We start from the raw sequence: 63,384 nt of genomic DNA on the forward strand, positions 1-63,384 counted from the left end.
TGTCAGTTTTCACCCTGCGATCCTGGGCAGACCCCTGTCTAAGTCCAGACTATCCTGTTTCGTTGTGGAGACATTTTACCAGGCATACGCCTACTCCGGTGTCCCCCTCCCTTCCAGAGTATGGGCCCACTCGACCTGAGGGATGGCCACCTCATGGGCCTTATGAAGAGGTGGTTCCCTCTTTAGACAACCGGATGGCTGAGTCCACATTTGCCAGGTTCTGCCATCAGAATGGGGCAGCCAGACCCTCCTTCAGGGAGCAGGTGCTGAGTGCTCTTTAGCGGTTGCCTGCTATGTGTCCACAGTTAGCCTAGCATCGTAGTGGCGTGTTCAGTTGCAGTGTTCTCTACATCTTACGGGACCCTCTGGGGCCAGTCTTGTGTCTTGCAGATTGATAGCCCCTCCACTCCCTGGTTCGACCTTCATGTTTTATAGATGCACGGGGTGTGACGGGGCAAGCTGTAGTGTTTTAAAGAAGTATCCGCACACCCTGACAAAAGGGGATCATACCTGTACATGTGGAATATATCATGGAGCAAAGAGAGAGTCTCTCACTCAGAGAACCAAGGTTACAATGTAGCCATACATTCACTGAGAATAGGAAAAGCGGGGTGGGTGGACACTTCTTATTGTTTTAAAGTTTTTATTCAGCTCTTTTTAAGTAAAAACATTGCTCTTCTCCAGAGTTAGCCGATGAACAAACAAGAGCACAAGCAAAGGTTGTACTGATCGCAGCACACATTTTTCACACTGCAGATTGACTTCACCCTATTCCTGCTCAAGCAAAAAGCAAGCATAACACAGGAGTCCAAAATATCCCATAGTTGTTCAGCTGGTGTGACATCTGGTGACTGTGAAGAGCCTTGGATTATATTCATCTCCACCAAAAACTTCAGTGGTCACTGATGCTCTAGATCAGGGGTGTCGAACTCCAGTCCTCAAGGGCTGGTGTCCAGAGGCTACGTCCACACGTACACGGGTATTTTTGAAAACGGAGATTTTCCGTTTTTGTTTTTGCACATGTGCACACGTGCAGTTTTGAAAAAATATTTCCATCCACATGTAAATGCTAAAAACGAAATGTTGGCCAATCAGAAGTCTAGAAGCCTGGGAGGGAAAGACTAAACAGGGTTTTGTACCCTCACAAAACCGAAAAGTTTTTGTTTTCCTGAAAAGGCAGATAATTTTGTGTTACTTTTCAGGTGCCTTCAACATTTCAAATGTTAATAACTAAAGACAGTATTTTGGTTGGTGTAGACTCACAACTAGGAATAAACAAAATGCATACAGCACACATAAATGTACTTTTTTTTAAAAACTAAATTTATTCAAAGCGACGTTGGGATTTGTGTTGTGACAGCGACTGTGTTGAAAGGTCACCAACATGTAGCCACACATCTGAAAGCATATTGATTTGCTCTCCTGATATTTAGACTGCGGTATTGATATTTTAACCTTTGCCTATAAGCCACGTCCGAAGTTCACTCAGACGCCTCTGTCTTTCTAAACGGAGGGACAGTAACTGCGCATGTATATGTGTGTAAAAACTGCAGATAGTCAGATTAACAGTAACAGTATTTTGTCTCTATAAATTCATCTCATGTAAACAATAACATAGCGCACAGCGTCACGCCAAAAAAGGCGCACACCTTTGACGTTCCATGACAAACGGAGTTTTCCTCGTCCGCACGTAAACGCAAAAATGGAGTTTTCGAAAATCAGGAGTTTTTAAAAATCTCCATTTTCAGTGATTGAAAACACAGTTTACGTGTGGATGAAAGGTGCAAACGCATAGAAAAGTCTGCGTTTTCAAAAATACCCGTGTACGTGTGGACGTTCCTTGGTAATGAACTAATCGTGTGATTCAGGTGTGTTGACCCAGGGTGAGATCTAAAACCTGCAGGACACCGGCCTTCGAGGCCTGGGGTTCGACACCCCTGGTCTATGCTGATCTACTGATCTATGCTCCTGTGACATCTCAATTTCCCTCTGGGATTACAGTTTTTGCCCACTGCTTGAACACATTTTGCAAAACCCCGCTCGCTGTGCCAAAACTGTACACACAAGTACACATGACACAACACTGGGAAATATACCATTCACATCTGTGCCAAATTGGAACTCTACTCCCAAAACCTAAACTCTGCTGTCAAAACCTAACATTCCTTTGTCAAAATGTAACTCTGTTGCCAAAATGACACATACCTGCACCATATGCAAACACTCACAGATCAGGGGGAACACACTAGTCTGCTGTACATAAAACACTGCAGTCCTTGATTCCCATTGTTTATTCAGAAGGCACATTTACAGGGGACACATTTCCAAACAACCATAAACGCAAATAGACCTACTCAATACTGTACATTGCAGTACCATGAATACAGGTAAAGCAAATAAAACAACAACAACACAATAGTACTGCAATAGAAAAAACACTATACTGTAAACACAAAAAACCATGACAATTGTGCATAAGTGGGCTCATGGATCCCGCCGTCTGTTGGGGTCTGGCCACAGGACCTCATCAACATCGCAAGCAATGTCCTCTCCCGCTAGGCACCGGGGTAAATATCCTCTTGCTCTCCCTCCATCCATGCTTGCAAAGTTCTTGAAATGGCTACGCTGAGGGCTTTTTGTAGTTGGCTAATTGGTGTTCGGTTTTGCAAGTAGGTGCCTTCAGGTGTGTATTTGAGTGGTTGCAATTACCCGATGTGTTTTGTATTTTGGATACATGTGTTTTCCGAATGGGACCCTGAGATTTCATTTTGTGAGCGAAGTGTCTTATGTATGAAATAGAGTGTAGCATGCAGGACCATGTGTGTTGCATGAGGGAGTAGGTGTGTTGCATAATTGGTACTGGGGTGCAAAGCAGCGCTTTTGTTTAAGGTAGGGGTACATGTGTTTGAGATATGGTAACAACAGCTTCACGTTGTGTTACTTTAGTCTAAGCATGGGTTTATAGTGTTCAAGCAACGGGCAAAAACTGTAATAAAGTCCCTCTGATTCTGAAGTTTGAATATAGCTGAGCTTTTGCTGGCAAAAGTTGAGGTTTGGAAAGAGAAAATCTGACAGGCCGGATGTGGTTGGCAGGAAGACGAATGGGGCTGGACAGCGTCAACACGTTAACGAGCTAACTGCGCTAACGCACTAGTTCCCACCCATGTAACTGAGCATTGCGTGGCACATCCAACATACTGTTTTACTTTAGTCCATGACACGTTTACCTTCAGGGTCATACGTCACATGAAGACCAAAATAGTTCCAAATGCCAGATCTGAATGAGGGTGGGGGAGGTTCAATTTGCCATGTTGCAACCAGAGCTTAGCTTCTGTCTGGCTAGCTCGCCCTGCGCTCAGTGAATCTGCGTTCGACTACTCCGCCTAGGCTGCACTGTCGAGCGCAGATCCACTGAGCGCTCAACACAGACAGCATCGTCAGAAGGAAAGTTGATAACATAAATTAAAAATTCTGTATTGTTCGATACGTATGTGTACCGAACCGAAAGCTCTGTATCGAACGGTTCAATATCGATACGAGTATCGTTGCACCCCTAGTTAATACTGTCCATATGTATATAGTGCTGCAGAACTGTGGATAACATAACAAACGTCATGTTTGGGGGTCCTAAAGGCACTGCACATCACCCCCAAAACACCAACAACGGTGAAGTTTGGATCATCATAGTGTGGGGCTGTTTTTCAGAATATGGCACTGGCACACTTCATATAACTATAGCAGGGATAAATGGAAAAATGTACCAAGACATTCTTGCTAAAAATATGCTGCCATCTACCAGGACCATGAAATGAACGTGAACGTTTCAGGAAGACAACGATTCCAAGCACACTGCCAAGGAAACTCTCAATTGGTTTCAGAGAAAAAAATAAAGCCTCTAGAATGGCCCAGCCAGTCACCTGACCTGAATCCAAGCCCTTGAGCCCTTGAGTAAGTCAGAGTCAGAGTTGTGGTTCCACAAGTGCTTAGAGGGCAGTTGTACTGAGATTTTTCTCCTTCCTTTTCTTTTAAAATACACCTCAAACTTCTGTGCTGCTGTATCTTTATAGTGTGGCTAGTATATGTTGATAATCTTCGGAACTATTGTGAGGCTCCATGCTACAGATTTGATCAATCAAATAATTGACTGTTATTTCCTCAGAATTCTGGAGAAAAAAAAAAGATGTCCCCACTTTTTCTTTTTCCAGCGGCCAATCATCTTTTGTACCATGCTCCGCCACTGCTGGAGGGGAAAAATGACCTATTGGAGTGAATGGAGATGCCGCAACTCTCCCATTCAACGGCTCTGGAAAGATCTAAAGCTCAGAGTTCACTGAACCTTTGGGAGTAGAAGACTGATTGTGTGGCCAAAGTCACACCTGAGCAATGGGACTAGCTTCTCCATACAGGAGGCGCCTTGAAGCTGTCATCACCAAAAAAGGCTTTGGTACAAAGTATTAAATGAATCTCACTAAGTGTGTGCAATAATCTTTTTCCTGTGTCGTATTTTCATTTTTACACATAACTTCATTGTGGACATCTATGGTTGGATTTCTTTGTACGTGTGGATTTGATTGGTTATTACTGGCATCTGGTGAAAAGTTCATGCCAACACCTTTACAAAAATATTTACTTAGCGAATGTGGTGATGTGTTCAATACTAATCTTACCTGCTGGGGCTTAATTAATGGATGTGTGCACGTGAGTTAACTGGAGGAACCACATTAGCCAGTATGATGCCAATTTAGCATTGGCGCCTTCTGAAAACATTTCAACACGTTTGAGAACTTGTTATTACAGAGCATTAACATCTGGGTTATTTTGTTTTTTGTTGTATTTTTGGGGTATTAGCAATTGGAGGGAAAAAATCAATTTAATCCACATTGAAGTACAGTTTCACCATCTCATCATCTTAGTGTTAAACTGACACTGGAAGTGTTAGTTTAGTTACAAGTAAGTTATTTACTTGGGCAGCACAGTGGTGCAGTGGTTTGCACTGTTGCCTCACAAGAAGGGCCTGAGTTCAATTCCACCATCAAGCCAGGGATTTTCTGTGTGGAGTTTGCATGTTCTCCTTGTGTTTGCATGGTCTTCTCTCCGGGGAATCTGGTTTCCTCCCACAATCCGGTAAGGATACCGGATACCATACCATCCAATATGGTATGGTATGGTATCCAAAGAAGCACAGTTAGTGGGGTTAGGTTAAATTGCCCATAAGTGTGAGCATGAATCTCAGTGTGTTAGCTCTGCGACAGGCTGGTGACCTGTCCATGGTATACCCTGCCTCTTGCCCTAAGACAGCTGGGACAGGCTCCAGCCCCCTGAGACCCTGAATTGGATAAGAGGAGGAGAATGGATGGAGTGGATCTTTTAGCACATGAACACAGTGGGATAATAAGAAAGATAAGACCAACTGAAGCTTTGTTCAGAAGCTTGGGCACAAGGAAAAAAACATATAGACTTTGGTGAGTTGGTTGAATTTGTACAAAATGAAATGCCTGGTAATGGACAAGGACATGGATGGTTACACTCTCGTGCAATAAACAGGATGTATGTATCACAAAACACGATAAGATGGCCGATCAGTTTGTTTTACTAACTCATCTACACAAGACGCAGCAGCCGTGGCAGTTTGTCCTGCAACAACAACTGTAATCTCCACACTTTGACTTTCTTATGGAAATAGTATTTCACTTTTTTCGTTGTTTTTTTAATTATTGTAAGTAGTACTTACAGTTTTTTACAGACGCTAGGACACATGTCTCAATACTTAGGTCACTTTTGCAAAACTCCTCACACAGTGAGCACAACAGAAGTCTATGTGGGCTAAACTGAGGACCAGTTATCATTGTTTTGGCACAAAATGCATTCAATGACTACATCTCTCAAATTTCATGAATTATTTTCTCACTCAGACACAACAACTGCCAAAAATCTTTGTACGTACAGGACATTTTGCATGTGCTTACATACTGTTTTCAAAACTGTTAAACTTATGGCCAAAACAATAACACAATGCAAAACTGAATAAGACAGCAAAATGCAACAGCAATATTTTATTGAAACATATTTTAAATCTAAAAATGCAGTTTAACCAGCCACAGCTGATTCTCATTGTAGATGAACATCTGCACAGGTGTTACTCCTTCAATTGTTCAACTCCTTCAATTCTGGCAGCCAGAAGATTCTTTCCTAGGTGTGTTGCCCTAGATGACATAAGATGTGATGTGGATGAGAACCTGTGGCCAAATGGAGAAGACCGAGTAGATTAGCATTACTATTGTATGTGTATCAGTGGATGGTGTGTATACAAATTCTTGTATTTTGGGATTACTTAGTGCAAAAAAATAAAAATACATAAACAAATATTAATGAATTCTGCATGATGTCTGATTCATTCCAGTAACATATATTGAAATTATAAACAGAGATGTGTCCTTGTTTTACACAGGAAACACTGTGTAATGCTACATGTTGTTAGTGTTTTTAGGTCATTGTTTTGTGGGTGACAAAGTGTGTTTGTCGGCTGTCAACCTTTGCTAGTGTTCTGGAAGAATGAGTTTATTTGAGACCTGAATGAAGTGTTTTGGTAGTTGTAGTGCATTTTGAATGTGGAATGAACTGCTTTGCCAAGCTGACGGTCAGTTAGGAGGATTGTGTGAAGAGTTTTGCAAAAGTGACCTAAGTATTGAGACATGTGTCCTAGCGTCTGTAAAAAAAACTGTAATCTTGAAATTTCGACATTTCTCAAAATGATCATTTTTAAAAATATATTTTTTATATTACGTTATATGTGTCGTAATGTGGAGGCTGACAGGCAGGACAAAATAAAGGGGGGGAGTAGAGAACATGATAAAAGGATGGAGCAAAAGTGTGTGTGTGTGAGACAGTGTGTGAGAGTGTGTGTATGTGTGTGTGTGTGTGTGTGTGTGTGTGTGTGTGTGTGTGTGTGTGTGTGTGAGAGAGAGAGTGTGTGTGTGTGTGTGTGTGTGTGTGTGTGTGTGTGTGTGAGAGAGAGAGAGAGTGTGTGTGTGTGTGTGTGTGTGTGTGTGTGTGTGTGTGTGTGAGAGAGAGAGTGTGTGTGTGTGTGTGTGTGTGTGTGTGTGTGTGTGAGAGAGAGAGTGTGTGTGTGTGTGTGTGTGTGTGTGTGTGTGTGTGTGTGTGTGTGTGTAAGTGTATGTGTGTGTGTGTGTGTGTGTGTGAGACAGTGTGTGAGAGTGTGTGTAAGTGTATGTGTGTGTGTGTGTGTGTGTGTGTGTGTGTGTGTGTGTGTGTGAGAGAGTGTGTGTGTGTGTGTGTGTGTGTGTGTGTGAGAGAGTGTGTGTGTGTGTGTGTGAGAGAAAGAGAGAGAGAGAGAGAGAGAGAGAAAGAGGCATAGTGAGTAATGAACTTCATTATGAGGGTGGGGAGCTGCAGTAACGCCCCCCAGAAACCAGAGGCAGGCAGAGATGGATCCAGGAGATCTTGGCCATCCACAGCCTCCAAGAGTACCGAAGACCTAAGGCCACACATCTCAGCAAATACTGTGCAGCCATCCCAGAAAGAGAAGGCCGGAGGCCCCTTACTGGTGGTGGTCAGAGGGCCAGTGTCCGGCAGCCTCGCCTCTGTCAGTGCGCCCCAGGGTGGCTGTGGCTACAATGTAGCTGCCATCACCAGTGTGTGAAAAGGTGTGTGAATGGGTGAATGACTGAATGTAGTGTAAAGCGCTTTGCGGTCCTTAGGGACTGAGTAAAGCACTATACAAATGCAGGCCATTTACCATTTTACCATTTACTGGCAGTAAGATACATATTAACTCATTCACTGCCATTGACGTCTATAGCCGTCAATGGCAGTGAATGAGTCAATGGGTTTAACTCATTCACTGCCAATGGCTGGCAGTGAATGAGTTAAGTAGTTCTATTTACTATCATTTTGATCTTCAGATCAATTTCCTGACCTTGAGGGAGAAGTCCCAATTCAAATGTGACAGGTTATTTCTAATAATATCACCCTTGTTAGAATCAGAGTTTCTAAGTTATACCGCATTTTGTCAATTTTTAACCAAAAAGTCATTAAGCTGACCTTGAAGATCTTTGTGTACTTGAGCAAAATGTAAAGGATGAATGTACTCTATCTATATTACTCTATTCTACATGCCTACAACGTTTATTAGAATTCAGCTAAAACCTTTCATGCCATTGTGTTTACAGAATGATCACACACATATGCAAATGCTACCAAAACATTACCTCATTTCTAGTAATAACTAAGAAGCCGGCACGGCAGGTGCTGCTTGAGACATGTTTCTGCAGGCTCCAGCAGTTGGTAGGTTTGAAATTATGATGGCTCACTGTTTCACAGCAAATAATTATACAGGTTAATGTATAGTGCATCTCTTAGGCTGATTGCATGCAGGACCTGAAGAGTAATCAGATGTCCTTTGTTAATTTCATACATGTATGATATTCTTTTACTGTTAATAGCTTTGTCTGCTTGTTAAAGCTCGGGGTCCGGTACCTGTCTTCATCACCACGCCCTGACTCATGACTCACACATGATTGGTTAACGTCTCGGAACTAATTCGTTTTATTCGTTAACCGATTGTTCGTCAACATCCAGTTTCCGTGCCAGGTCACTTCCAGTAAGACAGCACGTTCAAGACGTTGACTAATATAACATAGAAAATATTTGCATTTTTTCAGACTTTGCACATATACCGCTTCTTTAACGTGCAGATGTAAAACGACAATGATGAAGGAAAACTCGGATCTCGCTCACGTTCTCGTTTTATCCAGTAAACCGGTTCGTTTTCTTTTCTTCTGAAAGTCCTAACCGGAAATTACTTGAAAAGCGACCGGAATCTCTTCCTGGTCGATGTGGACAGAAAGAAGAAATTCAGGGTGAGGTCTGTTGTTGTAGTTGCGATAATAATGGGGAGAATTACTGACGATATGTCGGGAGAGGCCCGTGGTTTATGCAGGACTGCGTTGTGCGGCGTATGAAGCCCACTTTCATTATGCTTGAACAGATGTGCAGCGCTGCATTCTCCATGGACACTGTGTTAGCCGCTAACGCTACAGACTAGTGCACCTGTGACCGGCTTCTTTGTGTCATTTCAATCTGCGGTTATTTTCCCCATTGACTGTTAGTTAACTCAGCTTATTAAGGTGAACTTTAGGAGGTTTTTTGCAATCATCCAGGGCGGCAAGCCCCAGTCACTGGTATCCGACGTGCTGTGCAAGGTTGACGAAGAAGTCCGTCTCCAGAAATGCGTGGTGTTCGCTCAGTTTGCCCCTGGCTGGATGTTTATAGATCCACATAGTCCCAGAATAGTTCCGAAAGTCAGCGATGGCGTCATCCAAAGCAAAGGTCGGAGTCAACAGTGAGACAAACGCCCTTAAAGACAGTAAAAGCAACGCGAGCAGCTCAGCTGAGGACGCCTCACCACATAACCGCACATATTGCCTTGATGACCTGGAGACTGTCGCCACAGTCGGTGAGTTGACCACAACATTTGATTTGTCCGTAACTGTTCGGGTGTCTTATCTTAGGCTTAGGCGGGGTGTTCCCCAGAGGTGTTTGACGCCAGAAAACCTTTTTTAAAATTGATGAGTTTTCATATTTGAGATCTTTTCCTTAAAAACATAAAGCTGGAGCTGGTCACACCTGGACCAGGTGCTGATGGTGTGCAGGCTGAGAGTTTTACAGTCTGTGCTGATTGGTTTCTATGATCGTAACATGTTGTTCTAAGGAAGCAGAAGCTTTGCTGGAGTGTTCAGTGATTTCCTGTTATTGGCAGTCGTTGCCAACTGAAAGGTTCTCTGCTGTGAAACAATCGGATCTGTTCTGTTTCCTCATTAAAATGATCCCTCAGTTGGTCTGAACTGTGAGCGTGCAGTGTGTCACTCTTACTCACACGTTCACTCTTCTGCGTTTTCATTCAGTGTCCAGTGTGTGGCTGTTTGGAGTCATCGACTGTGCTGTGCTCAGGTCTGATAGACCGAATCCTGACTTTGATTCATTCCCATAGAAACTGTTGGAATTGAAGGTTCTGGTCTGAATGAATCTTCTACCGTTTCTTTATCTGTACTTTTCCCAGTAGTGTAAGCTCACTACTGCTGCTGCTGCTGCCCGTCACCCCTCCCAGGGTACGCACCACCAAACTTTTAAGCTTACCTTTTTTTTTTTTTCATTTAAATACTCATATTGGTTGTATCAGCAGCAAAAACCACATATTCAAACAGAACAAACACCATTTTTACATATTTACATCATGGACAATAGTTACCAAAGCAGAGTACTGTACAGTTATTAAAATTAGAGTACAGATAAGTGGCAAGCCCAGGCTGTAGTGTGCAAACAGAGCCAGATACTGAAAGGTGCAGTTACAGCGCTGATGTAAACCTCTGTTTGTTGGGAGCAGTTCTGATTGTGCAGTCTGACAGCTGCAGGGAGGAAGGACCTGCAGAAACGCTCCTTCATGCATCGAGGATGCAGCAGTCTGTCACTGAAGCAGCTCTGCAGCAACATCTACATGCATGGGCTGGGAGACTCTGTCCATCAGAGATGTTATTTTGGCCAGAGTCCTTCTGTCTCCCACCACCTGCACTGGGTCCAGGGTGCATCCCAGCACAGAGCTGGCCTTCCTGATGACTTTATCCATATAATATGGGTTCCATAGGTCAGATTATTAGGTGCGCTCAGACTTGATATGGTACAAAAAAGTAAGAGGCATTTAAAAAAAATTAGAACAATATAAGCACCAGTGTCAATAACAACACTGTTTTTCAGCTGTGCCCCCACACACCGTGTGGTGTACATGCACACTATGCCTGACCTAAATCCAGTAGAGCAGCATGTTTTGGTCCACCTAACCTGCCCAGATTCACCTCAACGATGCCCTGGTCCAGATCTGCGAGGAGACCCTGTCCCTTGTCTCATTAGGAGCGTCCCCCATGTTGTCAGACGTCCATACAGGCACATAAGGAGTATCCTGCTGCATCAGTTTATCACTTTGGTTTTTGGAGTCTCTTTGAATTTAGCTTACTGTAGTTTTTTTCCACATTTGTATCAAATGTGGCATCCATTTGTTATTAACACATTATCCATTGAGCAGCATCAGGACCCGCACCAGTGGGGGGGTGCATGGTGGGTCCTGAGGTCCTGAGTTGGAATCCACCACCTGGCCTGTTCTGCATGCGTGTTCTACCCATGTTTGCGTGGCGTCTCTCTGAGTAATCCAGCGTCCTCCAAACACATGCATTTGGTGGGGTTGGGTTAATTGATGATTTTAAACTGCCCATGGGTGTGAATGGTTGTCTGGAGTGTGCTAGGCTCCACCCCCCATGATCGCTCGGCACCATATTGTCTTTGCTGACTGAATTGAGTTGGTGAGGAAGGCTGCTGGTGTTTCTGTGTAACTGCTGGCACATCCATCCCTGCCAGGGTTGCACCTCCGCGTCAGTCCAGGACTTGAAATGTCGCACTTTTTAAACACAAATAATAGTTTTATCCTTTTAATATGCAAACACTGCAAATAAGTATCTCATCCAATAATACTTCAGTCAGTATTGGGCGTCAGTGTGCTTCATCATAACTGTGTGGAGGTTACCCTTTGCTCAGGTCAGCTAGTATAAATGAATGAAGGCTCGTGGTTATCAGTAAACAATAAATATAAAGGTGTCACATCTTTCAGTAACAACTCGATTTGGTGCAGTTTGAACTGAACAGATTTGCATTTCAGTGACTACAAATGGCATCCAATTGAATAAAACTATGGGATGACACCATTTATGAATTGTTATGGAAGTGAAAAGTATTCTTCTTCTTCTTCTTCTTCTTTTTAAACATAATTTCCTCTGGAAGGATTCTGATTCTGATGCTGATATCTGATAGGCCAATAATGTCACCTGACCCATGTGTCATCTGGGCTGTAGAGATCAGAAAGCTGCCATGAACATGCCCAGGCAGAGGTTGGACATGTTCAGGCAGCAGGCTGCCGTGAGGACACCTCACTGTTGGCACCTGCTGTACGTGATGCCACAAGAACTCGGGCAGAAACCTTCGGACTCTTACCCAGAGGACTTACAGCCCAGCCAGCCGTGGGCTGGATTTAATAATAATAATGGATTGGATTTATATAGCGCTTTTCAAGGCACCCAAAGCGCTGTACAATGCCACTATTCATTCACTCTCACATCCACACACTGGTGGAGGCAGCTACGGTTGTAGCCACAGCTGCCCTGGGGCAGACTGACAGAAGCGAGGCTGCCATATCGCGCCATCGGCCCCTCTGGCCAACACCAGTAGGCGGTAGGTGAAGTGTCTTGCCCAAGGACACAACGACCAGGACAGAGAGCCCGGGGATCGAACCGGCGACCTTCCGGTTACAGATACGCTTCCCAACCCCCTGATCCTCTTAAGCACTGCATTTTTTTAATCAGTGTGACAAACAAATGCACGTGCCACACGTTACTTGAATTCAGAAAAGCTCGAGTCCGTTAGATATCCAATTTACAATTGTGTAAACTGGATGTGTAACTGTCTGTAGGGATGAAAGGAGCATGTCATAGAGTTTGCACTTAAAGACCAGTTTACTCAAGCTCAGCGAGTTTCATGATGTCTTATACTGATGTCACAAAAGTCCAGATGAACAGGATCAGCGCTCCTGGACTGAGCGTGCATCAAACCCATACCTTCCTGTTGCTGCTGTCACCCTGACGCTCGTCTCCACCCTCTCCACACTGATCCACCTCTCTTCTGCACTGTGCACTGCTGTGGATGTTTGCGGCATTTCACAGCTTGTTGTGTCTTTATTGTTGTACCTGTTTGCCTCTCATGCACATGCATGTTTTCTGTTTTGCTTCTACTGACATTCATCCTTCTTCTCTCCAGTGCATACCTCCACCTGTCAGGCTCTCATCTCTTTCGCTGCATATAATAATGTTGTCTGAGAACATCATAGTCCAAGCAAACTCTCATCTGCCTCGTCTGTGAATCTGTCCATCGCCAGTCCAAGGAAGAAGGGGCTCAGAGCCCCCCCAATGTCACTTCAACCCAGCCCTGTTTGTATCTCTGTGTGGTTCAAGTTGAACTTCTCATCTGCTGCCTGTGTGTGTGAGTGTCCTCCACATATGTGAGTCACCCAGTCTGTTATGGGTCTTAAAGTTCTCCTTGTTGTATAGTTGGATCAAGATCAAATGAAAAAAGTTCCCCTGGCAGAACGATTTGAGTTAGTCACTGTTAGGGTGGAAACTGCACCCATCTGTCACCTCTGCTGTCTTTTTGAATGAAGAAACAATGTAAGGAGCCTTCAAAATGATGAATAGTCTAACATGCAGCATTTTGGTAATATGCATTAGGCTGCACACAAGCCAAAGCCTAATGAGTGCTGGGCAGGTGTGCAGCAGGGGATCGCATTCATCCGCTGTTTCTGGAAGCAACGGCATAAAAATCCTATTTGCCAACTCATTTTGTCTGATGAGAGGGATTTGGTGGCTAAAACAGACCAGCTAAAGCTCTTTATATGTGCACTTTAATTGTCATTGAAAACATAAGACAGCTCTCTGGTGCCATTAGGTGAGTCTGCTGCTGTCACATGCTGCGGTGGCCTTTGTGACCGTCACTCACAGTTTGGGGATTTGTTGATCCTGCTTTTATTTATTTATTGTAACTGGCGGTGCAGTGGGAATGTGTGCTGTTGCATACAGTACAGTTGTTTTGTCTAAGCTTCAGAAGCAAACAGGTAGATGAGGAGTTATGGATCAGTTTCAATTCAAAGTACATTATTGTCTGATGTCACCTGGCCTTCACTTTCAGTGTCACTGCTTGGTGTCTGATCACAACACTGAAAAGCATCTCTGTGCTTAGTAACATAGCCGAGTGCCTGTGAGAACAGTTCTGTTCTTGGATGAGGGGAAAGGCTTGTCTAACAACATGCTAATTATGTAGTTAAGTGCACTGACGGCTTGCTAGCATTAAAGCTCTCCAGACTGGCTTTTGTTAAATCCTCCCACCATAATGTTTTGGCACAGTCTGCATGGAGGGCAACTGAAGAGTACACAGCTGTGCGTTTCATTCACCCACTATTCATGTCCTATTATAAGAAGCAGAGCCATCCTCTCTAACCCAACTACAGACCAGTACAGAAACTGCCATTCTCTGACTAGACCTCTGCAAATGACTCATTACAAAGACTGAGGTGTGCGCCGTCTCCCTGAACCAGCTCATGCAGCAGGGCTGATGCAGACGGTCATAATCTTTGGTAATAGGGCGTTGCAGCTGAGTGGGCTGCGTGTGGTCGTTTGGACCATTCTTACACACTGACAGTCCTACAGAAGCATTTTCATTTTAAAAGACATTTTTCTAGATACGACTTGTTCACCTGACTGTGACGGTGCACCGCTGTTTCTTTGTTGCTGTGGCAACAGCAACAGGACTGAGACAAAGGTTGATTGGAGGTAAAGCTGAGGAACGAGACAGCCAGCATTTCATTAGGCAGCTGCAGCAGCTCCACGTGTGACTCAGAGTAGCTGTTATATCACACAGCCGTCTCTCTCTGCCCATCAGCGCCGCAGGAATAAAATGCCAATTGGTGCTTTGTCTTTAGGAGGAGAACAGTTCTGGGCTCAGGCCAATACCTGACTGCACAAACTGTCCTCATGTGGCCACAGGAGGACACGCTGCCTGCTCCCATTACTGCCCACTCTCACAGTTCCACTGTGACCTGACGGCACTCGGTCTGATTGCTCGTGCCCTTTCTTCCCTGTCTGAATGAATCACATTATTCTGTTTTTCTTAATGTTGTTTCTCATAGCAACAAGTATAAGGAGACGTGAAAGACCCACGAGCAACAATGGTGTTGTCCAATCAGATTAAGGATACTAGTCACACATGTAAGTGCAAAAGGCATGAAAACACTTGCACAACTAGTTTACAGGAACAGAGACGAAACTGAAGTGTGTGCGCGTGCGTGCGCGTGCGTGCGCGCGTGCGTGTACACTCCCTGAACAGTACTCGTCAAACACTTTGTGATTGCTGCTTCATGTTTCATGACCTACTTTCTCGTGTTACTTTAGCTAATAGCAAATAGCTGCTGCTTGTATAGTCATGATTCAGAACCAGTAGGTGTTTGGGGTCAGCGCAGCAACGTTTGCTCCTCTTCCTCTGTAGCTGACAGTCTGCTTGTAATCAGACGTATTTAAAGCCCTTTAGTTCTCTGTGGGTGGCACTTAAAAGGTTCAGTTAAGCATCAGCAACCTTACTGTGCTGATGGGAGCTCACTTCAGTTCTCTTTGGCTTCAGTAGCTTTGCAATCAGAATTGGGATCTAAATGCACTGTGATGTGAAGCACATTTTGAATCTCTGCATGCTCCTCTTGTATCTTTTATCTGTTCATGTATTCATTTCTATTTGTGTTATTTCAGTTGTTACATTAAATGTGGTGTCGTATGGAGACGTGTAAGGCAGGACAGGCAGGGAAAAGAGTAATAATAAAAGGATACAAATGGAAATGCACACCGTATCGCCAACAGCTGCCCCTGTAAGAAAAAACAAACGTACAACTCCCAGAGCACATAAATGGGAAAATACGCAGATACTTGAATCAACAGTTGTACCGGGAGTAAGTGAGCGAGTGTTATAATAACTGCGTCTTTGTCACAAATGTGCTTCATAATGAGGATGGGAAGCCCCAGTAATGTCCCCCAGGAGCCAGAGGCAAATAATGAACCAGGACAACCGTGCCATTCGTAGCCCCCACAGTACTGAAGACCTGAGGCAGCACATCTGCGACATCTGCAGGCCCATCCTAGCAGGAGAGGGACGGAGGCCCCAGATGGGGTGTCCACAGCCAAAGGGTGAGAGTCCCAGAGGACCAGAGGCAACGGCCAGTCGCTAGAGACCAGCCACCTTGGTACTTGGTACAGGTTTCCAGGGACCTGAAAATTCCCCGGGACACCACCGAGTCTGGGGCACCCACTACCCCCACCACACAGAGTAGACTGGGGCTCATCTGCACACTGTGTCACAATACCAATCAGTTACAACAGACACACACACACACACACACACACACTAAAGGGACGAGACAAACTGGTCTGGGTCTGAAACAAGCTGCACCCAACAACGGTTGTTCCCTCACCTGGACGCCCCAACCCACCCAATTGGCCTAACGGCACCCACGAGGCGCAGAGTGGACATTCTAATGTGGGTCGGCCCAAACTGCACGGCGAGTTGGCCAGGGAGGTGCAGACAGCCCCCACAGAAGGAGGGACACAGCCAGAGACCAGGCGACCCCGGGCGTGGGATCCCAGGCCCAGCACTCGCCCCTGCCCAGCTGGGGGCAAGTCCCCCACACCACAAGCACCCCAGTGCCCACATCCCAAGACCGTTAGGCAGCACCCACCCCACTTCTCAACCGTCACCAACTGAGGCAGATGCATAGACACTCCAAAACTGCAACCGCAGCTCTCCAGCCCCCAGGAGGCCACCAGGCACCCGTAGTCCCAGAGACCATCATCACCCACCTGCAAGTCAAACAGGGAAATGAGACTACACCCAACCACCCCCATTAAGTAGTGGAATTGATCAGTGGGGGCCGGAGGGAGACAAATTCATCCGTCCGTGGTTTGGTGAAGAGGCAGACATTCCACCCGTTTCTATTTTGATTGGTGCATAAGGTGTTTTTTTGGTTTCCAGTTCATGAGGATACTTTTCTTTGTGATTCGTAAGGAAAGAAGGAGTATAAATGATGTATTTGCTTCCATATCTAGTTCACCTCTATCACTGAAGTTGCACAGTTTGGGTGAGGTTGGTATGCTGTAACGAGACATGTGGTCATAGGTCTTACCCACACGTGCTCACGACCATATAGCATGCATATAATTCTCAGCAGAGTTGTTTTTGCAATAAGTGCACGTGTTCGACTGAGTGAGGTCCATTTGGAACGAACTTTGCCCTCTCAGTTTATGGTTGGGAGCGAAATTGATTTGTCAATTTTAAACAATACAAACTTTTTGAGGTACAGATATTTAAAACGTTTGACACCCAAGTAGGTATTTCTAGATTCAGGTCTCTGGGGTTGAATCTTTCCTGTATGATGATTTCAGTTTCTCATATTCAAGAAATGTGCATTTGCTGATTCTATGTGTTATAGGTTCTTCAAATGAAACAAATTTTCCATCTTGTAGAACATGTTCTGGATTTTTCCCCTTCTCGTGCCACAGTGAAAAACTGCAAAGCATTGTCTTTTTCTGATAAATATCGGGATTGTTCCAAATCGGTGTTAGTTTCATGGGCTAAGTGGAGACTTCCCACCAGACTGTGAGAGAAGTGTTTATGTTGAGGGTTTTAAAGCACTTATGATGCTCAATGCTGGAGCTGATGGTGGCAGACTGGAGATTTTCACTTTTCTACAGAAGGCTTGCTCTGGGTCCACCATAGGGCTGTCTAAGAAGCTTGGTTTAATCCATTTTAAAACAGATCTATTGGATAAGAAATGGTGAGAAAGATTTGTCAGTTCTAGATCACACTCATGTTTTGGTTTTTGTAGAGTTTAGACTTTTTATTAGGATCATTGAAAATGAGTAGTTTATTTTCAGCAGACTCATCATTTTAGTGGCAACTCTTCCCATGAGTGATATAGGTAAAGTTCTTCAGTGTGTGAGATCACCCTCTAGCATTTTTAATAATGGAATATGATTCAACTGGATCAGGTTTAAGAGCTCGGCTGAAAAATGTATACCTGGATATGTAATGTTACCTGGATATATTGGAGCGGTGTCTGACAGTTCAGAGGCAGAGCTGCTGATTTACTTTGGTCGATGGAGTGTCTGATATGGATTAAAACTTATCTATAAATGTGATCGTCTTTAGCAAGGTTTGTAAGTAAAGTAAGTAAAATGTTATTTATATAGGACCTTTCACGACGAAATCACAAAGTGCTTCACAGAAGCTAAAACATAAAAACAAAAAGCAGCCAAAAGCAAGTTTAAAAAGATGAGTTTTTAGCTGTTTTTTAAAAGAGATGACTGAGTCCACAGATCTCAGGCTCGATGGAAGATGGGAGTTCCAGAGTCTGGGGGCCACAGTTACAGAAGCTCTGTCTCCTTTTGTTTTCAACCTCGTGTAGTGGACATGACCTCAGGGACCTACTGGGGATGTAAGGATGTAAAAGATCACTGATGTATGTTGGTGCTTGTCCATGCAGAGCCCTGAATGCCAAAATCATAATCAAAAAGTGGACTCTGAATTTTATGGGGAGCCAGTGCAGCTGGATCAGCAGGGGTGTGGCATGGGAGTACCTGGAAGACTTGGTCAATAGCCTTGCGGCAGCATTCTGAGCACCCTGCAGACGGTCCAAGAAGGCATTACTTAGACAGGTGAACAAAGAATTACAATAGTCCAAACAAGATGAAATAAATGCATGTATGATCATTGTCAGTTCAGAGCGTGACACAGTAGGACTCAGCAAAGTTTCTTAAATGGTAAAAACAGGAGCGGACCAGAGATATAACGTGAGCGTCCAGCGTCAGAGCTGGGTCAAAAGTAACACCAAGACTCCTAATAGAAGATTTGGCAAATGAAGCAAGAGGGCCTAAATTTTCCACTACCAAGGGCACAAATTTATCGGGAGCATAAACAAGGACTTCAGTTTTCTCTTAAAGGAGATATATAACTGAATATCATCTGCATAGCAGTGATAAGAAATGTCCTTAAACGTGCTCAATAAGTGCTGAAGAGGGAGTAAATACAACAAAAACAATAAGGGTCCCAACACAGAACCTTGTGGCACACCATAGGCAAGAGAAGTGGAGGAAGACCTGAACTTAGAGGTAGCCACAGAGAAGAATCGCTCACACAAACAGTCCAAAGCAGACCCTGATATACCCACCCAGTGTCTCAGCCTATCTAACAAAATGTGATGGAAAGTAACACGTCATAAGCGTATAGGCTCACCTTCTGGTCTGTCTTCAGTTTGAACTTTGATAGCTACGTTTGGTCAGATTGCTGCTGCTGCTGCTGCTAATGGTGAATCCGTTTAGTTCCAGTAGAGTTATATTGTTAAGAAGTTCTGCAGTGTCAGCATCGGAGGGATTCATCTGTGATGAGTGTAAAGCTGCATAAAGGTCTTTAAATTGTTTTTTTTCCTGCTGTACTGAGCGTGTCAATTTCTGGATTAAATCTAGGTTGAAGTCTCCTCCTATTATGAGTCTGTGTCAGTGATCAGAAAGGGAAGGAAAGAAGAAAGGAGGGGTCATCAACATTTGGACCATATATACTAGCCAAACACAAACTTCATACATTAAGTATTATAAGTCTGCCCTCTGGATCTGTAAGTGTTGCTCATAGTGAAGTTAGTTTTTCTCCTAACAAAGGGCAGCCAAAGAACGCCCTTCAAACAAGCTGAGTTGTGCTTACAGATTGATTAAAGGAGTTCAGCTTGTAGTGAAGGAAAAAAGGGTCACACCAAATATTGACTGTGAAGCTTGGTAGAATTGCACAAATACTGCATTTTCCTTATATGTTTAAAAGTATGCAGAGGTTTCAATAAATCCATTTTGTGCATTTTTCCTGACACAATGTAAAACAGCATCTAAAAAAATGAAGGGTGTAAAGACTCTTGCACCACAGACTTGCTGGTGTGCTCCTGCGTACTATTAGAAACATTAAATAAGAACTAAGACACACACATAACCCGTTCACATGCAGCTAAAAACAGCCACAACACGCTGGGAAGAGCAGCCCGCCTGAGCTGCGCCTGCCTGGCACCAGGACGGCCTTGGTTCCAGGCTGATGATTACTCCTGCTTGATAAACAATCCTTTGTCATGGTCAAGTTCCCCTGTGTGACCCCCTACTTCCCCCTGTTTCTCCCACTTTAGGCACGGGGACTTTTGGACGGGTCTTCCTGGTCAAGGACAAAAAGAGCAGGGCCTTCTTTGCCCTGAAGCAGATGAAGATCCCTGACGTGATCCGACTGAAGCAGGAGCAGCACGTCCACAACGAGAAGGAGGTGCTGAGCGAGGTCAACCACTCCTTTCTCATCAGACTGTGAGTGCTCTTCGCAGTCTCATCTGCAAACACATGGGGGCTCGTAGTCCAGTTGTAAATATGATCAACCTATCTCTAATAATCAGCTATGTACCACAGGCCTTCAAGCTGGCTGTAGTTAAACCTTTACTCAAAAAGCATCTCTAGACCCAGCAGTCTTAGCTAATTACAGGCTAATCTCCTTCCTTTATATCAAACATCCTTGAAAGAGTAGTTCACACACTGAGGTCAATTATGGAGTTCCACAGGGTTCAGTGCAAGGCCCAGGTCGGTTTACACTTACATGCTTCATTACAGGCAGTGTAGATGATGAGGGACTAGCAGAGAGGCAATGTTTCTGTCACATTCTCTTTGCTGGCTTCCTGTTAAATCCAGAGTTGAACTGAAACTCCTTCACAAACAGGGTTATGGTTTGCTTTGAGGTGATTGTTGTTGTGATCTCAACCTATATAAATAAAATAAAATTGACTTGAACATTTCTCAGTTTCGATGTGTTTTGGTGTGAATAATCATCCAAAGCATCATAAGAAAACACGCTTACTCTTTAGCGTGTAACATGGGAGCGTTGTGTTTTCTGTGTTACATAAAGGATAGAAATGACAAATTGTGAAAGCAAGAGTAGAGCTGAAACGTATGTGAGGGTCAGAGAGGCCAGCAGCCTCGTCCATCTTCATCAGTGACGGTGCTTTTTTGTCCTCGTTCATCTGAAGTGCCCTCCAGCTGAAACGCTTCCTGCACGCCTGCCCAAACACCACTGGGACATAAAAGAGCCGCAGAATGATGCAGCTTCTCATCTGATGTGATTCTCTCCACTTATTTAGACGTTAACAGTTTTGCCCTGCAGTGAACTTGTAGGACTGAACAAGACAGTGATGATAAAAGCTAAATGTAAGCCTGAGCTAACAGCACGTTTGACCCTGCTGTCTGTTACGTGGCAGGTTCTGGACTCACCACGATGAACGTTTTCTCTATATGCTCATGGACTACGTGCCGGGCGGCGAGCTCTTCAGCTACTTACGGAGCCGTGGGCGCTTCAGCAACGCCACGGGCCTTTTCTATACCTCTGAGATCGTTTGTGCCATTGAGTACCTCCACTCCAAAGAAATTGTGTATCGAGACCTGAAGCCTGAGAACATCTTGCTGGACAGCGAAGGACACATCCGTCTGACCGACTTTGGCTTTGCCAAGAAGCTCACGGACAGGTAAAAACCAGTGTTTGTGTGCTCACTGGATATTTGTTTTGAGGTAAGAACTAAATGCAGAAGAAAGATTTAAGGTAACGAATGCGTATTGTTGAAACAAGTAACACCCATAAGACACTAGCTGATGCTGGGGACGATACAGAGCTGTCTTTGGAATAAAGATGTGTTTTGCAATAAAATAGCTTCTTGTGGATTTCGTTCAACAAGCCTTTTGTAGCTTTCAGTTGCACGAGTCCATCATGAGCCCCTCAGCCTCAGTCACGATGCCTCATCAAGTAATGAAAGCTGATCGTGGATGTTGGAGACGAGTAAATGAGGTTTAACCTGAAAGGGCAGCAATGGTAGCAATGATTTGGTGTATAACTCTGTGCAGCACACAGACTCCATCTTCCGATTGCTCTTGAAGGTGTCCCACTGCAGAAAATTAGCTTCTGTGATTGGTGGAGAAAGTAGATGATTGCTTGTCAGAGCTGAAAGGAATTTGGAATAGTCTCTGAAATGATCTGTAAAGCCAGATGACAGATAACAAATGATATCATGTATTTATAGAAACAAAGCCAGGAGCAACAAAGCAGCTGATTCTAACCAGACGTGCTCATAAACTGAGTGGAAGGCTTCGTCTGATCCACGGCAGACGTGTCCTTCCAACACATTTGCCTGTTTATAGTAAAACATTTAGTACATACAGCTGCAAGATGTATTGAACATTATGTTCATAATACGTTATTGTCCAATAAGCCTGGGCTTGTTGCTTTTTCTAATGCAATCATGTTTCTTTCACACCAGAACTTCATGTCACCCCTCAGCCGTCAGAGGCTCGTGAAGTATGGTCAGGTGGTGTGAATCCACCAACTGGAGAACAGCACCACAGGTCGCATTAAAACTGACGAGATCTATGACCTCAAGATCGGAGGTCAAGTTTTCTGAAAATCTTACAAACGCAATAACTTGAAAACGAGGCGACATGAGATTTTGAGAGCATAGAGGTGTGCGCCCGCAGGCTGACAGTACTTTTAATAAACCATGAAAGAAGGAACTTTCTGTTCCACATTAATGTGTCCAAGTTTTAATGCACAGACTTTATTTGCTGTGTGTTTTACTGAATCTGATTAAAAGATATGTTACCAAAGAAAAAAGCCCAGATTAGCATCATGTGATGCACACATGGGTGGCTGTCCCTTCCCTGCGTCTCACTGTGCCCCACAGGCTACTGCTAAACCTAGAGGTCAGACCTGAGCTGACCTTTGGTTGAAACCTGCAAATATCAGGTTCAGTTTGTGAGACTGAACCTTTATATTATAATCTGCCTGCCTCTCTGCCTCAGCTCCTTCCTACTGTACATAAAATAGAAAATGTAACCACTTCTTTATAAAGCAACGCCTCTGTAATTCATACAAGATAATGATGTGAGGAACAAATGTCCTCTTGATTGCAAATGCTGTCGGTGCTCTGCCCACACGGCTCACTGCGCTGCGTCTATACCCGGTTATGTCCTGGTTTGTGAGGATTCAGGTTGCACTTCATTACGTTTACAGTAGTGAAGTTTGTTCTCCTCATAACAGAGTATTTTGTGGGAACAGATCTGAATGTTTACTGTTGTTTGCGTGTTTATGTAACTACTGTGGGATCCATGGATGGGATGCGTGCACAGTAAATGACCTCGGACAGCATCTGCTGTCATTTGGTGACATTATTTTTTAAATGATCCAATAAAATAGAACATGTTGGATGTTGTTGATTGAAGCGTGGGATTTTGGGCTGAATGTGATTGGATAAATTTGGTATTTTGTATTTTTGCTGCATAAATTCTGTTTTTCTGCAGCTTTGCCTGAGAAAGAGCACAAACGACCATCGGTCAGGAGCCCTGGACACAAACAGCCGCTGCACTCGTGTGAGGCAGAAGCCGCCCTTTTGTCTTTTTATTTAGGACTGTTTTAACTGTGAGGTTCTGCTGGATTGTGCACACGGTGCACGTCCACTGTCACGGCTTTAGCTGAAATTTAAAAGATGCACGAAAGCGTTCACAGGGGAGAGTTGACAGAGGCAGCTTGATGGCTTTTCACTGACTGAGGACGTTCACAACAGGTAAAAGCACTTTGGCTTGGACTCATGCTGCTCACTGGATGGTTGTATTGTTTTGAGTTTGATTGGCCAGTTAGCTCATAGAGAGCTTCATGTTCCTGTGAGATGGAGGAAATGTTTCACTGGAGGAGAAACTGGCGTCCTTTAGCCTGAATTAGATATACAGTAGTCGAGATCTCCCGGTCACCTCAGCAGAATGTCGAAGATGCAGAGTGAAGGCAGAGATGGCTTTATGTCTGCACTGCGGTCTCAGTTTCTCTCTGCATTTCGCCCAGAGCTGTACATGTAAAGATAATGGTGTAAGATTACATTTCCCCCAGACTGCGAGAGCAGAACAGATGGACAGCAGATACCTTTCTGATGTGCAAGTGACCCTCTTATATAAATGGAGGGCAGCAGAATTGCCTGGAATAGGAAGACAACTGCCTGATTGCCACGAGCTTTGTTGTGCTCTCCACGTTCAGGTTGTGATAAAGCACAGAGCTGCCAGTGTCTCCACAGTGCCCCCTGCTGGCAGATACACTCATCAGCACATTCAAACGTGACGACACGAAACTGTGAAGAGCAAGAACACATCCCTCGATATCATCACATATCACACTTATGTCCATCCTGCACCCCACGTATGATTCTACCGACAGCAGCAGCCTCCTCCTCCTCCGCCGGGGCGACGTGATTTCCATACAAATTACTGTTGTCATGGTAACTGGTTGAAAGAGGTCATTACCTAGGTGATATTGGTGACAAATGATGAAAGGCTGGCACTGGACCAAGTGCTCTTCAACAAAGGACAAGTGGCTTTGACAGAGGCGTGTGTGTGCGTGTGCGTGTGTGTGTGTGCGTGTGTGCGTGCGTGTGTGGTGTGTGCGTGCGTGCGTGCGTGCGTGTGTGCGTGCGCGTGTGTGTGGTGTGTGTGGTGTGTGCGTGTGTGTGTGTGTGTGCGCGTGTGTGCGTGCGTGCGTGTGTGCGTGCGTGCGTGTGCGTGTGTGTGTGTGTGTGTGTGTGTGCGTGTGTGTGTGTGTGTGTGTGTGCGTGCGTGTGTGTGCGCGTGTGTGTGTGTGTGCGTGTGTGTGTGTGCGTGCGTGTGTGTGTGTTTGTGTGTGTGTGCGTGCGTGTGTGTGTGTTTGTGTGTGCGTGCGTGTGTGTGTGTTTGTGTGTGCGTGCGTGTGTGTGTGTGTGTTTGTGTGTGTGTACGTGTGTGTTTGTGTGTGCGTGTGTGCGTGCGTGCGTGTGTGTGTGTTTGTGTGTGTGTGCGTGTGTGTTTGTGCGTTTGTGTGTGCGTGTGTGTGTGTGCGCGTGTGTGTGTGGTGTGTGTGTGCGCGCGTGTGTGTGTGTGGTGTGTGTGCGCGCGTGTGTGTGTGGTGTGTGTGTGTGGTGTGTGCGCGTGTGTGTGTGTGTGCGCGTGTGCGTGGTGTGTGGTGTGTTTGTGTGTGCGTGTGTGTGTGCGCGTGTGTGTGTGTGGTGTGTGTGCGCGCGTGTGTGTGTGTGGTGTGTGTGCGCGCGTGTGTGTGTGTGGTGTGTGTGCGCGCGTGTGTGTGTGTGGTGTGTGTGCGCGCGTGTGTGTGTGGTGTGTGTCTGCGTGTGTGTGGTGTGTGTGCGCGTGTGCGTGGTGTGTGGTGTGTGTGTGTGCGCGTGTGTGTTTGTGCGTTTGTGTGTGCGTGTGTGTGTGCGCGTGTGTGTGTGTGGTGTGTGTGCGCGCGTGTGTGTGTGTGGTGTGTGTGCGCGTGTGCGTGTGTGTTTGTGCGTTTGTGTGTGCGTGTGTGTGTGCGCGTGTGTGTGTGTGGTGTGTGTGCGCGCGTGTGTGTGTGTGGTGTGTGTGCGCGCGTGTGTGTGTGTGTGTGTGTGTGCGCGTGTGTGTGTGTGGTGTGTGTGCGCGCGTGTGTGTGTGTGGTGTGTGTGCGCGCGTGTGTGTGTGTGGTGTGTGTGCGCGCGTGTGTGTGTGTGGTGTGTGTGCGCGCGTGTGTGTGTGTGGTGTGTGTGCGCGCGTGTGTGCGTGTGTGTGTGCGCGTGTGCGTGGTGTGTGGTGTGTTTGTGTGTGCGTTTGTGTGTGCGCGTGTGTGTGTGTGGTGTGTGTGCGCGCGTGTGTGTGTGTGGTGTGTGTGCGCGCGTGTGTGTGTGGTGTGTGCGCGTGTGTGTGGTGTGTGCGCGTGTGCGTGGTGTGTGGTGTGTGTGTGTGCGCGTGTGTGTTTGTGCGTTTGTGTGTGCGTGTGTGTGCGCGCGTGTGTGTGTGTGGTGTGTGTGCGCGCGTGTGTGTGTGTGGTGTGTGTGCGCGTGTGCGTGTGTGTTTGTGCGTTTGTGTGTGCGTGTGTGTGTGCGCGTGTGTGTGTGCGTGTGTGTGTGTGCGTGTGTGTGCGCGCGTGTGTGTGTGTGGTGTGTGTGCGCGCGTGTGTGTGTGTGGTGTGTGTGCGCGCGTGTGTGTGTGGTGTGTGCGCGTGTGCGTGGTGTGTGTGTGTGCACGCGTGCGTGCGTGCGTGTGCGTGGCACATGCAGAGAGTGTCAATCAGCTAGACAGGAGCATGCACAGCCACATGTAAGTAATCTGCTCTAGACTGCATTTCATCACAGCACCTGGACAAACAGCTGTAGTGATGATGATGTGTTTCAGTCTGATCTTCTGATGTTGTCCTCTAATGTTCTGTGTTGGAGGATGAAACCTGCCCAGTGTTGCTGCAGTGCGCTCACACACTGGCGTGGCTGCTTTGTCAGTAATAGACTAAGTAAGACTTTGGTTGCTGTGGCAGAAAGATGATGCAGAGGTGATGCACATTTAAAACACGCCTAACTGAAATGTGCAGGAGCGATGCTGTGACTAATAGTGTCGGCTGGTTTTTCTTTGTTCCATTAGTCTGCTGGTGTGTCACCAGTTGCAGCAAAGCAGCTGATGTACTTTATTAGTTTAGTTACAGATTTGTGTTCCTGTTCTGCGCTTCATGGTTCACAGCACAGCTTCAGATCCAGGTGAGAGCAGAGTGTGGGTGTGTGTCCAGCACCAGCTGTATCCAGTCTGAATACAGATCAGTTTAAGCCTTTTATTGGTCTGTAAATTCTGAGGACGGAGAGGGAGAGACAATTAAACATGCTAGAGTGGACATGTGGGCGGGGTCAACAGCAGCAGTTATAAATGCCTCTGCCCATATTCACTGATGATTTTCTCCCAGTGTCCAGGTGGGTTCTCTCCAGGTTACTGCGACTTCCTGCCAGTCTAAACACATGCAGGTGGAGGGGTTAAACTGTGTGTAGGTGTGAGTGTGTCTGTGTTAGTCTGGCAACCTGTCCAGGGTGTGTCCCACCTCTCGGTCGGTACATGCATTTAATGGAAGCTTTGTGTGTTTTCCATTCGCACACTGTGGACGTTGTAAAGCATTTATGGACATGAATAGTAGCATTTGACAGGATTGCTGTCTCTCTAAACATGGCTGCCACTATATTAACGTGACAGTCTATAAATCTGTTCTCCACTCTCGGATTTGGAACATGCGATCATGTGAGTCTGCACAATAACAGGAGAGTTTGTATGCATCAAAAGCAGCTCTCACCAGCGTGCTTGTTTAGCTGTGTGGAGTCAGGACGATCTTCCAAGGCTCCTCTAAGTATTGGATCCTTTGATGGACTTCTTCTTTGTGGAGAGACTGAAACAGTGTTGTGCATGTTTATTCTTTCACCTCACAAATTGTCATTTCACTTATTTTGAAAAGTTCTGGTCGACACGATTGAGCCTTTGTCTCAGACTGTGTCCACCCTAGAACGGGCGTAAGTTGTTCTGAAGGTAACATTATCGTGTGTACCCAACTGAAAGGAGGTTTACAAATGTGAATAGAGTTGACTAAAGCAGCATATTGCATTAAGTGTAAGGCAGTGTACACAGACAGCATCTCTAAAGCTGCTCCTGCTTCCCGTTATTGTTCGCACCTCCTTCATTTGTTGCTCAGTATTTGATTTCACTGCCGGCCTACGGCTGTGCGATATGACCAAAACCTCATGTCCCGATATCAGACATCTATCGTCCGATAACGATATAAATCACAGAAATGTAACATTTTCTGTAAATTCTGTGAATCTCGGGCAGCTCGACTTGCGTGAAGTGTTTCCAGCTGTGCGTCGTGTAGCTGGAGTCGAGTGTTTTAACCGATGCATGAAACGATACGTTTTTAGACATAAGTTGTAACGGCGCCGTTTTCTTTGTGAGTATTTCTTACACGGCGTGCTGCGGGGAGAAGCCTGTTCTAACGTTTGAGTCTGAGGTTTATTTTTTAGCACCTGGCGTCTTTTTTACTTCTCACCCGTAAATAATCTGCTCTTTCACGTGATTCAGTTTATTTTGAAAAGTCTCAACAGGATCTTGAGCTTTATTGTGAAAGGTTTATGTGGAACATAAACAAGCGGACACGCGATGCTGTTACCGTCGTTGTTGCTAACGACAACGCATAAAAACAGGCGCTTGTCCGTCCGTAGTGTGGTTATATTAAATATAAGAGAAAGAGAACTTTAAGAAATGAACACAGCCGCTACAGTGACATCAGAACATGAACAAATATTGCCGTAAACAGTTTATTTTGCGACACCACGAAACAAACGATAGCGTAAAATGAAACGACGGACGTTTTTATATCGTCATCAGATATATATGGTTATAGCAAACAGCCCTATGCCCGCCCACATTACACTCAGGCAGACATCGATCCATTACTCTTCCCACGTCCACACTGAGGCCCCACATCCTCATGGTAATACTGAAGATGACACAGCTGGGCCAGAATGCAAGTGCAGATCACGTTAGCAGTGTGGAACGTAAAGGTTACAAAAAGAAATGATAACGGGGATCACAGAACTGTTTGTGTTTGCATCTTGTCTCTGGACCAACTGCAGAAGCATCATGGTGATGCAAATACAAATGAGAAGGATGTTAGAATCACCTGAAACCCTTCATCCTAAAAAGGCTCACGTTGGTCTTCTGTGGCCAGTTTAGCCACTGGATGAATTAATAACATTCATTTATGATCTGAACATGAAGCCATTTCACACCAAAGCTGTTCTTACTCTGCTAGTTATATGGAAAGAATCAATAACTTTGACAGAAAGAAAATTACAATGAAACCTGTTATTCATAATAACTCAGCTGTCACACAAGTAGGTTTGGATTGAAGAAGCAGGAGATGGAATAAATATTTGATGTCCTCTCTGGCAATCAGGACCTGGACTCTGTGTGGGACTCCTGAGTATCTGGCCCCTGAAGTCATCCAAAGCAAAGGTCACGGCCGGGCAGTGGACTGGTGGGCTCTGGGCATCCTCATCTTTGAAATGCTGGCTGGGTAAGTGGTGCAGTCTATGGTAAACATCTCTACACCTGCTGTAAACACTAGAGGGCACTCTCCTCCATTAGACCGACTGGGGTAAATCTGCACTCCTTCATTTTGTAAAAGGCAGTCAGAGTCGAACCTGTTTGACCTTTAACCTCCTAGGACCTGCGTCCACATATGTGGGCATCACATTTTGGGTTATTTAGACCAAAATACTCAATTTTGCTCTACAAGGGCCTGATGTCCACTGACGAGGACGTAATGCTGCTACTGCTCTATCAACATTTTAAACGAATATCTTCATATGTGGCTCTCATTTTTCTTAGAAACAAAAATAAGGTAGAAAAAAATCTGGTAATTCTTTGTTTTTACATTCATCAGGACCCAATCAGCCCAAATATCAAAGAGAGATTGAAAATGTATCCTGTGGAAGATTTTGGGTCTTAGGAGGTTAAAGTCAGGCCCAAGGCCACGGCTGATATGTGGAGGGAGACGTGCTGAAATCTACAGTCTGACAGCTCAGAGAAATATCTGCAGATACACACAATAAGGCAGGTACACACTGACAACCACCGAGGTCTCCCTCACATGCCTGAAATAAGCTTTTGGGTAGACATAAAGCAGCACGGAGAGAGCAGACCACTGCAGTGGTTTGTGTTCATGGAGCAGAAGAATTATTCAGTTAATCGTACTTTGACTTATTAGTCCTTTGTTTTTACAGGTAAAAATCTCATTTCCAGGAGAGACCTGCATTACTGCTGTTATTGTCTCATGCTGGGAAATCTTGTCATTATTAGAGGCTGTAGAGCTGGGACAAATTAATCTGTGAATGGGCCTCATTGTAGCACAGGAAGAACAACAGCACTGATCCTTATAGAAAGCACCTCTGTTTGTTCTCATGTGCTCACAAACAATAAGGATTTCCATTCGTCTGTGGCATTCCAGCAGTGCTGAAGGCTGTGATTGGCTTGTTTCAGAGACATTAATCCAGCAATGATTTCACTGCACAGTGCATGTTGCATTATGTACAGCACTGTGCAAAGGGTGGAAGCACTACAAACATGCCAGAGACCCTTTGAAAGTAATGGCAGGAGTACTTTGTCGTTACCACAAAATGAGTGAAGACAGAAAAACTGGTCTTCAAGCCAACTGGCGAGTAGCTGGTTTAGCATCGGTGAGAACTTCCCACAGTGTTTCTGTGGATCTAGGCTTCCTCAGAGTCGTCTGTTTGTGCATCCCACACTGCATCACTTTCTGTTCTGCAACTAAGCAAAACGGAGGAAAGAGGATCTTAACTGAAATGTCCCTCAGTGACGGGGGGCGGGGCTTAACACAAATGTGTAAAAACTGCCTGAGGATGGAAGAAAGAGTTAAACTGTGGACTCTGTGTCTCAGTGCAAAATCTTCAGACCGTCTGTCTGGAGGGACACACGAAGCAGTGACTCGGACACATTCCAGTCTGAAAGGAAAAAAGCTTTCACAGAGTTTCATATTGACCCTTGATGTGCCACTGACACCTGTCCAGACTACATAACGCTCTTACATCAATCACGCTGAACCCCGTGGAGCGCCCTCCTCCACTTGCACTGAAATGCCACCTTTCTGTGAGCCTGGCCTGTCCTCCTCCTCCATCTAGGTTCTGTGTTTTGCTGGGAAAAGCTCCATGGCTTTGAATTGGTGGAAGGAATGTGACCTTTTTCCAAGTATGAGTGTGAGCAGGCGTTGAAGTGTTGGTGTATGTGGGAAAAGCTGCAGGCTGTGCTGCTCCCAGCAGAGGGACACTTCCACAGTCGGACAAAGACTCTTCATTCAGCATCGCCGTGAAGCTGTTTGTCACACGTCTCCACCAAAGAATGCAGCAGCTGTTTTTGAGAACTCAGCATCAGTAGATCATCCTGCTTTGGGCCAAAGCTTGTGTAGGAAAAACATCAAGTCAAGGATGAGGGGGAAAGTCTCCCTTATAATTTTACTTCTGGGCCCATATTCCTGTCCTTAATGGAAACCAGTACCCTTTTAGTATTTGCAGTTGCAGTACATGTGGCCGTGTATATGAAACCTTATTTCTTCTACAACTTACTTTTCTGCAGTACCTGATTTTCCACCTCAGCTCAGCAGAGCATCAGCCTGGTGGTTACATGGAGCTGCTGGAGGGGACACTTGCTGGTCTGGACTCCAGTTCCTCCACACTGCAGCCGTCAATACAATCTGATTTGAAAATGCTGGGACAAACCTACGATGCATGATCATTTAGTGATTCTTCAGGCTTTCTAGTAATTGAATGAACACCTCAGAGGTTCCCCTGAGGCTGTTTCATGAAGCTGACATAAAATCTCATTCGAGGGCATTTTACAAGGACAGGATCTTACTTTAGAAAAGCTCATGATCTCCTCACATTGGTTAGCTTTGTGGATGCAACTGGTTTCTGGAGAATTCTTCTTTATTGTAACGTTCCCTTGCAATCAGCAGAGGCTCTATTTTGCAGCGCTAATATTCAAATTTAAAGTAATGTGTACATTAACCATGAAGAGGCTGCCAGGAAAGCTTTCCCCCCACGTCCAGCAGCCTGAGGCTGTAGGCTAAGTGGAAGGAAGGAGGCCGGGGACTGGAGAGCGTCAGCAGCACGGTCCAGGATGAGACAACGAACATCTGCGAGTACATCAGGAAGATGGCCAAACATGACGGCATGCTTAGGGAGTACCTCAGGCAGCAGAGACCCGAGGAAGAGGAGGAACCATCATGGAACGGCAGATAGAGGAGGTGGCTGCCATCCAGAATCCTACCAGAGGCTGGACAAAGCTGGACTGAAAGACAGCACAGAGGCACTAATCATGGCAGCACAGGAACAAGTTCTGAGTACAAGATCCATAGAGGCTGGGGTCTATCACACCAGGCAAGACCCCAGGTGTGTAAAGATGCCCCTGAGACAGTCCAGCATGGTGCTGGGTGTCATCACTGATTTGTGGAATCGATTCGATTTGAATCAGGAAATTTTGCCTCAGACAGCCAGAAATATTGTAATCCTGATCACAGCACACATCCATATTTTTATATATCAAAACAAAGCTGACGCTTGTGAGACTTCATCACAGGTGTGAGCATCACAGCAGATCAAAGTAACTGAGGATAAAACAGAAAAACATGAAGCAGATTTTTCTGGCCTGACTTTGTAAAGCAGACAACCTTAAAAATATTCTGCAGTAGAACGAAAACGAAAGAAAACCATGAATCAACATGTGAACATGACCTGATGCTGCTGAAGTGAAGCAGAGTTACAGGGTTGATTACAGACTAGAGATGGACCGATCCGATATTACGTATCGGTATCGGTCCGATACTGACCTAAATTACTGGATCGGATATCGGAGAAAAATAAAAAATGTAATCCGATCCATTAAATATCACGAAAGCACCTCACAAAACTTGCAACACGCCGTAACTCACCTCAGAACGTTAGCACGTCGGAGCAGTATGCATCACGTGATAGAGCGGCTGTGGCATGCGGGACCTGTCGGTGGTCTGGATAGCATGTGGAGCTTCGCTAGCAACCCGGCATTTCATCTCCGACAAAGTTATCCCCGAGAGAAGTAAAGCACGTGTGTAAGTCCATCTCTGAATGTAAAGCGTTCCTGCGTTAAGCTTAACAAACGATATATGGAGCGACTGCCTCTCGCTCTCCTGCTGCTACTTCAATCATGAAACTGCTTAACGATCAGCTGATCGGCTTTTCTGTCGCGAGTCCGTGTCTCTGGTTTGTTTTTGGCCCACTTTGCACCAGAAAGAGGAAACCAGCGGCTGAACAACAGCAGCACGTTTAAGCTTGATCAGCTGTTGTTAGAATTTATTTAATATTACTTTCTACTCGAGGATCTTTTTCTACGTAGCTGACGCTGGTAACTGTGCAGGGGCGGATCTAGCAAAGTTTAGCCAGGGGGGCCGATAGGGCATGAACAGGGAAAAGGGGGCACAAAGACATACTTTTCTTTCTTATTCTCATTTAAAATGTCTAGCTTTTAATAAATAATTATCTGACACCCAAAGTTTTAATTTGATGCAAAATGAATAGAAGTCCATTACTGTATATAGTAACTATTAAGTCTAATATATATACTCTAGTAAGCTATAGTACTTTTTCCTTTGGGAAGGTACCATCTGTGCAGTCTGCAATTCTGTTGAAGAAAGATGTTGAATCTATTTAATATTTCTTGAAAAATTATTGATTTCTGTGCATTTTTTTCACACTGCATCAAATTAAGGTTGATTACGTCGATTAAGCATCATGAGGTGGAGCGTGAGGGGTGGTTCCCTATTTTTTATTTATTTATTTTTGTTGTTGCTGGGAGTTGGAACCCTATTAGTTAGGTTGCTTAATATTTATGCTAAGTACTCTTTAAAATACCAGAATAGGGAGGATGGTGTAGGTCTAAGTTTATTAGATTGGATAGGATATTTACCGTAATTGTCGGGCTATAAGCCGCTACTTTTTGCACAAGCTTTGAACCCTGCGGCTTTTAGTCAGGTGCGGCTTTTCTATGGATTGTCCATGATTTTTGTCATATCGTAAGACGATTTGTTTTGTTTGTTCCGCTGTTGTACGGCACTACGTTGCCTGGCGGAAGGATCGGGGTTCAAGAGTGGTATGTTGGTCACATGTCCATCCGCCAGGCAACATAGTGCTGTACAAGTAGCGCGAAAAACAAACTTCAAAGTAGCGCTACGCGTTCAGCGGGAGTCGTGGATGATGAGCGGCGATAAACTTGCGAAAAGCAAGTTATGCTCAACTCCACCGGTGGAATCTGACAGCGTGGAAAAGTTTGAAAACATCCACGATCACCAACGGATTTTGAAGGGCTGGACTGCTGCATGATGGAGAGGAGGACACCGCCACGGCCCTTCTGAGGGTGTTCGACTCTGACACTGACAACGAGGATTTGTTTGGTTTTGAAAGTGACAACGAAGGAAAGAAGCTGAGAGTGGATGACGAAGCCATCCTGAGCCTGTTTGTATCCGACACTGGAGAAGAGGACTTTGGTGGTTTTAGTGGCAGGAAGATGGTGGTGAATGACTGACTTTTCTTCTTGTTAAAGCCGTGTCGCTGCACCTGAGCCTAAAAGGTAGTCCGAATCTATTTTTCTGGTGTGCTGTAGGTTACTGTTATGTACTACATTTGTTACTCATTTATGAAGCACAGTACATGTTTCCTACTTGTAATTACCGCTACTTGTACATATACCTAAAAGGTTATGCAAATATGTATCCATAACTTGTTTTTCAAAATATTAATAAAAGGGGTGTGTCTCCAAACAGCCATCTCTTTCCTGACAATTCCCTTTGTGCATATTCTCTTACATATGATAAGTCAACATTGAAACACCTGCGGCTTTTGGTCAGGTGCGGCTAATGTATGTACAAAACAGGATTTTCCCCTGATTTTAGCTTGTGCGGCTAATATTCAGGTGCGCTTTGTAGTCCGGGAAATACGGTAATGAGAAGATTGTCATTCTACTAATCTACAGAAAATCATATACATATGTAGTATGTGTATATTGGCTTCAAACAACCAGTACATGTGTGTGTAACCGTGTAGGTCCTCAGTCATCCAGGTCATGTCGTCTAAGGAGCTTGGAAAGAAAGCAGCTGGACTCCTTTAAGTTGCTTGAAGACGTCTTTAGAACTGAAGAAGCTTGTCTTTGGAGTGCAGCATAGTCGTGTGTGAAGCTTGATCTTCACACAGGGTAAATGGATGTTGGACGCACTGCAGTCAGGCCTTTGCTGTTTTGAGGTGGATGACTTGCATTCTCAATCTGACCTAAATTCCTCAGCTGTGACAGCATCAGTTTCAGAGAAACTGCAGCTCCCACAGGCCCCACATCCAACCGTTTTATGGCTGCAACTTTTCACTGGGAACACAAGCAGGGTGTGACAAACTGTGTTATTATGTGCCTCGCTGCTCCGTGTGCAATGTCTTTAGAGGCAGCTGCCATTATGTAATTTGTGGGTAATGACTTGTCCAGGCCAAAAGAAGAATTGAGAGCTGGGAAAGCATTCAGTGGATGGATGGTAGAGGGCGCGTACACACACAGACACACACACAATCATCAGCTGTGGACAAAGACTGCACTGTCTGCACCAGAATGGTGACCCCTCACATGTTCGTTCATAGGTTTAAGTGACTCGGGTGAGCGCGAGCCTTTTAGCTCCTGCCTCTGTTACCTGTTCCTTGCATCATGATCCTGAATTGTGATTGTGTGTCAGTGTGTGTCTGTAGCTTCAGATGAGCAGGCTGGGCTGACGTTTCTGTCTTTCCACAGGTATCCACCTTTCTTTGATGACAATCCATTTGGAATCTATCAGAAGATTCTGGCTGCAAAACTGGAATTCCCACGTCATCTGGATTTCTATGTCAAGTAAGATGTGGGCATCATGCAGGGGATCAGACACACAACCCAGCAATCGGTCTGCCAATGTTGGTCTTTATCGTTAACCACAGGAGTGGCTGTGAATGTTATTTAGGTAGAACAGGCCATCTAGTTGGAAGGTTGGCTGTTTCATTCCTTGTCAGTATGTCGAGGTGTCCTGTGATGCTTCTGTCAGAGTGAAAGCAGAAAGAAACACTGCATGAATGTGTTTACAGTGGAAAACATCTGTACAGTGAGACTTTGCTAAGAACACAGACATTGTGGAAACAATTGTAATTTATGAAACACTAGAAACTGGAGTAGGTTGTGATTGCTGACAGTAAACCCATCAAACGCTGTGACTCCTGGAGCAGAAGTGTTCATCGCTCAGGAGGGCTCGTTTCATTTAAACTTTAGAAATGTCTTTAAACTTTATTGTAACATAGAAACATGTTGACTCGTTGTGTGTACCTTAGGAATTGTCGTGCACAGTCGTGCTCCAGTGAACGCATCGGGAGCAACCCCGGGTTAGCATCCTTCCCTTTGGCATGCAGACTGGAGCTGCCACAGGTCGACTCACACCCGCTCTGATTAGAAGGCCACCTCCTCCACCTCCTGACCCACAACCACCCCAATATGTACTTCAGTACTTATTGGATATGCAGATATATGCATGATGGTGGTACAGCTGCTCAAAAAAGGCCTGCAGGTGGACCTGTTTGCAGGATGTGGCCAGTCGTATCCCAACTGAGGCTGACTGACACACTAACATGACTCGGTGTAAAACTTCAAACGGCTGTTGGGGCCGTTTCCTGAGGGTCCCTGTGGTTAAAGAGGCACTTTGGGTGGATCTGCAGTCACTGATGACACACCTGGCCTTTTTAGACTGGTTCCCCACCCAGTGCACAACACCCATCACAACAGCCTGAGGAGCAGGAATGATTACAGGCACTCTGGGTGGGAGTGTGTGTCACTAAGTTCTAATGCAGTGACTGTGGAGAGGTCACAGCTTCCACTGATAATTCAGCAAAGTCACAGCTTCCCACTCTTAAGCCATCTATCTAGCAGCCAACAGAGGAAGGGATTTTTAATATTCCCACAATTATGAATATCTTTCTTACACAGTCCACACCACAGTGTCCCATCCATCAAACTGTGACAGGCCGCACAGAGGGACACCCGCCGTCTCCAGCAGCTGCTCTTGAATGTAGACAAGCAGACAGACTGGAGAAATGTCCCAGCACAAGAGGAAACGAGTATTATGAGCTGCTACCTTAGGACTTGTTAGGAGCTCATTGATCGGACCTGAAGGATTCTCCTCTACCTCAGTGTCTTCGCTCACAGTTCCTATTAAAGTTCGTTCTAACTACATGAATTATTGGATATACAGTGGAACCCCGACTTACGAAAAATTCAAGTTACGAAGGCGCTGAACGGCAATATTTCTGCCCGTGTTACGAAATCCGCTGGCTCTGATTGGCTGAGCCCACAATGCCTTCCGAATCATGTGACAACCCCTTGGCTTTCGTACTTGCGCTTCGCTGTTAGCTATTAGCCTATAGCCTATCGTTCACTCAAAAGGCGCGATGGGTGCTTCGACTTACGAAAGACCCTCGGGAACAAATTAAGTTCGTCAGTCGGGGTTCCGCTGTTTTGACGTTTTCCTGTAAAACGTCCTCTTGGAGTGACTTTGAACAGCCATTGTCTGTGTGAATGCTTACATGGAAACGCAGAAACAGTCTAAAGTGTCTTTAATTGTTTTCCTTTTGGAAGTCCACGATGCCATAAGTATTCCCATTAAATCAAAATATTTCTTTGTTTAGTGTCATTCCCACAGTTCAGACACAGTGTGACTCAGTCACAAATGAGAAATAGTCGACTTGTCAGCATCCAGCTGTCGTAATTATCAGCCTGCTAGCAGATGGTTGGATCTGAGATATGTTAGCTTTCTGTTCATCGGCAGGTATCGCGCTTTAAATGGACTGATTCTTATAGAGCGCTTCTCTACTCTCCCGGAGTGCTCAAAGCGCTCTATGCAACACGCCACATTCACCCAGTCACACCACCGCTATACTGAGTGCTTTCTAACCACACTCACACACACTCACACTCCGATGGATGCATCGGAGAGCAGCTTGGGGTTGGTATCTTGCCCAAGGATACTTGGCATGCAGACTGGAGGAGCCTGGGATCGAACCTCCAACCTTCCGATCAGTAGGTGACCTGCTCCGCCTCCTGAGCTACAGCCACCTGTGAGAGAAAACCTGTGGATGTTTATATCACATGTTCTGATTTATAGTCTGATGAAGGTGTTGCTGAAAAATGTTCTCAGTTGCTTCAGTTGGAGATTGTCAGATGGACACACCTCACTTTGTCACCTGTAATAGGCCGTCAGTCACCCTTTAATGAGGAGATATTTGTCATTGTGACAGCGCTGGAAAGACATGAGTGGTTGTGTCCCACAGAGACAGTGCTGTACAACTATACTGTGAAGCTGTGGATTCACTGACTTTTCCTTTGTCTCCTCAGAGACCTCATAAAGAAGTTTCTCGTGATTGACCGAGCCAGACGGCTAGGCAACATGAAGGTGAGTTAGTTTGATTTCCTGCCTCCTGTAACCACGTGGTACCGTATGTCTTACTCTGAGTAGGCAGTTGATGACTAGCACAAGCCCGTGGTCCGGCTGGAGCACCGTAATCCTGAAGAAATAGACTTATGCAGAAGGGTTTTTGGAGTTATTGTGGTTTTTCAGTACATGTGTAATACGTCTGAATTATAATGTAAATATTCTCCAGTGAGAGCAGCCGCTTCACTCTTCTGAAGAACGTCAAGTTGGAGACATTTATTTCAGACAGAAGTATGGAGAGTTCTGAGGACAAAGACAGAGTTTCAAACATACGTAGGTTTGATGTGTAGGTAGGGCTGCTCGATTATGGCAAAAATGATAATCACGATTATTTTCACTGAAATTGAGATCACGATTATTTGACGATATTTATTTAACCCTTTAAGACCTACTATAGAACCAAGTCCACCAGAGCTTATATTATTATTATTTTTTTTTTTACATGCTGTAGTGCCATTTGTGGGAGCATTTCAAGTTGCTATACATCAATACAACTGTTATAGCCCATATTTTAATAATATGTATGCATTAAGTCCATAGTAATTACATAAATTGCAAAAAAGTGCAATAAACTACAAAAAAAATTGAAAATCGCTTTTGTTTTGTTTACATATATTTCTACTTGGAGAAATTTAAGAGGTTTATCCCTCAAAACTTTAAATACAATAAAGTTGCAAAAAATAGTTTACAACAACAGGAAATTTATTTTGAGTGTCTTCATAGTTTTATTTTGGAGATACAGCAATTTTTATATACTGCAGGAAAAACAAAAAACAATCCTATGATGCAAATTTGCAAAGAAAACAGCATGTGCATCATTTCACTGTGGGAAGTGTTACGAACAGCTGATGGATCGGCAAAGCGTGTTTCTGGAATATTATGTTTTTGTTCCTGCAAGCGCTTTTTATGCAATTTTTGCAAAGCTTTATGTGGAAGGAAACCGTGACCGAGGACAAGCTGATGGCATCAGATGTAAGTACAACTCCTCCGGTTTCATATGCAAAACAAATTATTGCGCTAGCTTACGCGGTTCAGATTCTACAGGGATTTAAAAATAGTTACGCAAAACGGAGCGTGCTGCTCTGACCGGCTTTAAAGGGTTAACAATGACTTTAAAAAATAATATAACATAGTGTGCAACACCACTGAAGTTTTTTTTTTTTTTTTTTAAACTCTCTTTTCAACCAACGGCAGTCACTCTCCAAATAACTTCTGCTTAGCTTTCCGAGCTTCCCTCGGGTCCTCTTAATCAGCGGTCTCCAACCTTTTTTGCGCCACGGACGGTTTATGCCCGACAATATTTTCACGGACCGGCCTTTAAGGTGTCGCGGATAAATGAGGGAGGGGCTAATAATCGGCTCCGTCATTTTTAATGATCGTTGAAAGCCCAGATCGTAATCGTGATTAAAATTCGATTAATTGAGCAGCCCTATGTGTAGGTATGAAACGCTCCATAGACCAACAATCATTTGAAATTCTTTTTTTTCTTATACTACACGAGTGTTAATAGAGGGCGGCTCTTTTTTATGCTCACAGATTTTAAAACAGATGGATGCAATTTACAGTTATGGTTTTAAAAGCCATTCTGCTTAATGAGCGCCAGCTCGTTTCAGAGAAATGTCCAGTTTGTTACAGTCAGTTACCCAGGATTGTATTACTGTGCATTTGAGCTGCTGCATTGATGACTTATTTGAAATTGGTCACTCTCCGTTGGGTGACCAGACTTCCCGCTCTCTCTTGGATGTTTTTTCTGTTCCTTTGTTTGGGATTTTTCCAGCTCACAACAACGTCCAGGAAGTTCTGGAGTAATCTACTCCAGTTTTAGCCGTGTGTTCGTTTAGTTGATCTTCTTTCTGATTTGATGTCCTTCCCGTTCCTCACAGCTGTTTCATTATTGATGGTTCTGGTGGATCCCACTCTGAGACTGGCATGTTTTAATAAATCTCACCATGTGGCAGAAGTGTGTCTGCGTCTTATGACAACAGGAGGTCATGTGACGCATTCATTAGACCTGTTCAACTGCTTGTTAACAGAAATGTCTAATCAGTCAATCAGCTGACTGCAGCCCATGTAGGGGTTGTTTAGATGACCTACTGAAGTTGAAAGAAACATTTAAGAAGCGAAGTGACTTAGTGACTTTGGATGTGGCAGGGTTGTCAGAGCCAGATGGACTTACACCCAGGAAAGTGGTTGGTGCTGCTTTCAAGCTGCATCTAGTAGTTCAAACAAGTGGATTTTCCTTCTGACTTCATTTAGTTGGTTTGATTCTTGGACGTTGCGTGCAAGAGATGTAAACCCTCATGATCAACAGCGTGCTAGTTGTAAGGACGATGTAAAAGCTTGGATACGAGCTCGAGTTCCTCAAACCTGGTCGTCTGCTGTGCTCCTGAACTGTTAGCCTGTAAATTAGTGACCTTTGGGTTTCTCATTAACTTCTAAAAGCTTAAGAACTCATGAGTTCAAGTCGGGGTGTTGAGGCATTCATATGTCCGTAACAAATTTGAATACCAACAATAGTTTTTAATAACCTGACCACGACCAATTAAGCCTTCGCAGCAGCCACGATGAAGAACATGAACACAGCAGAAGAATATGTTCCTCCTCTTTTCTAATGAGTCCTTGATAGAATTACAGGCTGTATTGTGTCCAAGTTTAGTAGCAGGGTTCGTATGGGTGCTTGAAATCCTTGAAAATGCTTGAATTTTAGTGTTGTCTTTTCAAGGTTTGAAAAGTGCTTGAATTTCAGATGTGGTGCTTAAAAGTGCTTGAAAGTGTATATACAAACTATATAGTTGTATGTATAGTTTTCAGGGTTTTTATTGGTTTCCAGCGTTATTTTGTTATCGTTTTTATCGTTAACTCGGTTTTCCTGGGTCTTTTCACGTGTGTTATGAAGAAAGCTTCTTTTTCTCGGTACCGGTACTACTTTTATTTTGTTGTATTTATCCGCGACACCTTAAAGGCCGGTCCATGAAAATATTGTTGGGCATAAACCGGTCCGTGGCGCAAAAAAGGTTGGAGACCGCTGCGCTAACATACCTGTTGGTCGCTGTTTTAATGAGTGTTTGATGGAAAACGACAGTCGCATGATAGGTGAGTCCTAGTAAATCATTTTCCAGTACGTGTACGTTACACATGCTATTTTTTAAAATTATGATTATTATTTTGCTAACTGTCAAACTCGCTGGGGAAATGATTGAAATGCACTGAGTGTGACGCAGTATGGCAGCGCAGTGCAGATCTCCATTCAAACTGAAGTGTGTCAGTGAACATCAGTGAAGTCAGTGTGACACTGTGAGCTGCTCTCAGTGAAACAGCTGCCTCTCTGAGCTCTGTGATTAACGCCACATAATTCCACACATGATGATATTGACTGTGGCTGCCAGTATTCCTCAGCCTCATCGCTCATTAACAGAACGCAGATTTTGATGTTGGGAGGTTGAACAGTGCACTAGAATAATGACACACTGAGAGTTTTTCTTTCAAAGAAACTGATGAACTACTTTTGTCCAAAAAATGATACGTTTGTCAAGTAAACATTAAAGTCCCCAATAATCCTGGTCAATGATGGATAAACTTTTTTCTTATATTTTTGCTACTGATTTGACAATTTTGTTCTTGAACAATGTTTTCAAATTAAAAGCCTCACAATGTGTTTTTACATCCATCTTAAGTTGACAAATTGAGCTGTGTGATATTAAAAACCAGTCTTAAGCTCAGGGACAAATCAAATGCTGATTACCTGCTCCTGCTCTTTGTTGAGTCGAGACATCAGCCGACACTGCCGACCAGCTGTAGCCTCGTCTGGGTCAGTGCACTCGCACGGCTTCACCTCACTCACGCAGACACATGCGCTGAGGAAGTCAAGTAGATCAAATTTCAGTTGAGTGCAGTCTGCACAGAGCAGCAGCAGGAGCTCTGATTGGTCAAATGTGGCATATTAGTGGGAGATGAGTATTGTTCCTGGCCTATCAGAGTTCCTGCTGGTGCACTTTTGGAGTTTATTTCAATTTTCTGATCCAAAAAACCCCATGGGTGATGGTGTGTTTTTCTGAAAAAAAGAGAAATAAATGAGGTTCTGCTGGAGGTTTGTTTCTGTAATCATGACCTCGGTGTAGACTTGGCTGTAGCTCAGGTAGAGCCAGTCACCTGCTAATCGGACATTTGGTGGGTCGACCCCAGTTTGTTCCAGTCTACGTGCCGAATATTATCTCCGAGCAAGATGGTAACCCCGAGTTGCTGCGATGCCTCCAGTGGAGTGTGAATGTTGGACTGAAGGAGCGTGGAAAAAAGTGATTGTGTGAATGGATGAATAAGGCAAGTTGTATAAAGCGCTTTGACTGCTCACAGTAGAAAAGTGCCGCTGATTTACCGTTTCCCTTTGACAATGTGTAGTCCTATGTTTTCATTTCAAAACTTTAATAATGCCCGACTTTATCTGAATATTGAATGTGTGGATTAATAATAACGTCATCCTTTTGTGATTGTAGTGCACTTCAAAACTCTATAAAGATTTAAAAATCAGGAGCCATGAATGTGAGACGTTTCCCCAGGAAATTCCATCATTTGTAATAAAGTAACTGTAACATTTTACTTTGTTACAACTGCTGGAATTTCCTGGGTGCAACAAAATGTTACAGTTACTGTAGAATAGATTAGAATGCCTTTGTTGTCACTATACAGTTGTACAATGAGATACAGAGCATCTCCTGTATCGGGGCGAGGTTGGTTTAGCATTTTTCTGTCATCATTATTTAAACATTGCACTTTGCATTTACTCTGGTTTTCTTTGAACAATATTTCAGGCGACTGAACATTAAAGAGTGACAAATATACAAAAAACTGTGAAGTGAGGAAAGGGGGCAAATACATATTCCCAACACTGTGTGTACATACACATCGTGCTGTCTGTTTCAGAATGGAGCCGACGACGTGAAAAAGCACCGATGGTTTAAAACTATTGACTGGGAGGCCGTTCCTCTGAGGAAACTAAAGGTGGGTTTGATTCGGTGTATTTTTCACCTGTTCAGCTACATTCACATCAGGATGGTAAAAAATCTGCTTACATTTTGGACATTAGAATCATTTTCACAATTTTGCTTTTGTGCACGAGTACACCGATGGTTTCGAATGATGCAATAATGCTGTGATTGAATTGTAGACTTTCATTTAAGGACTTTCACATTGCAGACATTCCTGTTTTCTTCAGTTTCTACAGGTGCATAGAGTAATTGGACGTTTTTGCTCTATTTCTTAATTATTCAATGGCGAATGCTTTGATGATGATGATGTCTTTGCATTTGCAAACTGTTTGCAATCCAAAGAGATCTCGGTGGAAAAACCAAAGCTACGGGACACATGGTGAAAACTGCTCGATCGACTGTCGGGTTCGGTGTTTACAGACGAAATGCTGTGGTGAGCTCAGTAACTACAGAATTCAGGGAAAACCCACGCAAAGAGAAAAAATCTTGGCTCAGTTGGCTGAGTGGAGAAGAATGTGGCAATATTCAATCGAGAGGTGGCTTCAGGAATGTAAATACAGAGGATTTCAGTCACGAGGAAACGATAGGAAACAATCCAGCTCTACAGCCTCTGTGTGGCTTCAAGGGACGACACGTCGGAATGAAATGAATAACCCTTTGAACTGAATTTAAGTCTGTGTGTTATCGCGATCTATTTTTGTAGTGCAGAATAGAGAACTGTGTCCCTGTCCGGATGTTTATGGATCAAACTTTGGATGAATTAAGAACACTGCCTGTATGTGAATACTCACTAGCATTGCCCTGCAGGTCCACACCTCCATTTAACACGTTCCTCCTCCTTGTTTCCAGCCTCCTATAGTTCCTAAGGTTTCCCATGAGGGCGACACCTCCAACTTTGATGTTTACCCAGAGGACGACTGGAAAAAAGACCCCCCCGTGGCCGAGAAAGACTTGGAGGTCTTCAAAAACTTCTGATCCCTCAGCCGTGTCTATTTATTAATCGATTGATTTATGTGGATAACTAACAACACACATTGTAAAACTACTATTGCAGGTACTCTGTTGGAGAAAACACTTATTTATCAAATTGGGGGATTTGCATCTTATCTGTAATAATGAACTTCCAAAGGACAGATGCTGTGACGTGTATGTATGAAACTAAAGACATGGTTAGCTTTTTATACTTTTATTTATCTGCTACTTTGAGTTTATTTTATTTTTTGTTTTTATTCTCTGAGCCATTCATATGCAAAAATATCTGGTTCATCTGAAACCAAAAGACTGTTACTTTCTGGGTATAAAACAGAAAAAAAATCAGGTCCTTTTATATAGTCGTGTTTTATAGTTTCTCTCTTTTTAAAATGTTCATGTAGTCATGTTCAATGTGACTGCAGACTGGTACTGTAACAGTCTTCTGATCAGCAGTCATTAATGACTTATTCTATATGTAGTCAGACACTTGGACAGGAAACCAGTAGCACTTGTAAAGAAAGTGCCTTACATCACTGTTTGATGTCTCGCAGCTACACATTTGAATTCTGTGCTGTGTCAATGGAGTTCAAAGTATAGTGGACGTGGAACGTGAGGTGCTGTTGGAGACAACATACCACTGAACTGTTGTCACATCTAATAATGTAAAGCTGTGTAACATCTCTGCGTTAGGTCTCCACAGCCCAAGGTTTTTGCCATGACTGTAGAGCCACAGCTGCTCTGCAGGTGCTTTGCTGCACCTCACTCATTTTCATTCTTGTTGTCGTATTTTATTTAAAGCCAAGGATGTTATGTAAGAGCCTCATTTAGTGCATCACAGTACAGAGTGAATGTGCAGTTGGTAGGGATACGAATCTAAATTCTCTAGAAGAACCAGTTCCCAGTTATAGTTAGTCTGCCTGCCCATCAACCCTGCTTATCCCCTTGCATTTGCACTACAGTCAGCCGATTTCAGTTCATGCGCCGATGAGGTGGCACAGTTATCTTTATTGCACAAAACCGTGAGAGTGCAGTGGTACAAAGGAAAGTGTGTCAGGACAGAAACAGCTGTTAATGATGTCGCTAACACAACAGCTCTTTGGAGGCGCTTACACAGACAGCACAGCGTGCTAACGCTAAGCTAGCCAAGAACCCAGAGTTAAATGAAAGCATCGTGAATCTGACGCCAGCCCAGCGGTCAGAGCCTGAACATTGACCGGCATCGAAGCCAGCGATGAAGCCTTCATCTCTACCTGTTCATGTTTCTAAAGTAGAGGCACCGTGGCGATCGCTTAAAGTCTCTGTGCTGGTTTTCATCTTTGCTTCGTGTTCATACCTAAATACTAAGACAAGGATCCCATGCGTGTCCTCGTCAGGACAGGGATTTGTGTCGGTGTGTGCTGGGACTGTAGCCTCATGTTATTAAATGCTTATAAGATGATAGTTTCAGGTCACAAAGGACTTTCTCCTGGGAACAGTAAACTAAAGCACTTCATTGCTTTTAAGAACAGTGTTCTGACTAATATATTTTTGAGTAATGACCCCAGCACTGATCGCACAGCATGCAATTACTCTGAACGACTATAATGTTGTTGATGTGCTGCTTAGTGAAGGTGATGACTCTAAAAGCGGAGCCAGTGAAAATCAATCGGTGATATTGATCTTATCAGTTCCCATTCTTAGCATTCGTACAGTCAGTATTCATTAGCATTTCTGTGAACTGTTGCTTGCTGAATATCACAACCATATCAACCTTCCAAAATAAACCTTGTTTATCACGGGTTTTGTGCCTCATGCTTCATTATGAGTTGGATCCATCTCATTCTAACTAAAATCAGCACAGCTTTCTTCCCTGCCTCCAGTGCACATCCATAAAAGGATGGGTGGATGGGGTTGGTGAAGAAGCTGAACCCTACCGAACACCTCCAGGATGAACTAGAAGGGATGTTGAACTCTTGTCAAACATCACTGGCTGACTTCAGAAGTGCTGACTCCACTTTGAAAGTTGACCTTTTAGGCTGTTGTGAAAAATTTCTAAAAACGTTGAAAGTAGCAGGAGCAACCTGATGGAAGCCATGATGTTTGTTCAGATGGATACGATGATAGAAGGGTTGTATTTTATTATCCACCGTCCGCAGGATGACATAAGAGTATTTTCCTTTTTTCATTCGTCCCTCGTGTCTGTATCCTGTTTTGTAAACACTGGAATTATTTTTCCTCATTCGCTGTGCAGATGTTGCTCTGAACACAACCTTACTGGACCTTTGAAACATCCTAGCCTATCAATGCCTTTGACTGGAATTTGTTTTTGATACTTGGCTCCAGCATCAATTCGTCTAAAGCACTCTGGGTGGACTGTGTCTCGCTGCAGAAACAATCACCCAATGTCCTTATTACACAGGTTTTCCTCATCCATTTATTTGGATCTAGCTGCAGCCACACTGTCCATAAACAAGTTTTTTTTCTGATTGCCGTTTTTGTTTTTACAACTCAAATTGTTCCAGAGCTTGTGGCACACCCTGAAGACATTTTAAAAACACGTTTTAAAGGTGAAAAGTAGCTCCTGTGAAATGAGTTAGCGAGAGTCATTTGTCAGATAAGGCCAAGATACCCCCTCATGTCCACGTAGGTCTGCAAAAGTCCAGACAGCTAGAAGGATACCAGAATAGTGGAGCTGTTGGCGAGCCATGTATCTCATGATGGTAAGCTTTTCTCGTTGCACTTTTGTGTTATACGGACAAACAAAGCTGCTTTTCTGTCGTAACAGCGACGTTATGTGGTTCAGGACCTTACAGAAGTAGACGAAAGTCCGCTCTTCAAGCTCGCAGATGACTTATTCATTGTTTATCAGTCCAATGTCAGTTGCAGTGGACTCCAGACATTGCAACTCTAAATTAGATAAACTGATAAGAAAATGATTGGATCCAAGTGTCTCGAGCACCTGAGACCTGCTGTCAGGCAGAGAGCACCTGTCCCCTGCGTCACCTGTCCCCTGCGTCACCTGTCCCCTGCGTCACCTGTCCCCTGCGTCACCTGTCCCCTGCGTCACCTGTCCCCTGCATCACCTGTCCCCTGCAGTTATAAAATGACATGTTTGCTTACATTTATTTATTTAAAATAAATGAGAAATTCTCATTCCTGTGAATAAGTCCTCAAGAGAAGTGGAAACATCAGAGATTTAACTTCAGTGAACTGAAATCTAACTTTAGATCCTTCAGACTCAGGTCACTGCATCTGTAAGACTGCACATAGATCTACTGAAGGTTTTCCAGAACATTATCACACATGGATGAATTCTGAGGTGGACCTTTTAAAGGAGACTCTTAGTGATTCAGTGACAGTCTGTTAGCTATGGATGAATGAAAACCCAAACTCCTGAGCCACATAATAAAGAAGCAGCTCTGTTAGGCCGCTGAAGGGAAGGACCACTGCAAACCAACTCAGAGCTCCCATTCAGTGAATGGTTTGATTAAAATGATAAGGATCATGTTCTTTGACGGTCCTAGTCAGCAGATCTTAACATGTCCACTTGTTAAACAACACTAAAAGTAGTGTCCACCCTCCGGGACGATGCCAGAAAATTCAAGAATCGGCGACTGCATGCTGTAACCTGGCACCTTACCTTTACCTTTATGGACACGCCTGTGCTGTAATCACCTGAGCTTAAATGTGTTGTTGACATTTGTGTTATTGTCTTGATACTTATCAGAGTGTATGATTGAATTATGCTGTTTATGGGCATCATTTTACAAAGAGCTTTGTGTCCTGTTAAGTAGTTTTTCTAAATAGAAACATCCGCATGCTTTAAAATACCTGAAGTGTCACACTAATCTGTATTCACAGGTTTTTCTCTTTGCTGTACCCCTGCTGCATTTCAAGCTTTGTTTTCTTACCCGACGAGTGTACATGTTCTGTCCAGTCCTGGGACATTGTGTCTTACACAGCAATATATTGTTTAAAATGTCAACCTTTGTCTTGGAAATATGTTTTCTGGTGCAAATATGCATTGTTTTCTACCCAATACGTAGCAATGCCTTTTCATTTCCATGAATTCTAGTTATACCTTTAGCTCTGAAGCCTGAGTGAAGTTTTAAACTGTCGAAACAAGTGGAGTTTATAAAGAAGCATGTTTTGTCCTGCTTGGTTTATTTTACACTCACCTGTGCGGCGTCCTTCAGCCACCCAGCAGCCTCTGAAGGTTAGTCGCCTGCCTGTGTAGTCAAGCAAACCTTTTGCATTCACAAAATGGAAATCTGACATTTGGGAAGTGAAGCCTTCATTGCTGTTTGACGTTTCTCGGGTCCAGGCCTTCATGAAAATACCGTCAGTCCACTCAGGAGACACCAGCATCCATCTAGAACAAAGCAGACAACACAGTCAGTGTTTTCGTTTCCAAACCTCCGCCACACATACTCCAGTTTGATTTAAAATATTAAATGGAATCGTTTGAACTGAAACTTGATTCTTTATGTTTAATAAGTGTTTTCTTGCCATATTTTTCCTTGGTCCTAACCGTTCCTGCAGTAATATTAATAGGTGCCCATATGCCACAGAAATTGGTCATTGAAACATGTCAGTACATGAAAGTAAACATGGACAAACCAGGAGGATCGTTTGAGCCACAGAAGAGAAATGCAGGGGTTACTTCTACAGACGGGTGCTACTGCATCAAAAGTTTAACTGAGCATCATAACCTTAGATTTTTCTTAGTAGTTGGAAAAAACAATTATGTTATAAAACATTATGTCTGGTTAAAGTGTGTGTGAACTTTAAGGATGTGGGATTGTTACATGTGTGAATTTTCTGTTGCAACTTATTACCTGGAAGAGTTTTTCTAAGTAAGACTGATGACAACAGAAATGTTGACAGAACTGCCATTTCTTTTGGTGCTGGGAAGAGTCGAACGCTATAGTCCCCTCATCCTTTCTTCAGGCTGTTCACATTTCGGTGATTCAAGACAAAGTAAAGGAAGCGAGGTACTGCAATTTATTATTATCCCATTCTTACAGAATCTCAGCTGGAGACATTCTAGTGCTACGGCTGGTATGTGTGATGTGTGCACGCTTCTTGTCGGGCATATTTGTCATAGCAGGAACACTGTCATAGTGTAAAGGAAGAAAAGCTCCAGTCTTAATAGAAATCCAGTCCAGCTCATTTGTAGTACATTGGTTTGTGTTCTGATATCAACTGTGAAGCCTACCCACCATCAGCGTTCCCTATATGTTAATGTTAAATGTGCACAAACTCATTTCCTCTCAGGACATTTCCAAAAGCAGTTTGGCTGTCTCCTGCACTACTACCTGCTTGTTGTTTTTTATTGAATCATAGCCGTGACGGTAACTTCCTGAGTTGACATTATGGGACGTTTCATCCTTCATCCAAGCATCTTCTTCAGTCTTATAAACAGTACATTTGCATAATGACTAAAACTAACACATCTGACCAACACGCTGTGAGGTCAGGTTCTTGATTATTAATATGCAAATTCTCATGACCATTGATCAACAACCACTGATCAAAGCTCATTGATCAATGTCCATGAGTCCCATGCTCAGAGAGTGTACGATGGTGACAGATGTACCCTTAGGCCCCTCCTCCATCCAGAGATGTTTTTCCCTTTTCACGTAAATGGCTGGACAGACCAGAAAATGTTGCCCACAGTGAATACTGATTGACTTCCTTTGTTAATGTAGGTGTTAGTACAGTATAATGGAAAGCCTTTGCCTTGCATTATCCAGCATACTGTATTTCAAAGTTTTCAGAGTGCATGGATGTGATCCTCAAGTACATCGTTTCTTATTTTAGTACTTACACTGCGGAGTGCGATAGTCCAAAATTCCAGTGTTTTAACATCTGCCTTTAATCAAATAATTTACAGTTCATAGTTTTTTGTTCTGTTTTATTCATTAAAATTTTAAATGAAGTCTCTAAAGATTTGAGCAGCAAGTAAATGAATGATGACTGTTGCAGCAAATCTCCCACAACTTGTTAAGAGAGTTTCTCAACAACTCCAGCTTGAAGAGGTAAGTGTTTTTCTTCTCGTGCATAACTGAGGAATGACTTTATTGCTGAATAAGTGCCATAGGAATGGTTCTGACCGCAGATTTAGTCTGCTCGTGGCAGAGACGGAAAGTCATGAGTCAACGCTGAGTCGTATTGCTATTTATTCCTTAGAGACTGAATATGTGTGCTGCTGACTGGAGCAGCTGCCAGTGTATGCTGCTACCCTCCTACTGCTGCTGTAGGACTGATGCAGGTGGTTGATCCTGAGCGTGTCCATTGAGAATTAAGCTTTGTGACAAAAAGAGTTGGTGGTGGTACTTTGGCTAACCGCTTCATGAGGAAACAATCTGACAATCAGTCAAAATGTTTTTCAGCAAAGGTGTGACCATGTTGTTCTATAACCCTTTAAGCCTAATCCTACTTTAGTTACTTTAGTCTTAATTTCCTCATTCGATCTCTTAAATCCAAATGTAGGAGTGGACTTAATGTGCTGAACGCAGTGTTTCATGAACTGTTATGTTTCCAATAGAAAAGTGAGTCACGTTTTGTCTGGAATTCCAGTTTGCTTGGCTAAGTGATGACACTCCAACCACACCGAAGGAAGCCAATGGCAAACAAATGAACATGCTAAGCTGCAAGTTATTGGCTTGAGTTGCGAGAAATACTAAAACTAACTTAAGTCTCTAACATTTCCTATTTTTCCTAAACTGAAATTAAGGACAAACAAAAGCCTCTAGCTAAAAGAGAAAAAGGCTTCCAGCAAAAGGCTTCTTGCTCCTGTGTCTGAATATTCACACATAAAATTTAAATGATATTTACAAAAAAGTTTGAGTCTTGCAGTCACACTGCTAGTAAGTGATGGGATGCACTGTCCCAAGGCTTTGCAGCATGTATTGAGAAATTCAGGAGGTCTTTTATGAAGCCTGTATCGAGGCATGCTTCTTTAAGGGTGACATCACTGATGACATCTGAAGCCTCACTGGTTCAGAAAGGGGTTTAATAATTGGCCTATTATTAAACTGTGGGAGACTCCTACATCCTAAGTATCATGTGAAAAGGTTTTAGAAAGGTTGTTTTACCAAAAAGAGAAACTCAGTCCAAGCACCGAGGAAAAAGTATTATTTCTTAACAAAACGAGAGCCAGAGATTAATAACAAGTGCGATTCAGTGCAGAGAGGTCTATTAATACATAGTGGCACCCAGTGCATCATGGGACTCCCCCAGCAGCCTACACCTATTGCAGCATAACTAAGGGAGGATTCAGGGTCACCTGGTCCAGCCCTAACTATATGCTTTAGCAAAAAGGAAAGTTTGAAGCCTGATCTTGAAAGTAGAGATAGTGTCTGTCTCCTGAATCCAAACTGGAAGCTGGTTCCACAGAAGAGGGGCCTGAAAACTGAAGGCTCTGCCTCCCATTCTACTTTTAAATACTCTAGGAACAACAAGTAGGCCTGCAGAGCGAGAGCGAAGTGCTCTAATAGGGTGATATGGTACTACAAGGTCATTAAGATAAGATGGGGCCTGATTATTTGAGACCTTGTATGTGAGGAGCAGGATTTTGAATTCTGGATTTAACAGGAAGCCAAAACAGGAGAAATCTGCTCTCTCTTTCTAGTCCCTGTCAGGACTCTTGCTGCAACATTTTGGATTAGCTGAAGGCTTTTCAGGGAGTTTTTAGGACATCCTGATAATAATGAATTACAGTCGTCCAGCCTGGAAGTAATAAATGCATGAACTAGTTTTTCAGCGTCACTCTGAGACAGGATATTTCTAACTTTAGAGATGTTGCACAAATGGAAGAAAGCAGTCTTACATATTTGTTTAATATGTGCGTTGAAGGACATGTCCTGGTCAAAAATGACTCCAAGGTTCCTCACAGTGTTACTGGAGGCCAAGGTAATGCCATCCAGAGTAAGAATCTGCTTAGATACCATATTTCTAAGATTTTCAGGGCCGAGTACAATAACCTCAGTTTGATCTGAATTAAGAAGCAGAAAGTTAGCGGCCATCCAGGTCTTTATGTCTTTAAGACATTCCTGCAGTTTAACTCATTGGTGTGTGTTATCTGGCTTCATGGACAGATAGAGCTGGGTGTCATCTGCATAGCAGTGTAAATGTATGCTATGTCTTCTAATGATGCTGCCTAAGGGAAGCATGTATAATGTAAACAGAATTGGTCCTAGCACTGAACCCTGTGGAACTCCATAATTAACCTCAGTGTGTGAAGAGGACTCTCCATTTACATGCACAAACTGGAGTCTATTAGATAGATATGATACAAACCACTGCAGTGCAGTACCTGTAATACCTACAGCATGTTCTAATCGCTCTAATAGGATATTATGGTCGACAGTATCGAACGCTGCACTGAGGTCTAGCAGGACAAGCACAGAGATGAGTCCACTGTCAGAGGCCATAAGAAGATCATTTGTAACCTTCACTAAAGCTGTTTCTGTGCTGTGATGAGCTCTGAAACCTGACTGAAACTCTTCAAATAAACCTCTGCAGATGATCTGTTAGCTGTTTGACAACTACTCTTTCAAGGATGTTTGATATAAAGGAAGGTTGGAGATTGGCCTATAATTAGCTAAGACTGCTGGGTCTAGAGATGCTTTTTGAGTAAAGGTTTAACTACAGCCAGCTTGAAGGCCTGTGGTACATAGCCGATCATTAGAGATAGGTTGATCATATTTAAGATCGAAGAATTAATTAATGGCAGGACTTCTTTGAGCAGTTTTGTAGGAATGGGGTCTAAAAGACACGTTGATGGTTTGGAGGAAGTAATTATTGAAGTTAACTCAGAAAGATCAATTAAAGAAAAAGAGTCTAACTTAACCCTCCTGCCATCCTTTAAAAAACTCACACCCATCACCCTAGGGACCATTCTCAGCCACGCCATAAAAAGACCATATATCCATATTTTATTCCACTTTAAATTAGCCAACCTTGTAAAACTACTTCTCCCTGAAATATTCATGTAAAGTTTTAATTATATTTTCGTTGTTTTAACCCTTCAAATCCCAGTGTTATTACATGAGCGCCCTGTGTTATAAGCCCCAAAAACCAAAAAACGAAACTAAATATTTCCACAAAAAACCAGTTGAAGTAATATGTGATTGTCATCATAAGTAGGCCTTTAGATGGACCAAAGATTGGCACCAACATACATTTTGACCTGCCATTATTTTTTTTGCATTTTTTTTGCAATTTAAAAATTAAAACTTCAAGGCCCTGAGTCTTCATTGACATCCAAGAAAAGAAGAAAAAATAAAATCATATGATGATAATTTGGGGTTGAAAAATAGCGTTTATAATGGAAGTCAATGGGCAGAAAATGGTCCCCAGGGTGATGGGTGTGGGGATTTCTGCTGCTCAGCCATTTTAGGCTGATTTAAGGAATTCACACTGGAATATTAACATTGACAGGTAAAAACTATCCTGTGGCAAGTTTGGTTATATTCCACTGAACACAGTGGAAATGGCAGCCATTTAACACATAGCAGTGGCACAAAAAGGTCCCAAGAAGGCAGGAAGGTTAACATCAATGGTACTAAGAGTAGCTGTAGATAATATTACATCTGTGGGATGATTACTGGTAATTTTTTCTCTAATGATTAAAATGTTATTTGTGAAGAAGTTCATGAAGTCATTACTAGTTAACGTTAAAGGGATGGTTGGCTCAACAGAGCTCTGACTGTTTGTCAGCCTGGCTACAGAGCTGAAGAGAAACCTGGGGTTGTTCTTATTGTCTTCAATCAGTGATGAATAGTAAGATGTTCTGGCTTTGCGGAGGGGTTTCTTATAAAGCAGCAAACTATTTCTCCAGGCTAAATGATGATCCTCTAAATTTGTGACTCCAGCTTACGAGTCGTCTGCTATAGGGTACGTGTTTGAGAATTATACCACGGAGTCAGGTACTTCTGATTAGAGACCTTAGTTTTCACAGGAGCTACAGTATCCAGAGTAATTCATTCAATTTTAGGGTGAAGGCTTGAGTCAGGGTCAGGGTGAGGTTCAGGCAGGGACCTATGATGGGTAGGGTGAGGATAAGTCTCCAGGAAATGAAAGTAAGTTAATGTAATGTCTCCAAAAGTGATGGAAACACAACGCGTGTGTGTGTGCGTGTGTGTGCGTGTGTGCGTGTGTGTGTGCGTGTGTGTGTGTGTGTGCGTGCATGGGGTTATGGTCAAATGTTGGTGTTTTATTGTTCTGTGAAATGTTTACATTGTTTTTTGTTGTTTATTTGTTCATCCTTGTTGTACTAATACAACTTATTATAGAATAACTTGGTGTTTTACTACTCTTGTCGCACAGTGTTGCCTTGAAGCAACAAACCAATATCTGTTTTGGGGGGGTCAAATATTATGATTGATATATTATTAGGAACCCTAAAGCTCCCCCAAAATAGGGAGAAATATTTTTTTTCCCCAAAAATGAAAAGGTCATGCAGTAGAGGGTTACTTTTCTTTAAGCAGGCGTGCTGGGGTCCCCCATTTCCTTCATGCTGGTGAACTTTTTACCAAATTTTTTCATCAAAGCTTCTCCATCACTGACAGGGATTGTTTGGGTGTTCACACTCATCTCCATAAACCCTAAAATATGAGTCTCACTTTGCTCACTCCGTTGCCAGGAGTCTCTCCATATTCCACAAAAGTCTATGCAAACATGTAACATATCCCATATTCATATAAATATTATTGATATTATAACAAAAGCTGTCACCAACACAATTGTCCCAAATGCTTTTTTTAAACAGGATTTTCAACTAGAGGATTTCCCGATTCGACCGTGTCCCTCGGGGTGTCCTGTGGGAGGTGCTACGGGAGTATGGCGTGTCTGGCCCATTGCTACGGGCCATTCGATCCCTATACAACCGTTGCAAGAGCTTGGTTCGCATTGCTGGCAATAAGTCGGACTCGTTCCCGGTGGGTGATGGGCTCCGCCAGGGCTGCCCTTTGTCTCCGGTTCTGTTCATAATTTTTATGGACAGGATTTCACTTTGGTGGCCTCAGAATCTCATCTCTGATTTTTGCGGATGATGTGGTTCTGTTGGCTTCATCGGGTGAGGGCCTCCAGCTCGCACTGGAACGGTTCGCAGCCGAGTGTGAAGCAGCGGGAATGAGGATCAGCACCTCCAAATCTGAGGCCATGGTTCTCAGCCGGAAAAGGGTGGAGTGCCCACTCCGGGTCGGGGATGAGTTCCTGCCCCAAGTGGAGGAGTTCAAGTATCTCAGGGTCTTGTTCTCGAGTGATGGGAGAAGGGAGCCGGAGATCGACTGACGGATTGGGGCTGCAGCTGCAGTGATGCAGACGCTGCACCGGTCCGTCGTGGTGAAGAGAGAGTTGAGAGTAAAAGCGAAGCTCTCAATTTACCGGTTGATCTACGTCCCTACCCTCACCTATGGCCACGAGCTGTGGGTAGTGACCGAAAGAACGAGATCGCGGATACAAGCGGCAGAAATGAGCTTCCTCCGAAGGGTGGCTGGCCTCTCCCTTAGAGATAGGGTGAGAAGTTCGGCCAGAGAGGGAGGTCTGGGCCTCTGCTGCTGCCCCTGCGACCCGGCCTTGGATAAAGCGGATGAAGATGGATGGATGGATTTCCCGATAGCTTATTTTTATATTTTGTACACAATAACAGAATTATTTCATAAAAACACAAAATGACTGGTGTCAACATTATTTGCCCCACAAAAAAGTTTCCTTTTCATTGAGCTGGGCGATGATGTGCTTGAACTTTGTAATGTGCAAAGCTTTTAAAATCAAGTGAAAACTGTGACCCAACAGGATAAAAGATGAAACGGTTACTATCTGTTGATTTGTGACGCGCATTCATAAGGACTTTTCCTGTTTTTACTGCAGGTGGAAACCTGAAATCCTGAGGGTATAATGAATAGTGTTGGTTTCTGCACTTGAATGAAACTGCACATTAAATATGTGCTTAACACACACAAAGACAGCGGTGAGTTATTTTTATTAAGGCCACCTCCTAACTGTGGTGGAAATTGAGCTCAGCTTTTCATTGTTCACAGCTCTCTCTAAGCAAAATAAATTATGCTTCTGGCATTACATGTGAATGCACAAAAACACTTTCCTGGTCTGCGTGAGCAAAGACTTCTTCAGAGAAGTGCAGTTTGTAATTTTCCATTCCCACTCCCTATTGCTAATATAACAGGCCAAAAGCCAGCTACCATTTCCATGCTGCACATGATTGTGTGTGCACATCACACCAGAACCACTTTTTCAGTAAATGGTTGCTTCCCATCCATCAGCACAACAGCTGGATGCAATTGAGTGTCTCCACTCCATCCCAAAGTCATCTGTTTATGTGAACGTGAAGTTTTGTCTCCCATATTTAAGGGAACCTCTAAAGAAAGATCATTTTCAGGCACTAGTAGGAGCACAATCATCCAAGCTTGCCTCAAATATCTCCCTTCTGCTTCATGCCTGACCTTTCATTCCCTCGTATCCCTTAAAGCACTTACTTTTATTGATGTATTTTCATATTAGCTTTCACCTTCTTTTCCCAGATGCTACTAAGCTGTCCTGCCATGCTTGTTGGCACATTAACCACACTTAACTCCCTCACTTCCTGACACAGAATAAATGTTTGGCCTTTGCCCGGCCTCTTGGTGAGCGCTTTGCTGTTAAGGATGATGTGGGACTCAACACCACGGGGGACAGATTCTTGGCACCAGCAAAGGGAAACATTAAACACAGGCTGATGGCTGTGACACAAGAGATTGGGAGAGGGATTCAGAGATTTATCACCCTGCAGGCCAGGAACACATCCAGACACCACCGCCTAGCTCACTTGGCAACGGCAAGTCAATGAATCGTCCTGATGATTAATATGTCTTCTTTATAAACCAGAATATTCAAAGCTATGTTTGACTGAGTGCAGTGCATCGCTTGGCCTAATTCTGAGTGAAAAATCACAAAAGAATAGTTTCCACTCAGCAGGGACAGTGTTTTGATTTTCATCTTTAAAAGCTCCAGGAATTCAATTCATGCCCCGGTCTGTGAAATCATGAATAGGTTATTCAACATGTCCAGATTCATCACTTATGTGTTATCATGGAGATTTGGTAACGTCACATTCACAGTCTGCTGTTGAAATGCCCGGTCCATCATCACCGACTCATTACTACTCTGTGTGCTTCTGCATTTCTATCCAACAGAGAAGCAACAGGGTGGAGACAAGCTAACATCATTTTGTTGCTCATGTTTTCAGGTTTTGTTCATCAGTTATCTGATGAAGTGTTTTTGTAAAAGGTGGAGAGCGCACTGGGAACATGCAAACTGCATTCAGGACAGAAAAAACTGCCTTACTGTCTTCAGCGAGTCATTTGGTGACATATTGCATTACTTTTAAGAACAGTAGCAAGTAGTGTGTAACACATTTCTGTTACTAAGAACCCCCAACACTGCACATGTGCAGCTTTATAATGACTCCTCTGTACTAATGCTCCTATTCTGACTTTTAGAGAAACGACTAATTCAGAAGTTCGTAGGATAGTTTGTTCTGTCAAGTACTCAAGGGAAATGGAAGAACATGGAATGGATAAAGTTTGTTTATTTGTTTATTTATAAGGAACCCCATTAGCTTCCACAACAGTGGTTGCTAGTCTTCCTGGGGCCCAAACCATCAAATGTCACCGAATAAAATGTTACACAATGAGTTGGATGCAAAATATCCACATAATTTGGCTCTTACTTCCACAATAAGGTTTTACAATTCTGAAAATATAAGCATGTAAATATTAAAAATTATAAAAAACACTCAAACAGAATACACAATTTCCATTACAAATGACATTACCCTCTTACACAGTATTTATCAAAACTCAGAAGGAGGCATTATTTCCTCCTATTATAAAAACCATTAATTGTCCCATTAATAATAGTGTTTCCACGTGCTTGGAAAGAAAACTCTCGCCCAGAATTTGCTGCTTACCGGGGCTGCGGACTTGCTGCGCCCTCTCTCCTTCACCTGGATGCATCCCTCCACAGTTACCATATCTCAGTACAATACACCATCCTTGGGATGTTATTGAAAGGGAATTTTGGGTGACTAGCTGTGGCACAAAACTGAAAGTATGCATTTCTATTTGCTTTTTCATACATATTTGAAAAAATTTAAAGTAATTTGACTGAGAATATGAACAGTTAAATGTGTTTAAAAATAATAGCTATAGTTAACTTGCCATATAGTTAACTAATTCATTGTTCATGGGGATCACAGTTCAGTCCATGTTTTTAAACAAGTTTAAAAAATTGACACGTCAGTTAGATTTTTTTGTGTTTATTATGTATTTATTTACTGGTTATCTCACTGCACATTACAAATGTTCTATCTATGGCACTTGGTGGTGCATAGCCAGGATTTAGGATCACACTCCTCCCTGACACTCACCAGGCCAGGGGGCACAAAACAGACCAATGTAATGTTGGGCAGTACTCAGTATTCAATCATATCTAGAGCCAGAACACTCTAACGTTGAGATTTGAATTCTCCTTATACACAGGCCCCCTGCCCACACATTGTCTTGTGGAGTCAAACTAAAAACTAACTTCTACTATGTTGTTGGCCCTCTTCATGTCACTAAACCAGTTTTAGGTCAAAAAGACTTGGTCTCAACAAGCATTTCAAGGGCTTGTGTGGTATCTGAAAAAAAGATGTTTTTCCACTCCAGCCTGGTCCTGCGGCGTCCACCTGTTCATCAATGCCAGCAATCAGTAGGAGCTGTATTTTAAGGTCAGCATCACCACTAGTTTGTCTCCACCAGCCTGTCAGTTATCTTATGGTTGTAACTAGACCACATAATAATTCTTTGTTCTTTGTACTGACCTTGTTCTCTTCTCTCTCCAAGCAGCCACACCACGAGTCCATGCCACGCTGAACTACTCTTCTCTTCTGTTAGCTGCTGAGCTCAGCTTAAGGTTGCTCACGCTTCTCTGGATTCATGCCGTCTTTACCTGCCTGTCCTCCTGCCCACCGGCTCTGGTTGCACCTGGAAAACAGGTTGGAATTTGTTTGCATCTGGACATTCACTCAGAAACGCTCCTCGCATACTCAAGTAAACCACTAACCCTGCCAGTGTTACTCTGCTTCTGGTTCCTCTCACTCAGATCAGTAACCGATCTCTCCTCTGTTTCAGTGTCCATCACCTCAGAGACTTGCTGCCACTCTCATAGTCGAACCAGGGCTCCTACAGTCACACCATGTCACTGTATATTGTGTATATACACAGTAAAGTACAGAAAGCTATTCTTGCCTTTGTATTGTGTCTTGCATTTGGGTCCAAGTTGTATTGACACTTTTCAACCAAGACTCTGTTTAGTTCTTCTTGGAGTGGTTGCCAAAAGGTCATCCTATCACATACTGGAGGGACTTCTTCTTCAAATTCTTGGGTCCAAAACAAACATCTGTGAAAATGTGCTACTTACAACTGACCTATCCATTCTGACAAACATGACTGTTAAACAGATTTGTTACACGTAGGATAATCCGATTGTTCAGTCTGACGTCACTAGCCGTGTCTGGGCCTAAACTCCGCTGCAGGTCCATATATCAAACGATCACTGTGGCATTACTGAGAGTTGAAAAACTGCCTAAAGTCTTTCATCTTTAATAAAATGATCAGCGTTCTGCTCTACCAGGTGTAACAATTGAGTTTAACATCCAGGCATCCATGAAAACGGAATTTATGACATTTAACGGAGTTAAAAGTTAGCAGGAAGTTAGCTCGCTAGCTTCTATCTAAATACAATATAGCATGTCCTGACTGCGGGGTTTTGGAAACAAATTAAAACGTACAGCTCTGTTATCACTTCCAGCATAAATGAGGACAGAAAACTAAACAGCAGTGACGTTTGTAGGGTTACTGAAGTTGGGCTAGCTGATATATAATGATGTGCTACGTGACCGCTAGCGACACAGCTATGTTAGCATAATATAAACAAGCTAACTTTTTTCCACTCGATAAAAGTTACCGTGAGTGTTCTCGGTGGTCAGGAACAAATGTAATCGCATGGCAGGATGCTGTAAAAGTACCAAAGAGGAGAACAACTGAGATAATCCATCCACAATACGAGGTTAGTCATTCATATACTGCTGCATGGGCTGGGCTGTAGCTACATCCTAAGGTTTTAAAAACTGAGCTTAAATAAATGATTAGTGGTAATAAAAGCCGAGGGAGGTCAACAGGGATCACTGACTGTTTTAGGAGCTTTTTGAGATCAAATAGAAGAAAATACAAAACATTAAACATGTTAACAACACAAAAGCCATATTAAACGCAGACTACTTTAGGCCCGGAAGTAGGATTCGTCACGTCATCACTTAACGACTGGATAAATATATTGTGTTTTTTTTATAATGCAATATTTATTTGCTTTTAGAACAATTGTCATTGGAAGCCTAGAGTCATAAAGCAGAAGATGTAGCAGTGGGTCAACAGGAAGACTGATATTTGTCAGTGATGACAATAACTTTATTACCTTGCACAAAAATACTGTGGTTTCGACTGTAGGTCCTGTTGAACATTAGAACATTAGAACTGTTATAAACTGACCAAGGATTCACTGATAAGATTCACCTAGACAACAGTACAAGTACAAGGATATAAAAGCTTTTTTGGTTTTAGCTGATGTTCAGCTGCTGTGTTTAGTCACGTTCATGTAAAGCTACAAAAACAAACACTTTGTTATCCTCATTAAATGTAATTCCACATCTTTCAAATAATCAAAATGCAGACTTCTCAGTGGCCAAGATGTAAAACGCACTTACATGATATTCAGCAGTGCCTTTTATTCTTGACAGTTTTGTCAGCTGCTTCTAAGTGACTACATCGCGGGCACCTTCTAGATTTTTGTTTCCTGCCTGAGTATATGAATGTTCATTTTTGACTAATGGAATTGCAGGTGAGTGAGCTATGTCTTGAGGGAAATTCAGACACTGCCCTGTGTCCTTCATTGAGTGGAAGAATTCTCTCATTCATTTGTTTAAAACCACTTCTCCATTCACTCGGTCACTTGACTGAAGAACAGGAACTGACTTAATCTCAATTGCTATCTTAATGCCAGATCACAGTAACTTTGGAATCCATCATCACGTCTATTATGACGTTGTACTGGCCAATAACATCACTAACCAGTTTTTATTAATTGGTCAATTTTTGTCAGATAGCTGTAACAACACCACTTCTTGTCCATAGAAATTGTTGCCTTTTTAGAAACCCTCAGTTTTCTAAATGAAATAAGAAGACAAAGAGAAAATCCTCAGTCCTTCACTTCAGCTAGAACTAAACTAACCTTTGGGAAGCTTTTCCACAGCTTTAAAACACGAAGCAGCTCTCAAAAATGTCATTTTGAAAATTATGAGCTGTTCTAATCGCTGAACCCTTTTCTCTGGAGATACAGCCCTCTGCTGATAGAAACAAATGGGTCTGGCTGAATTCCACATCCACAGCTGAGGAAACAGAGGCGCTGGCTTTTGCCCAAGGGAGTAGATGCAGACGTGCCTTGAAATTAGACTCCCTGATCCTAATGTAATTATATAGCCTGGTTTATCACTGTGATCTGGTTATATGTGACTAATGTATTGGGGTCACAAAGACAACAAAAAAACTGTACAACATGAAAATCCAACAGACCAACAATTCTTGTCTTGTCTGACAGGAAGCATTTGGCTTGTCTGTGTGGGCAGCTGCAAATTTAAAGATGTTTTTGGAGCAGTTGATTCTTTCATAGTTGGCCCTGTCTCACTCGATGGCTGTTACGTCACCACGGTGGGGGCTAAGGCAGGGGGGAGACAGCAACACAACCAAAATTAATGAAAGAGAGGGACAACAGAAAGATGAATAGTCAGGCATTTTCTATTTATCGTTTACCATGCCTTGACAATAATGAATCTAGCAAAAGAAAAAGGTGGGGGAGGAGGACTAGGGGCTCGAGCCAAATCAAAGAAATGAATACAGCACAAAGAGCTTCCTTAAAGTCTAAACCAATACGCAAAAGGCCTGCTGGGCTGCTCGACAAAAAAGCTCATAAACATACAAAAGTGGCATCAACTACATAATCTAGTGGTTTTAACAACTGTAACTCTGTTGCAGGTATATGGGCTACCCAAACTTACCTGTCCAGCCTCCCACCACAACACTCTGTTCACACACACAGAAACCTACAAACAAAAGTTCAGAGACCGTCAGAAGCAGCCCAGCTGTCCATGGAGGTGTCCTTTTATAATGATCCCTGACGAGCAATTGGTCTACTGTGCCCAGATCAGCCAACAGACACTTGCCAATTAACTCTGAATTGGTATATAGGTTGAGGCTTGACACCTGAAAGACAAGAGCAGCCACTTATGGTGGCATGTTACACCCCCACCCATTAGGAGCCAAGCTCAGGATTTGGTAACATGTTCAAGTAGCACAGGAGAGTGTCTGCTACAATGTTCTCTGATCTCTTTTTGTGATGGATGTCGAGAACATGGTTCTGAATAATCAGTGACCAATGCATACGTCGCTGGTTATGATTATACATCCTAGAGAGTAACACCAAAGGGTTGTGATCTGTGAAGACTTGACCCTATATAAACTTCAAAATGCTGCAAGGCCCACAACAAAGCAAGCATCTCCTTTTTAATAGTAGAATGCTTGAGCTAATGTTTATCAAACTTGCAAGCGAAGTAACTCACAGGATGGTCAATGCCCTGATTATCCTCCTGCAGAAGCACTGCTCCTGCCCCAACTGTGCTGGCATCTATTTCCAGTTTGAATGGTAAAGAGAAGTTAGGAGCAGACAAGAGACACAGGTCTCTGAGTGTCCAGCTTTCAGAGGCTACCTGAGGACTCATGTGAGAGAAAATCTGCTCACACAGATATTAGAGCCAAATACTGTCAATAAGGCCTCTGCAATGTTCTGAAGACAGTTAAACTTTCAGGTAGTGACGTCCAGCAGGCGAACATGCAGCTCCATGAACACACACAGCTGTGGATTCCAGCTGCGTTCGTAGTTCTGCAAACTTTGACCCCACAGAGTCGAGCTTTTCAGTTCAGTCAGCTGCATTTCGATCTCACATTAACTGGCATTAACTCAGCCAGTTAATGTGAGACAAACCAGCTGATCATTAAAGCTTTCTGATTTGATCAGAAAGTAAAACATTGTTCCATAAACCTGAAAGTCTCAAAAACACATTGTGAATTGTCTCGAGTCTACGGATGTATCTGTGTATCTCCGTGGTGCTGATGCTGCGCTGAGCAGACAGCTGCTGAAGCTTTTGAAGTGTCAGAATGTGGAAATTTCAACATCGCTTGATAAAACTGCCAGCTAGCAATGTCCCTCTCACCGGTAGCTAAGTTATTTTTAGCCAATTACAAGTTGAATCTGGTAGTTGGGGTTGTTAGTTAAGATACTGTCATTAAGAAGCGGCACAACTATGCAAGCTAGTTTGCGATGCACAACGCTGGCGCGGCCATTTATTTTTTAATGCACCTGCTCAGATTAACTCACTGCGTGTCGTGCGCAGGGCTGGACTGGGACAAAAAAAATCGTCCCGGGCATTTTGACTAGAGACCGGCCCCCCAGGTATTAAAGCCATAAAGCCTTTGAATGAAAATGCTGTTGTGACAGTGATGTACAGTCTTGTTGGTATATATGTGTGATTTCTATACATTTTATGTCAGATAAAAACTTTGGTTGTAAGATTCAGATAATTATTTATTAAAGTGAGACATTTTAAATGAGAATAAGAAAGAAAAGTATTTCTTTGTGCCCCCCTCTCCCTGTTAATGCCCTA

The 63,384-nt window shown here is 43.5% G+C and overlaps 1 protein-coding gene and 1 long non-coding RNA gene across 2 annotated transcripts; both read left to right on the forward strand.

Annotated features, from left to right (window-relative positions):
* Positions 1–8,626: 8,626 nt before the first annotated feature.
* On the forward strand, positions 8,627–45,365 carry prkx (protein kinase X-linked). The gene is made up of 8 exons (XM_086281976.1): positions 8,627–9,475; positions 19,862–20,030; positions 20,969–21,232; positions 28,504–28,623; positions 34,920–35,015; positions 37,536–37,593; positions 42,550–42,627; positions 43,464–45,365. Exons 1-8 carry the CDS (start codon positions 9,328–9,330, stop codon positions 43,587–43,589), a joined length of 1,059 nt encoding a protein of 352 aa, XP_086138102.1. The 5' UTR covers positions 8,627–9,327; the 3' UTR covers positions 43,590–45,365.
* A 12,310-nt stretch (positions 45,366–57,675) lies between these two features.
* LOC147303035 (uncharacterized) lies at positions 57,676–58,862 on the forward strand. The gene is made up of 3 exons (XR_015127225.1): positions 57,676–58,341; positions 58,460–58,608; positions 58,745–58,862. It is a non-coding gene; the product is annotated as an uncharacterized LOC147303035 (long non-coding RNA).
* Positions 58,863–63,384: the final 4,522 nt, after the last annotated feature.

Source organism: Aulonocara sp. 'chitande type north' Nkhata Bay, linkage group LG23 (genome assembly GCF_057382095.1).
Source record: "Aulonocara sp. 'chitande type north' Nkhata Bay isolate Kocher_YH1m ecotype deep benthic linkage group LG23, A_spYH_male_GT1.1, whole genome shotgun sequence".
Lineage (NCBI taxonomy): Eukaryota > Metazoa > Chordata > Actinopteri > Cichliformes > Cichlidae > Aulonocara > Aulonocara sp. 'chitande type north' Nkhata Bay.

Coding starts and splice junctions, on each gene's coding strand:
- prkx (XM_086281976.1), top strand. CDS start 9,328: ATGGCGTCATCCAAAGCAAAGGTCGGAGTCAACAGTGAGACAAACGCC. Junction 20,031..20,968: donor CACTCCTTTCTCATCAGACT/GTGAGTGCTCTT, acceptor GTTACGTGGCAG/GTTCTGGACTCACCACGATG. Junction 42,628..43,463: donor TTCCTCTGAGGAAACTAAAG/GTGGGTTTGATT, acceptor CCTTGTTTCCAG/CCTCCTATAGTTCCTAAGGT.